Raw genomic sequence first — 72,089 nt, 5'->3', positions numbered from 1 at the left:
ACTAGTTATAGATCTCTTTAGGTTTTCTCTTTCTTTTTTATTTAGTCTTTGCAGGTTGTGTGTTTCTAGGAATTATCCATTTCTTCTAGGTTATCCCATTTCATGGCATACAATTAATTATAACAGTCCCTTATAATCCTTTTTATCTCTGTGGAATCCATTTTATGTTTCCTTTCATACGTGTTTGATTTTATTTGGATCTTCTCTCTCTCTTTGTTAGACTAGCTAAAGATTTGTCAATTTTTCTTTTTCTTTTTAAAAAACTCAGCTCTTTGTTTCATTAATCTTTTCTATTGTTTTTCTAGTCTCTATTTCATTTATTTCTGCTCTGCTCTTTATTTCCTTCCCTCTGCTAACTTTGGGCAACTTTGGTCTTCTTTCTCTAGATTCTTGAGGTATGATGTTAGGTTGTTTATTTGAGATTTTTCTTTTATCTTAATCTAGGGATTTATGACTATAAACTTCCCTTATAGAACTGCTTTTGATGTATCCCATATGTTTTGGTATGCTGTTTTCATTTTAATTTTTCTTAAGATATTTTCGAATTTCTCTTTTGTTTTCATTTTTGAAAACAAAATAATCTTTCTCAAGATTATATTATTTAATTTCCACAGATTTGTGAATTTTCCAGCTTTTCTTATATTGGTTTTTAGTTACATTCCATGGTGGATAGAAAAGATACTTAGTATACTTCAGTCTTGCTAATTTTATTAAGACTTGTTTTGTGACCTAATATGTGATCTAGGAGAAAGTTCCATGTATAGTTGAGAATAATGTGTAACTATTGGGTGGAATTTTCTATATATGTCTATTAGGTCCATTTGGTTTATAGTGCTATTGAAAGTTAGCTGCTTCTTTATTGATTTTATGTCTGTATGTACTATCCATTATTGAAAATGTTCTTGTGACACTTCACAAATTCATATCAGGGATTTCTCATTGACTCCATACTGGTGCACAGTGAAGCTATAAATAGTATTTCCTCCAGGCATACTTTTTCTTTAAGCTACAATGCAAAGAGACAGAATGACAGGTGTTTCCCTTCAATTACTTAGAATTTGACACTCCCACCCTTTTGTTTCTGTTCTGTTTTTTTTTTTTTAATGTTTATTTATTTGGCTGTGCCAGGTCTTAGTTGTGGCACGTGGGATCTTTGTTGTGGCATGTGTAATCTAGTTCCCTGATCAGGGATCGAACCCAGGCCCCCTGCATTGAGAATGCGGAGTGGTTTTTTTTTGGTTTTTTGGTTTTTTGGAGTATAGTTGCTTTACAATGTTGCGTTAGTTTCTGTTGTACAGCAAAGTGAATCAGCTATACATATACATATATCCCCTCTTTATTGGATTTCCTTCCCATTTAGGTCACCACAGAGCACTGAGTAGAGTTCCCTGTGCTATAAAGTAGGCTCTCATTAGTTATGTATTTTATACATAGTATCAATAGTGTATATATATCAATCCCAGTCTCCCAACTCATCCCACACCCCCTTTCTCCCTTGGTATCCTTACGTTTGTTCTCTATGTCTGTGGCTCTATTTCTGCTTTGTAAATAAGATCATCTATACCAATTTTTTTCAGATTCCACATATATGCATTAATATACAATACTCGTTTTTCTCTCTCTGACTTACTTCACTGTGTATGACAGACTCTAGGTCCATCCACATCTCTACAAATGACCCAATTTTGTTGCTTTTTATGGCTAATATTCCACTATATATATGTAGCACATCTTCTTTATCCATTCCTCTGCTGATGTATATTTAGGTTGTTTTTATGCCCTGGTTATTGTGAATAGGGCTGCAGTGAACATTGGGGTGCATGTGTCTCTTCTTTCTCTTTAAGCTACAATGCAAAGAGACAGAATAACAGGTGTTTCCCTTCAATTACTTAGAGTTTGACACCGATCCCCCCTTTGTTTCTGTTCTGAACACTGGCCACTAAATAGTTAGTTTGACACAATGCTTGCCAATGAAATACCACCTGAGAGTTTCTGAGAAAGTACTTGTTTTCCTGATCCAGCATGGCTACTTCCAACTTTTGTTGTCCTTTACAGGTCAGTCATGTACACTTGAAAGCAAAAGAACAGTTTCCAAAGATGATATGGCAGGGCGATAAAAGTTACTTGGGTCCTTCATCACATCATTGAGCTGTCTCTCCAACCCTGGATTTCTTATTAGGTGAGAAGAATAAAGTCCAATATATTTAAGCCACTGCCATATAATTTCCTCTATTCTTGGTGAAGAATGACCCACCTGGAAATGGCATTTCAAGGTGCAGACCCTAATATTTAAAATTGGCTGAATGGGGTAGAAAAGAATATTCAGTTATTCCAGGCAAGAAAATTGGAGATCTTTATTACAAGGTGATGAAAATGTGTGATCAAGCAGATACCTACGTATCCTGGGACACAAAATATAGGATAAGGAGAAAAAAAAAGTCTAGAATTTTAACTTGGGTTTGTTATATTTTGCTACTTTCTATGCAGTCCTCAAAGGCAGGGATGATTTCAGACTTCAGCCAATCAGTCTGTCTAAGACATGGAAGAATGAAGTATAGCTTTGCTAAGAGAACATTCTCTAACTGCAGGCTGTAATGTATATTGACTTAAAGAGTCATGATTTGGAGTTCTGTGAGTTGAAATAATAACAGCTAACATTTATATGATACTTTCTTCATGCTAAATACTATTCTAACCACTTTACATTTATTAACTTATTTAATCCACACAACAACCCTGTGAGATGGGTGCCGTTATCTGCAACATCCTTCCCCTATTTACAGATTTCTAAATGGAGGCCCAGAGAGGTTAACTACCTTGCCCCTAAGGTCACACATATAAACTAGGATTTGAACTCTGGTTATCAGGCTTGATCACCAAACCTGCCCTATAGCACTTCTCTTCCCCAAACTGAAAAGCTTAAAGTGTGGCTACAACCCGTATTTACAGGATATAAAATGAGGATGCCCACCCATCCTTAAGTGAACACCTGGGACTGTTCATAATTACCTCAAGGCAATTCAGTTAAGGGAATAGGGGATGAATCATAGAGGCCAGCTGATAAATGCAAAATCTTAACAGGCTTAAAAATGTTTAGAAAAAAACAGTTGATGACTGTTACATGTGGGATGCACCAGAAATACAAACTGGGATCTGGCACATGAGTTTAACTCAGGTCACATCTGGCTTGATGTGAGGATGCTGAGAGCCTTGTGAGGGAGAAAAGTTTACCCCATGCTCCTACAGAGACCACACACTCTGAATTCTCCTGTAAGGGAGATTGGGGTTCATCATCTCCTCTACAGCAGCAGTGGCAGTAAGCTACAGCTACCTAATGCCATAGCTCTTGGTTACTCTTTTTTCAGGACTTCTCCAATGCTAGAGGTTGCACTGCCCAGTGCCTCCACTTCCTCATCAGCAGTCACTGCTGAAGCATACCAGGGATTAGGAATACTCCATCTAACACTACACGTGGGGTCATCCTTGCCTCTAGCTAAAAGGTGATTCATCTCTAGAATCTCATCTGTTTCTTAGGACTACTGCCAATACCAACTGCATTAGGTCAGGCTCACCAGAAGCAAAAGTTAGATGGGGACACATGGGACAATGATTGAGAGAATGCTCTCATAAACAGGGGAGTGGGGAAGACAGGATAAGGCATGGGGAAAAAACAAAACAAAGATGTGATCTGGAAAGTAACATCAGCTTGGTCCCCAAGGGACCTCTGGAACATGAATGGCAAACAGAGTTGGTCCCCCTGGAGAGAAGAGGGCTGTATTTGACACCCCCACCACACCACCAGTCACTAGTTTCTGGCTGATACCACAGATGTGTGAGTTACTGAGTGAGGCAGTATGTGCCTACTGAGGGGCAATTCCCTGAGAAGGCAGCAACTGTGAACCATTAGTACCAACACTCACAGCCACCAGGGAAGAGGTGCCCCACCCCAGTGAAGGCACCTACGGGCCTCCAAGAGCCTCCACTACAGAGATTTAAAAGGAAGGACAAAAACCAGTGGAGCTCAAAGAACTTTAGGGGTAGGGCCAAGGGGCAAGCACTATCTCAAAGTTAGCCTAAGCTCCCCATTCTCAGTCCCCACTGTGGACCTGGGCCTCTCATGAACAGGAAAGGTCCAGGCCCTGCAGCCATTGGAGTAAGAGATTCATGGTCTAAAAGCATAAATGAGTATCCAGTTCTTTTCCCAAAGGCTCATATAACACCCTATGTGGGAAACCCTATATCCTGGAGCCACATGTCCCTTTGTGCCACCTCCTCTCCTCCTGGACCATTTCTTCTGAGAGGGCTTTGCACACTTCAGTCTGGTTCCTTCTGTGATGGAACAGGGGTGAAGGGCAGGGTGGGTGCTGATTCCAAACCGCCACCCTTCTGGGAGACCCAGGAAGGAACAAACAGTGGCTTGGTGAGGAAACCCAGAAGCTTCCTAAGTAAGCTGAAAAGACAGACCCTTTATCCTGTGCTTGGCTGGGCCCAACCATAGGCCAGGCCTTACAGTGCCTCTAAGAGATTGTGAGTACTTAATAGAAAACAATTTCTTCCTCTCTTTCTACCATTTGAAAAAAGAAGTTGACTGGATTTTAGTTCATTTGTTTCCATACAGAAGAGAATCAGCACCATAGTTACTTAGAATAAGGAGGTGCCATTTTCTCTGTTTTGACCCCAGAACACAGCACACCCCACACACACTAGTACACACGTGCATGTGTGCACATACACACACAACTTCCCTGTGGCTTAGCTCTGGCTCTGGGAGATGCAGCTAAAGCCAAGGGACTCTATTGTAAACATGGTGCTTTTAAGGCCCTGGTCCCCATCTCCAGGTGGTCCCAAGCTATCCCCACCAGAGCTGACCCAGGGTCCACTCAAGGTCTAGACACTGCCAGTTGAGCTGTTGGAGCCAGTGATCGTCTATTCTTCCATCTATCCATTCAAGATTTTCTAATTTCCTAAAACTGAGAACTCTTTCCTTTTTTCCATGGAAATCCCCCTGAGCCAGCAAAGCCTTTGGGCCTAGGGAGATTGACCCTGCATGATCACTCAGTGCCTGAGGCAAAGGGATATGGCCAGTCCTGGGCAGAGCCTTGTCAAGATTTGGGACATTGGGGCACTGGGGATTAGGGTGAGGGAGCAGGGCTAAAGAGACAGTGCCCTGGACTGGGTATAAAGCTGAGTGCTCCAGATCTTCAGTCCATGACTAGAGGACTAGGGAGGGTGTGGCTGAAGGTCCTGAATCCTGGGGCTGGATCACTGGCACATAAGCATAGCGAACAGGGTGGGGCCAAGGGTGGCAGGGCTTTGGGGTGTGGGTGGGTGCCCTTCACTGGCATTGTGGGAAGCTGAGTGTGTGGCTCGGGGCTCTCATTCAGCTGTTGGAGGACTTAGGAAGGCTTGAGATTGAAGGCCATTATAATAATGCTCTCCCTTCCCACAGAACCAGAGTCCAGAACAAACACACACTGACTCCTCCCACGTCTCCCAAGAGGCTGAATACCATGGGGTTCTCAACATTTGAGTGAATGAGGTATAGCTGTTGAAAGAAGTGGAGAGAGAACTATGTGGGAAATGAACTGGAAGGCGTTTCCCCCATCCTAGACAAGTATTTCCTAGAGGTTTATGTGTGGGTTCTCTATCACGATGTGTGCACTTGGCAGTAAAACACAAAGACATAGTCTAGGCCTGCAACCCCTTCAAGGATTTTGGTTCCTGGTGACCCCAAGCAATCCAAGACCTGCTTTTCACAGTGTTTTTTAACTGTTGTAAATGGAAACATTTCCACCTAAAATAGTTCTAACAGATGTCAAATTTGTATGCCTTCTTCCATTTCCTTGCTTCCTTCCAGCTGAAGCTGATGAAAAATACCATGAACCTTAAATAAACTCAGTATACCAGGCCTTTGCAGACCTACCTGATTCTTTCTTCATCAATCAAAAATGAGATGTATTTTATGAACCGTCTATAACACTGGGCAGCAAACTACAGCCAACCAGGTGTTTTGTAAATAAAGGTCTATTAGACCACAGCCACACTCTGTCTTCATGCTGTGTCTGTGGAAGCTTTCACATACAACAACAAAGGTGAGTAGTTGCAACACAGAACATAAAGGCTACAAAGACTAAAATATTGACTACCTAACCCTTTTACAGAAAACTACTCATTCCATCTGGTCTAAGAGGCTAGCTTTCAATACTAACAAGAAGAGCTACCATGAAACCCCTTCCTAACACTTAAAAACCCCTCAGCAAACTATTCAATAAATTTAGTTTGTTCTGTGTGTGCGTGTGTGTGTGTTGCTAGACCTAGAAGCTCCTGTGAAATGGCCTTGATAATCACTCACAAGTGCTGACCCTGCTGGACTTTCACTGTGAAAGTGAACATCCTTTCAGTCAGGGGTCCCACCATGGTTGGTCTCTAGTTCAACTCATTGAACTATCAGTCAGTTTATTTTGTTAAGCTAGGCTGTCCACGTTTTCAAAACTCGTGGCAGGTACGTACATTTCTGGCCTGCAGTTTCCAAGAAATATTTTGTTGTAATTCTAAAGTTCTGACAGCTGAGCCTTCAGTATTGCACTACTGTCTACTTGTCTGTGATTTGTCTGTGACGGGGAGAGAAAAGCAGCACCTGCCTTCTCCTTGGCCTGTTTATACTCCCGGCTAGGCATAAAGTCTAAGGCCAGTGGTAAACAACACATCATTACATGTGTGCCGTTCAGTATCTTCTGTATAAAATATGGTGAATGATTTAAATACAGTTAACGCTGCCCTTATGGGAGCCATAGCCTCTAATAAGACTATTCATTCATCATAATTTTTGTGCCTATCTAGTAATGTGGCAAATTTTAACTAAGCGTGGTTAAGGGGACTTACCTGGTGATGCACTGGTGAAGAATCCACCTGCCAGTGCAGGGGACACGGGGTTGATCCCTGGTCCAGGAAGATCCCACATGCTGTGGAGCAACTAAGCCCATGTGCCACAACTACTGAGCCTGCATGCTACAAGTGCTGAAGCCTGTGCACCTAGAGACCGTGCTCCTCAGCAAGACAAGCCACTGCAATGAGACGCCCGTGCACCGCAACGAAGGATAGCCCCCGCTTGCCACAACTAGAGAAAGGCCATGCACAGGAACAAACACCCAACACAGCCAAAAATAAATAAATAAATTTAAAAATAAAAAAAATAAAACCATGCTGTTGCTATAAAAAATAATTTAAAAATAAGTAAATAAATAAAAGTGATTAAGAATTACAAAGTCCACTTTGGGAAACCCTAAACCTTAGCATGGTTTTTAACACCCAGAATTCCTCAATAAAAGGAAAAATAAAAAATAAAATGTTACCATAGTAATGCTTTTCAGTTAATCATAAAAATTTTCAGGACATAGAGAATAATTAATCAGTTGGTAAATTCTTTTATAATCTACAGCTGCTCTTGTGCCAATTGATTTTTCAGACCAATAAGTACTTCAGTAATTGAACATGAACTCAAATGTTTCAAAGGAAAAAGGAAAAAATCCATGTCTAATGGCCCCTTAAAGAGATTTTTCCTTCTGCATCTGCAGTTCTGAGGAATAAAAGTATAGCAGTGAGTTAAATGAATGACCATAGACAGTGGATTACAACAGAAGAAAGAATGTTATGCATTCACTGCTTTAAAACAATTTAAAGAATTTTAAGACTTGGTCCATAAATGTAAAAGGGAAGATATTTTTCATATTAGAAAACTTTCATAATATATTGTCTCCATGTTTTTATCACAATATACAAGTAATGTTAGCATAATGTATTTTATATAAATATGGCATAGTTTCTCCCAAAAAGCCTAATTAATTGAACTATCTTCAATTTCCTATGTATGTTGTTCTGGTCAAATAAAACAAAAAAATAAGTTTAAGATAAAAATATAAACATGAATTCAAACTAGTCAGAAAACCAGTGGTTTAGTGATTTGTACACAGTGCAACATATCATCTGAACCTATAGAGCTACTTTACAGAAAGTCTATGTAAATTTAAAAAATGTGTTCCTTGAAGATTTTAACATCAAGATTGACACATTGGTCTTTAAAATTTTTTGAATTTAACATCCAAGATCTTTTACTGAAACCTTGAAAATCACTAATGAACATGTTTTGGCTAAAGTTTCCTATGGAAATCAGAATTTTAACATTGAGTAAACAAACATACTTATTTACCATGCAATAATTTTACTTCTATTCTTTCCTACAAATATCAGGGGTCAGCAAACTTGTTCTGTAGAAGACCACACAGTAAATATTTTAGCCTTTAAGGACTATACCGTTTCTGCTGCAAATAATCAACTCTGCTGTTGTAGGATGAAAGCAACCATAGACAACAAACAAACAAACAGGAGAGACCATGTAACAACAAAACTGTATTTACAAGGACAGGTAGTGGGCCAGACTGGACCCACAGGCAGGCACATGCCAACCCCTATATGCATAATCTTTGATCTTTAAAGGCTTAAATTCTGAAATTTACATTATCCATGTAGAATTTACATTATCTTAATATAAGTGTAATTTTATTCATGATTGAAAATTAAAGCTTTAACTATCTTACATTATGCATGATTATAGAATGTCTACATACATACATACACTGGAGTGATGATACTGAGAAGAAAAAAAGGTTAAATATGAAAAAGGGGAGGACATGAAAACTATGACTTTATGTACACTAGCTGTTCATCATATGAAGAATAAATAAATATTGTTGGCTTTTGTATACTCAGGAAAAAACAAGCTTAATTTTGTCTCACAAGAATACTTTCAATTTCCAAGAGTTCTTTTGTGCTTTGTTTCTTCCTATAACCATACTCCTCAGGCTTTTTTCTTTTTTTTTTTTAGGTTTTATTATATTCTACTTTGTAACGGCTGTGTTCCCGAACTATGAAGTACAATTTCAGTGATATACTACTATTAGCTTAGTTTTGCAGGATGAAGAACTGCAGACATGTCAAAATGATGGAAAACATCAAATTAACTGAAGTTTATTGGAGGGGCCTCTCATCATACCCATGTTCAAGAAAGGCAACTGATGTATGTTGTCGTGAAATGGTAAGCCCCCACCTGTTGGGGCAGGGGGCAATGGTCAGAACATTCTGGCACACAACTGTTTAGTTACAAAGGGTCTCCATGTGTCTTCAGAATCTCTCAGGGTGATGACCTCTCTCCTTCCTGCTAGCTGAATTGTATAGGCTCCTATCCTAGCTTCAAACACTCCTTAGATTTGCACAAGCATACCAGCTATAAGATTACAATCAGTAGCCCATAGATTGTGGAGACAGCTCATTTGTGGAGAGAGAATTTCATTTGCTATCATCTATCTACATCCTTGAAATTTCCCTTTAGGATAATTCATAAACCTAACAAAAATCTCACCACCACCACCCATTTCCTTTCCTGCTCTTTCCCACAAATAAAAGAACATGGGACTAAAGAAGGTAAGGGAGGAGAGGGAGAGAGAGAGAGAGAGAGAGAGAGAGAGAGAGAAGCAGCAAACTCATAAGGCCCTGGAATATTACCTTGAAGCCAAAGCCGGCCATAGTGCATCCATATGCAGAGGGAGATAAAGTAATGAGGGATTCCATAAGAGAAAGGAGGGGAAAAAGAGGGAAAGGATAGAAATATAAAGTGTATTAGTCAGTGTTCTCCAGAGAAATGCAACAACAGGATGTGTATATAGAGAAGAATTGATTCATTTAAGGAACTTCACTCGATTTTGGAGGCACGGTGAATCCAAAATCTGACGGGAGAGGCCAGCAAGCCTGGAAACTCAGGAAAGAGTTGTGGTTTGAGTCCAAAGGCAAAATTCCTTGTTGCTTGGGGAAGATCAGTCTTTGTTCTATTATGCCTTCAACTGATTTGATGAAGCCCACCCATATCCTAGAGGGTGAACTGCTTTACTCAAAGTCCAACAATTGAAATGTTAGTCTCCTACAAAACATACCTTCACAGAAACATCCAGAGTGTTTAATCACATATCTGGGCACTGTGCCCCAGCCTAAGTGATGTAAAATTAACCATTAGCAGTGAGGAGAAAGGCCTGTGCATTGGGAGACAGGAAGAATCTTTTGTTTCTGATTACTCTATTCCATTGTGCATTCCTACAGCATAGCAGGAATACGTGAATTCCAACTAACTCCAATACTGTAAAATTCATAAAAGAAAAAAGGCCTAAAATGTGTCCTAAAAATTCTTCTCTAACCCTAATGGGATGGAGTACATCCAGGATTAGAGCAGGAGTCTCTACAGAGTTTTGTGGCTTAAAATTTACCTTGGTTCTAGGGCTTCCCTGGTGGCGCAGTGGTTGAGAGTCTGCCTACCGATGCAGGGGACACGGGCTCGTGCCCTGGTCTGGGAAGATCCCACATGCTGCGGAGCGGCTGGGCCCGTGCGTGTCCAGAGCCTGTGCTCCGCAACGGGAGAGGCCACTACAGTGAGAGGCCCGTGTACCGCAAAAAAAAAAAAAAAAAAAAAAAAAAAAAAAATTACCGTGGTTCTCTTTTAAAGCTAAACTTTAGTTTTGAGATAACTGTACATTCACATACAATTGTAAGAAATAAAATAGAGATCCTGTGTACCCTTCATGATGTTCTCCAGTGGCAACATGTTGCAAAACTATAGTACAAGTATTTAACAAAAATATTCATATTTATACAATCCATCAATCATATTCAGGTTTCCAAGTTTCATATATAAGAATTTGTGTGTGTGCATGTGTATAGTTACCTCATGCAATTTTACCACATGCATATGTCCATATATTTACCACTAAATACACAACAGTTTCATTACCACAGAGATCCCTCATGTTGCCCTTTCAGTCACACCCACCTCTCTCCTGTCCCCCTAACCTCACCTTTAACCCATGTTAAGCATTACTATTTTCTTCATAATTTTGTCACTTTAAAAAATATTATAAAAGTGGAATCATATAGTATGTAACCTACTGGGATTGGCTTTTTTCACTCAACGTAATTTTCTGGAAATTCATCCATGTTGTTGCTTTTATCAATAGTTCACTCTTTTTCATTGCTGAGTTCCTAATATTGAACCAGCTTTGCATATGTGGAATTAATTCTACTCGGTCATAAGATATCATGCTATTTATACATGGTTTGATTTAATTTGCTAACTTGTTTGAGAATTCTTGCTTGTATCTTCATGAGATACTGGTATGTACTTTTACAGTTTTGTACTTTGTCTGCTTTTGGCATCAAGGTACAATGGCCTCATAAAATAAATTAGGAAATGTTCCCTCTTCTGTTTTCTGGAAGAGCCTGTATAAAATTAATCCTTCTTCAAATGTTTCATAGAATACTCCAGTGAAATCATCTGGGCCTGGATATTTCTCTTTCAGGAATTTTTAAATTATAAATTCAGTTTCCTTAGTGGTTATGTAACTATTCAGATAATCTATTTTATCTAGAATTTTGGAATGTGGTTTTTGAGGAATTGTTCCATTTTCTCTAGACACAGAATTCGTGAGTATAGTAAAACTGTTCATAGTAATTCCTTATTACCCTTTTAATAGCTACAGGGTCTATGGTGATATCCCATTTCATTCTTTTTTTTTAACATCTTTATTGGAGTATAATTGCTTTACAATGGTGTGTTAGTTTCTGCTTTATAAGAAAGTGAATGAGTTATACATATACATATGTTCCCATATCTCTTCCCTCTTGCGTCTCCCTCCATCCCGCCCTCCCTATCCCACCCCTCTAGGTGGTCACAAACCACCGAGCTGATCTCCCTGTGCTATGTGGCTTCTTCCCACTAGCTATCTGTTTTACGTTTGGTAGTGTATATATGCCCATGCCACTCTCACTTTCTCACAGCTTACCCTTCCCCCTCCCCATATCCTCAAGTCCATTCTCTACTAGGTCTGTGTCTTTATTCCTGTCTTACCCCTAGGTTCTTCATGACGGTTTCTTTTCTTACATTCCATATATATGTGTTAGCATACGGTATTTGTTTTACTCTTTCTGACTTACTTCACTCTGTATGATAGACTCTGGGTCCATCCACCTCACTACAAATAACTCAATTTCGTTTCTTTTTATGGCTGAGTAATATTCCATTGTATATATGTGCCACATCTTCTTTATCCATTCATCTGCTTATGGACACTTAGGTTGCTTCCATGTCCTGGCTATTGTAAATAGAGCTGCAATGAACATATTGGTACATGACTTTGAATTATGGTTTGCTCAGGGTATATGCCCAGTAGTGGCATTGCTGGGTCATATGGTAGTTGTATTTGTAGTTTTTTAAGGAACCTCCGTACTGTTCTCGATACTGGTGATTTATATCTTCTCTCTTATTTTTGTCATAATTATAAGAGATTCATCCATTTTATTTTCCTTTTTGAAGAACCAACTTTTTGTTTCCTTACCTCTTGTTTTTCTGTATGAATGATATTGATTTCTGTTTCTATCTCTATTATTTCCATCCATCTGCTTCCTTTAGATTTATTTTGCGCCATTTTTCCAAGTTTCTTCAGGTGTGAATTTAAACTACTGATTTGAAACATTTCTTAATGTATAATGTGAGCATTTAGTGCTATATATTTCCCCTCTCATCCTGGCTGTAGCAGCATTCTACAAGTTTGATATGTTGTATTTTCATTCAGTGCTATGTCTTTTTAAATGATTTCCTTTGAAATGACTTCCTGTTTGACCCATGGTTTATTACTGTGTTGTTAAATTTCAGAGCCTTTGGAGGTTATCCTTTAGTCTGTTATTTATATCTAGTTTGATTCCATTGTGGTTAAAGAATATACCCTTTCATTTAAATTTGTTGAAGTGTGTTTTATGTCCCAGGATATGGACTGTCTTGGTGAATGTTTCATGGGTGCTGGAAAAACAAACATGTATTCTGCTATTCTTGGGTGGAATGATATACGTATGTTTGTGTGTGTGTGTGTGTGTATAAATTAGATCCTGGTGTTTCATTATGGTGTTCATGTCTACATCCTTGTTGATTTATTTTTTTGGTGATACGCGGACCGCTCACTGTCGTGGCCTCTCCCGTTGCGGAGCACAGGCTCCGGACGGGCAAGCTCAGCAGCCATGGCTCACGGGCCCAGCCGCTCCACGGCCTGTGGGATCTTCCTGGACTGGGGCACGAACCCATGTCCCCAGCATCGGCAGGCGGACTCTCAACCACTGCGCCACCAGGGAAGCCCATCCTTTTTGATTTTTGTTCCAGTAGTTCTGTCAATTGATAGAATACCAACAATTGTCAATAGTAATGAATTTTCTCATTTTCTCTTTTTGCTCTATCAGTTTTTGCTTCATGCATTCTGTCACTAGGTTCATATACATATAGGAACGTTACATCTTCCTGGTGGATTGATTCATGATTATTAAGTAATGGCCGTCTTTGTCTCTAATAAATTTCTTTGCTCTGAAATCTACTTGAGTATACTACTCACTTTTAAAGTTGACTGTATGATATGTCTTTTTCCGCCCTTTTGCTTTCAATCTACCTATGTCATTGACTTTGATAAACAGCATATTATGATTTTTAATCCACCCTCACAATCTCTCTTTCGAATGGTGTAATGAGAACTGTTACTTGCTGATATGTTAGGGCTTATGTTAGCCATTTTATTATTTATTTTACATTTGTTTCCTCTGGTTCTCATTTTTCTGTTAACTTGTTTCTTGTTTTTCTGTGGGTTATTTGATTATTATTTAAGATTCCATTTGGATTCATTCTTAATGTTTTTTAGTGCATCTCTTTGTAGTTTTCTTAGTGGTTGCTCTGAGTATTAGACAGTATACATACATGCCTTTTCACGGTATATTACCACTTGTAGTTAAGTGTGAAAACATTACTTTCATTTAGGTCCCTTTATCTTTCCCATTTTAAAAATATCATTTTCTAGAGTACCAGTATTATAATTTTTGCTTCAGTCATCACATGTGATTTTAAAATCTTGTGGGTAGAAGGAAGATCTATTATATACACTCATATTTGTGTTCTTTTCATTCTTCTTCCTTCCTAATACTCCAGTATTTCTTATCATTTACTTCCATTTGAAGAACTTCCTTTAGACATTGTTTAAGGGTAGGTCTGCTAGCAACAAATTCTTTTATTCCTTCATCTAAAAACATGTTCATTGCACTTCATTACTAAAGAATAGTTTTGCCAGATGCGCATTCATCAGTTGACAGTCTTTTCTTTCAGCACTTGAAGAAAAAGATTGTGCCATCTCCTTGTGAGCTCCAATGTTTCATATGGTATCTGCTGTCGTCTGAATTGGTGTGTTCCCCTCTCCCTTATGGGTAATGAGTCATTTCTTTCTGGCTGCTTTCAATATTTTTTTTGTCTTTAGTTTTCATAATTTTAAATATGATGTCTTAGTGTGGGTATATTAGGATTCACTTAATAGTCACTTGGCTTCTTGAATCTGCACACTTAGGTCTTTTGCCAAATATGGGAAGTTTTAAGCCATTATTTATTTAAATAGTTCTTCAGTCCCATTCTCTCTTTCTGGGACTCTGATAACATAAATGTTAGCTTTTTTATTCTTGTCCCAGAGATTCTTTTTTTATCCCAGTCTGTTTACTCTCTCTTGTTCAGATTTGCTAAGTTCTATTGACCTGTCTTCAAATTCTCTGATTCCATTTTCTGTCATATCAACTCTACCATCGACCCACTCCAATGAGTTTTAAATTTTCTAATTTTTAGTTGTATCATTTCCACCTCACTTTTTGTATACCTTCTTTTTGTTGAAATTTTGTACTTTTTCCTTTGTTTCAAGAGAACTTACAATTGCTTGAAGCATTTTTATGATGGCTGCTTTGCTGTCCCATCTCAGTGTTGGTGTCAGGTGATTATCTTTTCTAATTTGTGACTCCTGCTTCTTGGTATGATGGGTAATTTTCTATTGTATCCTGAACATTTAGCTATGATGTTAAGGGACTCTGCATCTTATTTAAATGTTTCATTTTAGCAGAAGGTCACTGTGTCTTTAGGTTTGGCTCCCAGGTCCCAGCCTAGCGCTATGGGCTGTGTCTGTTCCAATGACAGTTTTCAAAACTCTTGTGATACTATGAATGTGTTTGGTTTATTTGGTAACAGTGTTGCTCCCACTTTTCCCTGCTGGTATTTTTGGAGAGTGTGGATGGAGCTTCCCAAAACAGGCTTCTTTGTGTCTCTGGGTAGGGGATGCTGTGGCCCAAAATAGGAAAAGTTTCACTGGCTGAGCCACTGATGTATCAGGGTCCCCCTTCCCAGTGTCTCCTGGCCACCTGGTATCTGTCAGTAGGGGAGGAGAATCTCTTCCTCTGCTGGGCAATTTAAGGTGGGGGAGAGGGGACATGTCCTTGCTGGTGCTGCCTAGCTGCCAGGTGTCTTGCATGTAGATGGGGAGCCTCAGGTATGTGGGGATAAAGAACACTTTGTGGGACAGGGGGACAGGTATTTCTTTGGCAGAATTGCCCTGGCTGCTACCAGCCAACTACCTAGTGTCTCTAGGGGAGGGGAGGGGAGTGTCAGTCCTGTGAGAAAAGAGAGCACCTCTCTTCACCATTTACTGTTATCAGGGGTCCTAAGTGATACCACATGCAGGTGCTGCTGGGCTCACCTGGTGTTGTCAGCAGGACTTCCGTTCCATCCAGGGAGAAATGAGCCTATTTGGGCTGTCTTTTGCTAGTTTTGGATCCAGGAAGTACTGGGCCACTTTCTTCTATAGGGTGGGGGAGTGTGAGAAGCACTGTCACTATGTTGTTATTCTAGTCACAAGGTCCATTCTCCAGGAAGTAGAGCTTAATTCCCCTCCCTAGGAGTATGAGCTGCACTTGCTAATTACTTTTAACAAAGAGGGTATGCAAAGAGAAAAATGGTTGATTTTGTAGTGGAGAAACCTGTCCAACACTACCTTTATCAAGTGATCAAGGTTAATATCACCAGGATTATTAAATCATGTTGGCATCATGTACCCCTTGATATGGTACACTTCACTTCTGTGGTATTCTTGCAAAAAGTCCATGATGCAAATCTAAAGAGAAAACTTCAGAAAATCCCAAATTGAGGGGCATTCAATAAAATAGCTGACTAGCTCTTTTCAAGTGTCAAGGTCATGAAAGACAGAAACAGTGAAACTGTCACAGATTTGAGGAGACTAAAGAGACATGATGACTAAACGTGGTGTCACATCCTAGACTGGATCCTAGATCATAAAAAGGACAATAGTGGAAAATCTCAATACAGTGTGCAGTTCCTAATAGTGATGTCCCAATGTTACTTTCTTAGCTTTAATAAATGTACTATGATTATATAAGCTGTTGATACCAAGAGGAAGAAGTGAAGTTACCAGTTGCCATTGGTATTCTACTATAAGCAATAGACTTCAGTGAGTTATATATTTATTGTTATAGACTTGTAAGTTTCTCGTTTTCTTCTCAGTGGTTTATAAGTGTACTCAAGTAGTTTGGTGCTCAAATCATCCCAGATTTGGCCAGTGGGTGGGAATCCCTTCAAACTGGCTCCCCAGTCCTAGTGTCATCCTCCAACATGTTTTTATCACTTTTTTACTTTCTGGATCCAGAATCATCTTGTACTTACCCTATCCTAACCCTGGAAGCAGCCAGTAAGCCAAGAAGCCAGGGTTTCCACTAATGGAAAATGGTGTTAGAGACTAAGATCTGGATGCTAGATGTGCTCACTGCTACTGGAGCATTCTTCTTGCACTTGTCAGTGGACATAGAAAATACATGGGTTTATACACACATATACAAATATATATGCATACTAATATGCATGGGCACATAAGCATGTACAGACACACGTATACAAATCTTAACAAATCTTAAGTTCACACCAGTACTTCCCAATTCCCGCTCATCCTCATGGGATTCTTCCCTGCTTTGTCCCATTCTATATTTGTATGACTTTTCTTCCACAGTGAAAACCCTGGCTCCCAACAACATAGACATATGTACTCATTTGCTGAATCCTATAATGCATCCAAAATAGTTTCAAAACTGCTTCACCATACTGCTATAAGAAACAAACCTACTAAAGAGTTTAAGATTTCTTTGTAATTCTAACAAACACACATATAAAAATAAACTGCCCAAGACTGAGGATATATAGTCAAATACTATGTTCATTATTTTTCCTTCTTTCTAACACAAGAGGTAACAAACTATATATGCTTTTTCCCCTTTGTTCTTTTCATCTTAATAACATTTCCTCCGTAATATTTCATTAATATCTTCTTTCTTAGACTTTTTCTCACATGTGTTTTACTCCATTGTGTATATGCTGCAGTTGATAGAGCCTCCTATGCTTAAACATTCAAGCCATTTTCAATATTTTGCAACTGTAAATAATGCTGTGAAAAAGAACCATGTACATGTGTATATTCATAAAATTGCAAGTGACTCTTTAGAATCTTAGAAGTGTGCTTGCTCTGTCAATAGGTATGTATGTATATACAGTTTAAATATTGGCCAGTTCCCCTCTAAAAGGCTTCTATCATTCTGCATTCCCACCAACAATGTAGTAAAATGTCTATTTCCTAACAGCCTCACATATAACAGAGTACTGTCAAGCTTTTGAATTTTTGTCAAGCTGATGAGTGAGAAATGGTATCTCAGTGTAGTTATAATCTGCATTTCTCTTATCATGAGTGAAGTTGTACATCTTTTCATTTCTTTATACCTCTTTTGGTAAACTGTCTGATCATGTCTTTTATCCATTTTTCTATAGGACATCTGGTATCTTCCTCTTGATTTTTAAAAGCTCTTATAAAGTGGGGATATTAACCCTTGAACTGTGAAGGATGTTGATTTATATGTTGATATACTTTTCTTCCAATCATTTGTCTTTTGATGATACTTACGGTATTTTTTTGCCATGTGAAAGGTTTTTGTTTTTTTTGTTTTTGTTGTTTTTTTGTATACTATACTTTATTAACCTTTTATTGCCTCTGGGCTTTAAGCCAGCAAAGCCATCTGGGCCTGGGAAAAATGACCCTGTAGTGACCATTCAGTGCCCAAGGCAAGGGCACACAGCCAGTCACAGACTGGGTATTTTTCAGACTCTGGATATTAGAGAAATTGAGAAACAATGGTCAATGCCTGGATATAAAGCTGGGTGCTCCCATTCCTTAGCCCCTGACTGGAGGACTAGGGAGGGTCGTGACTGAAGGCCATGAGTCCTTGGGCTAAATCAGTGGCATGTATGCACAGCCAATGGGCCTTGGACTGCAGGGATGGGTATTAATGGATGCCTTTCAATCAGCTGTTGGGGGTGGTGCTGAGTGTATGGCTTGGAGATCTCATATGGTTTTGGAGGACTTAAGAAGGGTAAAGATGAAGGCTATTATAATATTGCTCTCCCTCTACAGAACTAGAGTCCAGAACAAAATAGACAGTGACTTTCTCATGTCTCCCAAGAGGTTAAATACCTGGGGCTCTTGAGAGGTGAGTGAATAAGGTACGTAACCAGGTGTGCAACTTTGTAAAGAAGCAGTTTATTAAAACAAGAAGCCATAAAATATAGAGGACTGCTGCTTAGAAAGTAAGTGATAGACCAACTAATAAACACTGAAAGAAAGCAACATTTTCCCCCTCCATTCCATTTCAGGAAAGCAGAACATTTCTTAGTGATTTCTGCCACGTTCACACTCACGGGGAAAGAAAAGCAAAGGTCAGAACACACCTTTATGGCATAGTTGTTAGCCAGATATAAATTTGGGGTATCCAGAAGGCAGTGTTATGAACTGAATTCTTCCCCCCGGAAGTCATAGGTTGAAGCCCTAATCCCCCAGTGTTTGGATGTAGGGCTTATAAGGAGGTAATTAAGATTAAATGGTGTAATCAACAACAACAAAAAAGGATTAACTGGTAGCATAAAGCTGGGGCCCTAATCCAATAGAGCTGGAGCCCTAATCCAATAGGGCTGGTGTCCTTGTAAGAGTAAGAGCCACCAGAGCTCACTCTCTCTCTCCAGCACAGGTACAGAGGAAAGCCTATGTGAGGATGCAGCAAGAAGGCAGCCATCTGCAAGCCAAGAAGAGAGACTTCAATAGAAAATAACCCTGTTGACACCTTGATGTTGGACTTCCAGCTTCCAAAACTGAGAAAATAAATTTCTGTTGCTTAAGCCATCCAGCTTCTGGTTTTGTTATGGCAGCATTAGCAAAAGAATAGTTTTGGTACTGAGAGTTATATCTAAAAATATGGAATGGCTTTGGAAATGGGTGATAGATACAGGCTGGAAGATATCTGAGGCACTTGTTATAAAAAGCCTGGATTGCCTCGAACAGACTGTTGGTAGGAATACAGACATTACAAGTGATTATGGTGCAGTCTCAGATAGAAATGAGGAACATGATACTGGAAACTGGAGGAAAGACAGTCCTTGTTATAAAGTGGTAAAGAACCTGGCTTGTGTTCCAGTATTTTGTGGAAAGTAGAAATTGTGACATGAGTGACAAATATTTAGCTGAGGAGATTTCTGAGCAAGGTGTTGAATGTGCAACCTGGTTTCTCCTTCCTCCTTGTAGTAAAATGTGTGAGTACAGAAATAAATTGAAGGAAATGTTAAGCAAAATTTTGAGAACCAGAATTTAGAGATTTGGAAATTTCTCAGCCTATCCATGTTGTAAAAAATGAGAACACATGTTCTGGAAAGAATACTATGGTGTGGCTAGACAATGTTTAGGGGACTTCCTTGGTGGCACAGTGGTTAAGAATCTGCCTGCCAGGGGAGAGTGTAGGAAGACGGTGGAAGAGTAAGACGCGGAGATCACCTTCCTCCCCACAGATTCATCAGAAATACATCTACATGTGGAACAACTCCTACAGAACACCTACTGAACACTGGCAGAAGACCTCAGACCTCCCAAAAGGTAAGAAACAGCCCACGTACCTGGGTAGGGCAAAAGAAAAAAGAAAAAACAGAGACAAAAGAATATGGACGGGACCTGCACCAGTGGGAGGGAGCTGTGAAAGAGGAAAGGTTTCCACACACTAGGAAGCCCCTTTGCAGGCAGAGACTGCGGATGGCGGAGGGGGGAAGCTGCGGAGGAGAGCATAGGAACAGGGGTGTGGAGGGCAAAGTGGAAAGATTCCCGCACGGAGGATCGGTGCTGACTGGCACTCACCAGCCCGAGGGGCTTGTCTGCTCACCCGCCGGGGTGGGTGTGGGCTGGGAGCTGAGGCTCGGGCTTTGGTTGGATCACAGGGAGAGGACTGGTGGCGTGAACACAGCCTGAAGGGGTTAGTGCACCACGGCTGGCCAGGAGGGAGTCCGGGAAAAAGTCTGGACATGCCGAAGAGGCAAGAGACTTTTTCTGCCCTCTTTGTTTGCTGGTGCACGAGGAGAGGGGATTAAGAGTGCTGCTTCAAGGAGCTCCAGAGACGGGCGCGAGCTGCAGGATCAGCGCGGACACCAGAAACGGGCCTGAGAGGCTAAGTCTGCTGCTGCCGCCACCAAGAAGCCTGTGTGCAAGCACAGGTCACTATCCACACCTCCCCTCCCAGGAGCCTGTGCAGCCCGCCAGTGCCAGGGTCCCGTGATCCAGGGACAACTTCCCCGGAAGAACGCACGGCGTGCCTCAGGCTGATGAAATGACACGCCGGCCTCTGCCGCCGCAGGCTCGCCCTGCACTCCGTGCCCCTCCCTCCCCTAGCCTGAGTGAGCCAGAGCCCCCAAATCAGCTGCTCCTTTAACCCCGTCCTGTCTGAGCGAAGAACAGATGCCCTCCAGCGACCTACATGCAGAGGCGGGGCCAAATCCAAAGCTGAACCCCGGGAGTTGTGCTGACAAAGAACAGAAAGGGAAGTCTCCCAGCAGCCTCAGAAGCAGCAGATTAAATCTCCACAGTCAACTAGATGCACCCTGGATCTGCGGAATACCTGCACAGACAAAGAATCATCCCAAATTGAGGTGGACTTTGGCAACAACGATATATTATTTTTCCCCTTTTCCTCTTTTTGTGACTGTGTATGTGTATGTTTCTGTGTGAGATTTTGTCTGTAGAGTTTTGCTTTCACCATTTGCCCTAGGGTTCTGTCCGTCCATTTTCTTTTGGTCTTGTTTTGTTTTTTTCTTTAAAAAAAACTTTTTCTTACTAATTATTTTTTATTTTAATAACTTTATTTTATTTTATCTTTATTTTATTTTATCCTCTTCCTTTCTTTATTTCTTTCTCTCTCTCTCCCTCCCTCCCCCTCTCTCTCCCTTTCTTACTTTCTTCCTTCCGCCCTCCCTCCCTTCCTTGCTTCCTTCTTTCCTTCTTTCTTTCTTTCTCTCTCTCCTTCCTTCCTTCCTTTTCTCCCTTTTATTCTGAGCCCTGTGGATGAAAGGCTCTTGGTGCTGAAGCCAGGAGTCAGCGCTGTGCCTCTGAGGTGGGAGAGCCAACTTCAGGACACTGGTCCACAAGAGACCTCCCAGCACCGCGTAATATCAAATGGTGAAAATCTCCCAGAGATCTCCATCTCAACACCAACACCTAGCTTCCTGAAACGACAAGCAAGCTACAGTGCTGGACACCCTATGCCAAACAACTAGCAAGACAGGAACACAACCCCACCCATTAGCAGACAGGCTGCCTAAAATCATAATAAGGCCACAGACACCCCGAAACACACCACCAGACGTGGACCTGCCTAAAATCATAATAAGGCCACAGACAACCCAAAACACACCACCAGACGTGGACCTGCCCACCAGAAAGACAAGATCCAGCCGCATCCACCAGAACACAGGCACTACTCCCCTCCACCAGGAAGCCTACACAACCCACTGAACCAACTTTAGCCCCTGGGGATAGACACCAAAAACAACGGGAACTACAAACCTGAAGCCTGCGAAAAGGAAACCCCAAACACAGTAAGTTAAGCAAAATGAGAAGACAGAAAAACACAGAGCAGATGAAGGAGCAAGATAAAAACCCACCACACCTAACAAATGAAGAGGAAATAGGCAGTCTACCTGAAAAAGAATTCAGAATAATGATAGTAAAGATGATCCAAAATCTTGGAAATAGAATAGAGAAAATGCAAGAAACATTTAACAAGGACCTAGAAGAACTAAAGAGGAAACAAGCAAGGATGAACACAATAAACGAAATTAAAAATACTCTAGAAGGGATGAATAGCAGAATAACTGAGGCAGAAGAACAGATAAGTGATCTGGAAGATAAAATAGTGGAAATAGGGGGCTTCCCTGGTGGCGCAGTGGTTGGGAGTCTGCCTGCTGATGAGGGGGACGTGGGTTCGTGCCCTGGTCCGGGAAGATTCATGCCCCGGTCCAGGAGGACCCCACATGCCGCGGAGCGGCTGCGCCTGTGAGCCATGGCCGCTGGGCCTGCACGTCTGGAGCCTGTGCTCTGCAACAGGAGAGGCCGCAAGGGTGAGAGGCCCACATACCGCAAAAAAAAAAAAAAAAAAAAAAAAGTGGAAATAACTACTGCAGAGCAGAATAAAGAACAAAGAATGAAAAGAACTGAGGACAGTCTCAGAGACCTCTGGGACAACATTAAACCATCAACATTTGAATTATAGGGGTCCCAGAAGGAGAAGAGAAAAAGAAAGGGACTGAGAAAATATTTGAAGAGATTATAGTTGAAAACTTCCCTAATATGGGAAAACAAATAGTCAATCAAGTCCAGGAAGCGCAGAGTCCCATACATGATAAACACAAGGAGAAACACGCTAAGACACATATTAATCAAAGTGTCAAAAATTAAATACAAAGAAAACATATTAAAAGCAGCAAAGGAAAAACAACAAATAACACCCAAGGGACTCCCCATAAGGTTAACAGCTGACCTCTCAGCAGAAACTCTGCAAGCCAGAAGGGAGTAGCAGGACATATATAAAGTGATGGAGAAAAAGCTACAACCAAGATTACTCGACCCAGCAAGGATCTCATTCAGATTTCATGGAGAAATTAAAACCTTTACAGACAAGCAAAAGCTGAGAGAGTTCAGCACCACCAAACCAGCTTTACAACAAATGCTAAAGGAACTTTTCTAGGCAAGAAACACAAGAGAAGGAAAAGACCTAAAATAACAAACCCAAAACAATTAAGAAAATGGGAATAGGAACATACATATCGATAATTACCTTAAATGTAAATGGATTAAATGCTCGCACCAAAAGACACAGACTGGCTTAATGGATACAAAAACAAGACCCATATATATGCTGTCTACAAGAGACCCACTTCAGACCTAGGGACACATACAAACTGAAAGTGAGGGGATGAAAAACGATATTCCATGCAAATGAAAATCAAAACAAAGCTGGAGTAGCAATTCTCACATCAGACAAAAAAGACTTTAAAATAAAGACTATTACAAGAGACAAACAAGGACAATACATAAGGATCAAGGGATCAATCCAAGAAGAAGATATAACAACTGTAAATATTTATGCACCCAACATAGGAGCACCTCAATACATAAGGCAAATACTAACAGCCATGAAACGGGAAATTGACAGTAACACATTCATAGTAGGGGACTTTATCACCCCACTTTCACCAATGGACAATCATCCAAAATGAAAATAAATAAGGAAACGCAAGCTTTAAATGATACATTAAACAAGATGGGCTTAATTGATATTTATAGGACACTGCATCCAAAACAACAGAATACACATTTTTCTCATGTGCTCATGGAATATTCTCCAGGATAGATCATATCTTGAGTCACAAATCAAGCCTTGGTAAATTTAAGGAAATTGAAATTGTATCAAGTATCTTTTCTGACGACAACACTATGAGACTTGATATCAATTACAGGAAAAGATCTGTAAAAAATACAAACACATGGAGGCTAAACAATACACTACTTAATAACGAAGTGATCACTGAAGAAATCAAAGAGGAAATCAAAAAATACCTAGAAACAAATGACAATGGAGACACGACAACACAAAACCTATGCGATGCAGCGAAAGCAGTTCTAAGAGGGAAGTTTATAGCAATACAATCCTACCTTAAGAAACAGGAAACATCTCGAATAAACAACCTAAACTTGCACCTAAAGCAATTAGTGAAACAAGAACAAAAAACCCCCAAAGTTAGCAGAAGGAAAGAAATCATAAAGATCAGATCAGAAATAAATGAAAAAGAAATGAAGGAAACGATAGCAAAGATCAATAAAACTAAAAGCTGGTTCTTTGAGAAGATAAACAAAATTGATAAACCATTAGCCAGACTCATCAAGAAAAAAAGGAAGAAGACTCAAATCAATGAAATTAGAAATGAAAAAGGAGAAGTAACAACTGACACTGCAGAAATACAAAAGATCATGAGAGATTACTACAAGCAACTCTATGCCAGTAAAATGGACAACCTGGAAGAAATGGACAATTTCTTAGAAATGTGCAACCTGCCAAGCCTGAATCAGGAAGAAATAGAAAATATGAACAGACCGATCACAAGCACTGAAATTGAAACTATAATTAAAAATCTTCCAACAAACAAAGACCCAGGATCAGACGGCTTCACAGGTGAATTCTATCAAACATTTAGAGAAGAGTTAACACCTATCCTTCTCAAACTCTTCCAAAATATAGCAGAGGGAGGAACACTCCCAAACTCATACTACGAGGCTACCATCACCCTGATACCAAAACCAGAGAAGGATGTCACAAAGAAAGAAAACTACAGGCCAATATCACTGATGAACATAGATGCAAAAATCCTCAACAAAATACTAGCAAACAGAATCCAACAGCACATTAAAAGGATCATACACCATGATCAAGTGGGGTTTACTCCAGGAATGCAAGGATTCTTCAATATACGCAAATCAATCAACGTGATACACCATATAAACAAATTGAAGGATAAAAACCATAAAATCATCTCAATAGATGCAGAGAAAGCTTTTGACAAAATTCAACAGCGATTTATGATAAAAACCCTCCAGAAAGTAGGCATAGAGGGAACTTTCCTCAACATAATAAAGGCCATATATGACAAACCCACAGCCAACATCGTCCTCAATGGTGACAAACTGAAAGCATTTCCACTAAGATCAGGAAAAAGACAAGGTTGCCCACTCTCTCCACTCTTATTCAACCTAGTTTTGGAAGTTTTAGCCACAGCAATCAGAGAAGAAAAGGAAATAAAAAGAATCCAAATCGGAAAAGAAGTAAAGCTGTCACTGTTTGCAGATGACATGATACTATACATAGAGAATCCTCAAGATGCTACGAGAAAACTACTAGAGCTAATCAATGAATTTGGTAAAGTAGCAGGATACAAAATTAATGCACAGAAATCTCTGGCATTCCTACACACTAATGATGAAAAATCAGAAAGTGAAATTAAGAAAACACTCCCATTTACCACTGCAACAAAAAGAATAAAATATCTAGAAATAAACCTACCTAAGGAGACAGAAGACCTGTATTCAGAAAATTATAAGCCACTGATGAAAGAAATTAAAGATGATACAAATAGATGGAGAGATATACCATGTTCTTGGATTGGAAGAACCAATATTGTGAAAATGACTCTACTACCCAAAGCAATCTACAGATTCAGTGCAATCCTTATCAAGCTACCACTGGCATTCTTCACAGAACTAGCAGGAAAAAATTTTACAATTTGTATGGAAACACTAAAGACCCCAAAGAGCCAAAGCAATCTTGAGAATGAAAAACGGAGCTGGAGGAATCAGGCTCCCTGACTTCAGACTATACTACAAAGCTACAGTAATCAAGACAGTACGGTACTGGCACAAAAACAGAAAGATAGATCAATGGAACAGGATATAAAGCCCAGAGATAAACCCACGCACATATGGTCACCTTATCTTTGATAAAGGAGGCAGGAACGTACAGTGGAGAAAGGACAGCTTCTTCAATAAGTGGTGCTGGGAAAACTGGGCAGGTACGTGTAAAAGTATGAGATTAGAACACTCCCTAACACCATACACAAAAATAAGCTCAAAATGGATTAAAGACCTAAATGTAAGGCCAGAAACTATCAAACTCTTAGAGGAAAGCATAGGCAGAACACTCTATGACATAAATCACAGCAAGATCCTTTTTGACCCACCTCCTAGAGAAATGGAAATAAAGACAAAAATAAACAAATGGGACCTAATGAAACTTCAAAGCTTTTGCACAGCAAAGGAAACCATAAAGACGAAAAGACAACCCTCAGAATGGGAGAAAATATTTGCAAATGAAGCAGCTGACAAAGGATTAATCTCCAAAATTTACAAGCAGCTCATGCAGCTCAATAACAAAAAAACAAAGAACGCAATCCAAAAATGGGCAGAAGACCTAAATAGACATTTCTCCAACGAAGATATACAGATTACCAACATGAAAGAATGCTCAACATCATTAATCATTAGAGAAATGCAAATCAAAACTACAATGAGATATCATCTCACACCAGTCAGAATGGGCATCATCAAAAAATCTTGAAACAATAAATGCTGGAGAGGGTGTGGAGAAAAGGGAACACTCTTGCACTGCTGGTGGGAATGTGAATTGGTACAGCCACTATGGAGAACAGTATGGAGGTTCCTTAAAAAACTACAAATAGAACTACCATATGACCCAGGAATCCCACTACTGGGCATATACTGTGAGAAAACCATAACTCAAAAGGAGTCATGTACCAAAATGTTCATTGCAGCTCTATTTACAATAGCCAGGAGATGGCAGCAACTTAAGTGTCCATCATCGGATGAATGGATAAAGAAGATGTGGCACATATATACAATGGAATATTACTCAGCCATAAAAAGAAACGAAATTGAGTTATTTGTAGTGGATGGACCTAGAGTCTGTCATACAGAGTGAAGTAAGTCAGAAAGAGAAAGACAAATACCGTATGCTAACACATATATATGGAATCTAAGAAAAAAATGTCATGAAGAACCTAGGGGTAAGACGGGAATAAAGACACAGACCTACTAGAGCATGGACTTGAGGATATGGGGAAGGGGAAGGGGAAGCTGTGACAAAGTGAGAGAGCGGCATGGACATATATACACTACCAAACGTAAAATAGATAGTGGGAAGCAGCCGCATAGCACAGGGAGATCAGCTCGGTGCTTTGTGACCACCTAGAGGGGTGGGATAGGGAGGGTGGGAGGGATGGAGACGCAAGAGGGAGGAGATATGGGAACATATGTGTATGTATAACTCATTCACTTTGTTATAAAGCAGAAACTAACACACCATTGTAAAGCAATTATACTCCAATAAAGACGTTAAAAAAAAAATAAAAGAATCTGCCTGCCAATGCACGGGACACAGGTTCGAGCCCTGGTCCAGAAAGATCCCACATGCCGTGGAGCAATTAAGCCTGTGTGCCACAACTACTGAGCTTGCATTTTAGAGCCTGTGAGCCACAACTACTGAGCCCTCCTTCCACAACTCCTGAAGCCCACATGCAAGAACTACTGAAGCCCACATGCCTAAAGCCCATGCTCCACAACAAGAGAAGCCACCTCAATGAGAAGCACGCGCAACACAACGAAGAGTAGCCCCCACTTGCCGCAACTTGAGAAAGCGCGCACGCAGCAAGGAAGACCCAACAACAAAAAAAAAGACAGAGAGGTAAGTTTGGAACCAATCAACAATCTCAGTAGAACTAAAGGTGACCTAGATGGGACAAAATGAAGGCAGGCTCTCAGATTTCTGAGATTCTACAAGGAGGGAGAATAGAGCTATCTATCTGACTACAAAGACATTATCCATCAAGAAAAGGAAAGAATGACCCCAAAGGTGAAACAGCGACCAGCAGGTCTGCCATTTCCAAACAGGCCCAGAGAATAAAAGTCTGAGGAGCCGTATGGTTCTTCCATGGTTTCAGTGGGCCAGGTATCACTGCTGCCATCCCAGTGAGACTAGAAGGTGGGGCTGCCACCCCAGTGGGACCAGAGGGCAGAGGACAGAGCCAAAGATTATTCTCAAGCCTTAAAAACTAACATAATTTGCCTTGCAAGGTTTTAAACTTGCTTGGGACCCAGAAATCCTTCTTTCCACTTTTAGAATGGAAATGTGAATTCTCTGCCTATCCCATCATTGTATTTTGGAAGCGAATAACTTGTCTGGTTCACAGGTTCACAGCTGGAAAGGAATTGTGGCAAAGGATGAAACGTACCTCTAGTCTCATCCACACTCAATTTAGAAGAGATTTAGGTGAGATTTTGAATTTAGAGTTGATACTGGAATGGGTTAAGATGTTTGCAGCTGTTAAGGTGGGGTGAATGTATTTTGTATGTGAAGAATGTGAATCTGGGGGGGTCCAGAGGGCTGAGTTGTTAAGACTGAATTGTTCCCCCAAATTCGTACATTGAAGCCATAACCTACAATGGGACTTTTAACGGTAAATATTATGAAGTCATAGGGTGGAGCCCTAACCCAGTATGGCTGGTGTCCTCAGAAGAAGAGAGATACCAGGGAAGCACACACACAGAGAAAAAAGGCCATTCAGGACTCAGCAAGAATGCAATCATCTGCAAGCCAAGGGGCGAGACTTCAGTAAAAACCAAACTGCCTACACATTGATCTTAGACTTCCACTCTCAAGAACTTTGAAAAAACAAACTCCTGTTATTTAAGCCACCACGTCTGTGGTATTTTGTTATGGAAGCCCTAGCAAATTAAAACACATTACTAGTGCAAGAAGTAAACCATAAATCAACTATCTTAAGATCACTGAAAGAATGCAACATTTTTTTCCTCGACTAAATTTAAGGAAAGTGGAACATTTCCTAGTGATTTCTGCCATCTACACACTCATGGGGAAAAGAAAGAAAACGTCAAGAGAACAGCTCTTGTGGCAGGAGGTGATGGCCAGACTTGGTCCTCTTATGTCTGTGGAGGTGAGACTTCTGGCTAAAGCCACGACCACACTCCCTGCACACATACGGCTTCTCTCCTGAATGGGTCCGCTGGTGTCTGATGAGGGCTGACTTGAAGCCAAAGCCATGTCCACACTCATCACACACACACGGCTTTTCTCCTGAGTATGTCCTCCGGTCAGAGGTGAGGTGGGTCTTCTGACCAAGTTTTTGCTCACATACTCCGTACACATCAGCCTCCTCCCCTAAATGTGTCCTCTGGTGTCTGGTGAGGAGTGACTTGAAGCCAAAGGTACGTCCACACTCAGAGCACAGATAAGGCTTCTCCCCAGTATGCGTCCTCTGGTGTCTGATGAGGGTGACCTTCTGACCAAAACCACGCCCACACTCAGGGCACACATAAGGCTTCTCCCCTGTGTGTGTCCTCTGGTGGCCCATGAGGGAGACTTTCTGGCTAAAGGCACGCCCACAGTCAGAACACATGTAAGGCTTCTCCCCTGTGTGTGTCCTCTGGTGTCTGATGAGAGTGACCTTTTGGCGAAAGCTGTGCCCACACTCGGCACAAACATAAGGCTTCTCCCCTGAGTGTGTGATCTGATGACTGAGGAGCAGCGACTGCTGCCTGAAGCCACGCCCACACTCAAGGCACAAGAAGGGCCTCTCAGCCGAATGTGAGCTACGGTGTTGGAGGAGTGATGCCTTCTGGCAAAAGCCTCTTCCACACTCTGGACACACAAAAGGCTTCTCCTCCAAGTGTGTCCTCTGGTGCAGGATGAGGGCAATCTTCTGGCGAAAGCCTCGCCCACACTCCTGACATACAAAGGGTCTCTCCCCAGAGTGTATCCTCTTATGGTTAGTTAGGGAGGATGTATACCTGAAGTGTCGCCCACACTCGCTACACATGTAGGGCTTCTCCCCTGAGTGTTTCCTCTGGTGTATGGTGAGGGAGGACTTGCGGTCAAAGCCTCGCCCACACTCCCTACAACTATAGGGCTTCTCCCCTGTGTGTGTCCTCTGGTGCTTGACGAGGTCTGACCTCTGGTAGAAGCTTCTGCCACATTCAGGGCACACATGAAGCTTCTGGAGGCTAAAGAGGCTTGACTTTGTGCTAAGTCCTAGTCTGTATTTTTCACATATGACTGCTCCAGATTCTGAGATGTCTGCCCCTGTCAACGTTGAGTCTGTCTCCTCAGGGATCATCCCCTGATCTATTCCTCCACTACTGTTGCCTTCCTGGTCTACTGGCTGACCTTGAGATGAGCTGAAGAATGCCCTTGAAGTCCCGCTCAGCCGCAGCCTCCCAAACATAGTGCAAGAGCCTTCTCTCTCTCCATCTTCTGCTTTGTCACTCGAGCAGCTTGGAGCTTCTAGTAGGAAGTGGCTTCCTGCAGATGAACGTGGGAAGATCTGAGGGGAGTGACCGCAGAGCACATATTGATGGAGGAACTGTGGACTGGAAAAACTCACTGGGCAGGAGAGATGGGGCTGGAATTCTGTTCTTGGTTCTGCTGGAGAGAAAGTGTCGGTCAGAATCACTACAGGTACCTTGCGGATGGTAACACTTGTCCAGCAGTCATTCCTCAGATGTTCCCACAACAAAGATTTCCTTCACAGATCTACCTTTCATCCCAGGGTGACACATTAATGTATATCCTTTTACAACACATAAAACCCACAGAATGAGCCAGCTCTAAATATCAGCCCAGCTTAAATAGTTTTAAGAAAGCATCACAGGCAGCTCTAGCCCTATAAATTGATGCCATTAAAGTTATACATCTGCCCCCAATACAATGATATTACAAGCCACAGTCATTAATACTGATGTAAACAATATCTACAAATATATGCTTTTACTGAGAGTTAAATTACATAACTTATTACAAATTTCTTTAGGGACATTTCCTACAAGAAAGGATGGATTCAAAAAAGGGAGTCACTCCACCTAGAGGACCCATGGTGGAGGCAATAGAGAGGACAGGTCAGAGACCCATGTGGGAAATGAACTGGAAGGTGTTTCCCTCATCCTAAACAAGTATTTCCTAGAGCATTATGCAGTGGGTTCTCTATCTGGGAGTGTGAATTCAGCAGTAAAACACAAAAACATAGTCTAGGCCTGCAACCCATTAAAGGATTTTGACTCCTCCAAGACCTGCTTTTTGCAGTGTTTTTTTTTTTAACTGTTGTAAATAGAAACATTTCCACCTAAAATAGCTCTAACAGATATCAAATTTGTATGCCTTGCTCCATTATTCTGCTTCTATCTGCTAGAAGCTGATGAAAAATACCATGAACCTTAAATAAACACAGTATACCAGGCCTTTGCAGACCTACCTGATTCTTTCTTCATCAATCAAAAGTGAGATGAATTTTATGACCCGTCTATAACACTGGGCAGCAAACTACAGCCAACCAGGTGTTTTGTAAATAAAGATCTATTAGACCACAGCCACACTCTGTCTTCATGTTGTGTCTATGGAAGCTTTCACATACAACAACAAAGGTGAGTAGTTGCAACACAGAACATAAAGGCTAAAAAGATTAAATATTTACGACCTGACCATTTTACAGAAACTACTCATTCCATCTGGTCTAAGAGGCTAGCTTTCAATACTAACAAGAAGAGCTACCATGAAACCCCTTCCTAACACTTAAAAACCCCTCAGCAAACTATTCAATAAATTTAGTTTTTTCTGTGTGTGCGTGTGTGTGTGTTGCTAGACCTAGAAGCTCCTGTGAAATGGCCTTGATAATCACTCACAAGTGCTGACCCTGCTGGACTTTCACTGTGAAAGTGAACATCCTTTCAGTCAGGGGTCCCACCATGGTTGGTCTCTACTTCAGCTCATTGAACTATCAGTCAGTTTATTTTGCTAAGCTAGGCTGTCCACATTTTCACAACTCGTAGCGTGTACGTACATTTCTGGCCTGCAGTTTCCAAGAAATACTTTGTTGTAATTCTAAAGTTCTGACAGCTGAGCCTTCAGTATTGCACTACTGTCTACTTGTCTGTGATTTGTCTGTGACGGGGAGAGAAAAGCAGCACCTGCCTTCTCCTTGGCCTGTTTATACTCCCGGCTAGGCATAAAGTCTAAGTCCAGTGGTAAACGGCACATCATTACAGGTGTGCCGTTCAGTGTCTTCTGTATAAAATACGGTGACTGATTTAAATAGTTAACGCTGCCCTTATGGGAACCATAGCCTCTAATATGACTACTCATTCATCATTTTTCTGCCTACCTAGTAATGTGGCAAATTTTAGCTAAAAGTGATTAAGAATTACAAAGTCCACTTTGGTTTCAAACATCCAGAAGTTCCTCAATAGAAGGAGAAATAAAAAATAAAATGTTACCAAGGTAATGCTTTTCAGTTAATCACAAAAATTTCCACTATGTAGAAAAAAGTTAATCAGTTTATAAATTCTTTTATAATCTACAGCTGCTCTCATGCCAATTGATTCTTCAGACCAGTAAGTACTTCAATAATTGTACATGAACTTAAACGTTCCAAAGGAAAAAGAAATCCATGTCTAATGGCTCCTTAAAGAAATTTTGCCTTCTGCTGCTGCAGTTGTGAGGAAGGAAAGTATAGGAGTGAGTTAAACAAATGACCATAGACACTGGATTACAGCAGAAGAAAGAATGCTGTGCATTCACTGCTTTTAAACAATTTAAAGAATTTTAAGACTTGGTCCACAAATGTAGAAAGGGAACATTTTCAATATTAATCAGAATTAATCCCTGGAAATTGGACAACGTTCATAAAATGCTATCTCCATGATTTTAAGAAAACATAAAAGAAATATTAGCATATGTGATGGTCAATTTTATGTATTAACTTCGCTGGTCACAGGTTGCCATGACAGAGGAAAATTAGACTTCCTCAATATTAAATATCTGCTCATCAGAAGTTATTGTTGAGAAAATGAACAGAAAAGTTTCAGACTGAGAGGATGTTTGCAAAATGTACAAATGACAATGGACTGGTATCCAGGATTAATAAAGAACTCATAGAACTCAATAATAAAAACAATGCAGAAAAATTGGAAAAAGATTTGAATGTATACCTCACAAAGTAAGGTATATGATACATATTAATGATCAGAAAGCATACAGAAGGGTTCACTGTCATTAACTGTCAGCAAAATGGAAACCCCCATGAGATAACTCTACACATCCATCACCAGAGATAAAATGAAAACTGTTGGGGAAGATGTGAAGTGACAGGAACTCTCATGTGTTTGTTGTTCATGGAAGTGACAAATTGTACAACCACTCTGGAAAAGTTCTAGTTGTTTCTTATAAAACTACACATACAGTTACCCTATGACTCAGTATACTGAGTTGAATATTATCCCACCAAAATTAATATCAACCTGGAACATGTGAATGTAGCCTTATTTTGAAATAGAGTCTTTGCAGATGTAATCAAGTTAAGATGAGGTTATACTGGATTAGAATGAGCTTTAATTCAATGACTGGAATCCTTACAAGGAGAGGGTGATTTGGATACAGAGACATATAGAAGGAAGAAGCCTATGTAACCACAGAGGCAGAGATGAGAGCGATACAGCTACAAGCCAAGGAATACTAGGGATTGCCAACAACCACCAAAAGCTAAAAGAGACAAAGAACAGACTCCATTTCAAAACCTCCAGAAGGAACCAGCCCCTCCAGTATGTTGATGTTGAACTGTGAAATAATAAATTTCTTTGTTTTAAGCCTCTAAGTTTGTGGTAATTTATTACAGCAACCCTAGAAAACTAATATACCCAAGGTATTTATCCAAAGGAAATGAAAACAAAGGTTTACCAAAAACAAACAAAAAATTCTCAGCATAAGGATGTAGGAGCAACTTTTTTTTTTTTTTTTTTTTTGCGGTACACAGGCCTTTCCCTGTTGTGGCCTCTCCTATAGCAGAGCACATGCTCCGGATGCACAGGCTCAGCGGCCATGGCTCACGGACCCATCCACTCCATGGCATGTGGAATCTTCCCGGACCGGGACACGAACCCGTGTCCCCTGCATCGGCAGGCGGACTCTCAACCACTGCGCCACCAGGGATGCCTGAGTCAGTATAGTTTTTAAACTTCATCCATGTTGTTGCAACTAACCTTGCGCCTAAATCAATTAGAGAAAGAAGAACAAAAAACTCCCAAAGTTAGCAGAAGGAAAGAAATCATAAAGATCAGATCAGAAATAAAAGAAAAAGAAATGAAGGAAACGATAGCAAAGATCAATAAAACTAAAAGCTGGTTCTTTGAGAAGATAAACAAAATTGATAAACCATTAGCCAGACTCATCAAAAAAAAAAAGGGAGAACACTCAAATCAATAGAATTAGAAATGAAAAAGGAGAAGTAACAACTGACACTGCAGAAATACAAAAGATCATGAGAGATTACTACAAGCAACTCTATGCCAATAAAATGGACAACCTGGAAGAAATGGACAAATTCTTAGAAATGCACAACCTGCCAAGACTGAATCAGGAAGAAATAGAAAATATGAACAGACCGATCACAAGCACTGAAATTGAAACTGTGATTAAAAATCTTCCAACAAACAAAAGCCCAGGACCAGATGGCTTCACAGGTGAATTCTATCAAACATTTAGAGAAGAGCTAACACCTATCCTTCTCGAACTCTTCCAAAATACAGCAGAGGGAGAAACACTCCCAAACTCATTCTACGAGGCAACCATCAACCTGATACCAAAACCAGACAAAGATGTCACAAAGAAAGAAAACTACAGGCCAATATCACTAATTAACATAGATGCAAAAATGCTCAAAAAAATACTAGCAAACAGAATCTAACAGCACATTAAGAGGATCATACACCATGATCAATGGGGGTTTATTCCAGGAATGCAAGGATTCTTCAATATACGCAAATCAATGTGATATACCATGTTAACAAATTGAAGGAGAAAAACCATATGATCACCTCAATAGATGCAGAGAAAGCTTTTGACAAAATTCAACACCCATTTATGATAAAAACCCTCCAGAAAGTAGGCACAGAGGGAACTTGCCTCAACATAATAAAGGCCATATATGACAAACCCACAGCCAACATTGTCCTCAATGGTGAAAAACAAAGTATTTCCACTAAGATCAGGAACAAGACAAGGTTGCCCACTCTCACCACTCTTATTTAACATAGTTTTGGAAGTTTAAGCCACAGCAATCAGAGAAAAAAAGGAAATAAAAGGAATCCAAATTAGAAAAGAAGAAGTAAAGCTGTCACTGCTTGCAGATGACATGATACTATACATAGAGAATCCTCAAGATGCTACCAGAAAACTACTAGAGCTAATCAATGAATTTGGTAAAGTAGCAGGATACAAAATTAATGCACAGAAATCTCTGGCATTCCTATACACTAATGATGAAAAATCTGAAAGTGAAATTAAGAAAACACTCCCATTTACCACTGCAACAAAAAGAATAAAATAGCTAGAAATAAATCTACCTAAGGAGACAAAAGACCTGTATACAGAAAATTATAAGCCACTGATGAAAGAAATTAAAGATGATACAAATAGATGGAGAGATGTACCATGTTCTTGGATTGGAAGAATCAACATTGTGAAAATGACTCTACTACCCAAAGCAATCTACAGATTCAATGCAATCCCTATCAAACCACCACTGGCATTTTTCACAGAACTAGAACAAAAAATTTCACAATTTGTATGGAGACACAAAAGACCCTGAATAGCCAAAGCAAGCTTGAGAACAAAAAACGGAGCTGGAGGAATCAGGCTCCCTGACTTCAGACTATACTACAAAGCTACAGTAATCAAGACAGTACGGTACTGGCACAAAAACAGAAAGATAGATCAATGGAACAGGATAGAAAGTCCAGAGATAAACCCACACACATATGGTCACCTTATCTTTGATAAAGGAGGCAGGAATGTACAGTGGAGAAAGGACAGCGTCTTCAATAAGTGGTGCTGGGAAAACTGGACAGGGACATGTAAAAGTATGAGATTATATCACTCCCTAACACCATACACAAAAATAAGCTCAAAATGGATTAAAGACCTAAATGTAAGGCCAGAAACTATCAAACTCTTAGAGGAAAACATAGGCAGAACACTCTATGACATAAATCACAGCAAGATCCTTTTTGACCCACCTCCTAGAGAAATGGAAATAAAGACAAAAATAAACACATGGGACCTAATGAAACATCAAAGCTTTTGCACAGCAAAGGAAACCATAAAGAAGACGAAAAGACAACCCTCAGAATGGGAGAAAATATTTGCGAGTGAAGCAACTGACAAAGGATTAATTTCCAAAATTTACAAGTAGCTCATGCAGCTCAATAACAAAAAAAGAAACAACCCAATCCAAAAATGGGCAGACCTAAATAGACATTTCTCCAAAGAAGATATACAGACTGCCAACAAACACATGAACGAATGCTCAACATCATTAATCATTAGAGAAATGCAAATCAAAACTACAATGAGATATCATCTCACACCAGTCAGAATGGGCATCATCAAAAAATCTTGAAACAATAAATGCTGGAGAGGGTGTGGAGAAAAGGGAACACTCTTGCACTGCTGGTGGGAATGTGAATTGGTACAGCCACTATGGAGAACAGTATAGAGGTTCCTTAAAAAACTACAAATAGAACTACCATATGACCCATCAATCCCACTACTGGGCATATACCCTGAGAAAACCATAATTCAAAAGGAGTCATGTACCAAAATGTTCATTGCAGCTCTATTTACAATAGCCCGGAAATGGAAACAACCTAAGTGTCCATCATCGGATGAATGGATAAAGAAGATGTGGCACATATATACAATGGAATATTACTCAGCCATAAAAAGAAACGAAATTGAGCTATTTGTAATGAGGTGGATTGACCTTGAGTCTGTCATACAGAGTGAAGTAAGTCAGAAAGAGAAAGACAAATACTGTATGCTAACACATATATATGGAATTTAAGAAAAAAAAAAGTCATGAAGAACCTAGGGGTAAGACAGGAATAAAGACACAGACCTACTAGAGAATGGACTTGAGGATATGGGGAGGGGGAAGGGTAAGCTGTGACAAAGTGAGAGAGTGGCATGGGCATATATACTCTACCAAATGTAAAATATATAGCTAGTTGGAAGCAGCCGCATAGCACAGGGAGATCAGCCCTGTACTTTGTGACCACCTAGAGGGGTGGGATAGGGAGGGCGGGATGGAGGGAGACGCAAGAGGGAAGAGATATGGGAACATATGTATGTGTATAACTGATTCACTCTGTTATAAAGCAGAAACTAACACACCATTGTAAAGCAATTATACTCCAATAAAGATTAAAAAAAAAAAGATTTCCCATTTCCTTGTAAGTTAATTCCACCTTAAACAAATAAACAACTCTAGGTAATGATATGCATGCCACCCATTACTCCTGGGTCCAACCACCTTTCATGGGGCCCACTAAGCTGAGATGAGCTGCCAGAAGTTGGCCCTTTTAAAAATCCAGTGTCTGGAGAAGCTCAAGTGGACATCCTGGACCTGAGTCCATGGTCCCTTCCTGCCAACCACTCACATGAGCTAACCCAGGAGGAGACTCTGCCTTTCCTCTCAGCACTTGTTAGATCGTCTTTGCCAGGACCATTTGCTGGTCAGATCAGATCTTAAGACACACTCATATCTGCCAGCCACCTGGGGATAAAGATCGTCTGAGCAGAATGAGTAGGTGTAAGGACATGCCATGAAGACCTCACAAAATGACAGCAAAAGCCACCCATGAAGAGGGACTCATAAGCTTTTTACCTACCCATGGGAGAACACAAGTCTATTTCTAATAATAGTAAAGCCTTGATACAGTGCACTTAACTCAGATATGCTCAGCTACACAGCTCTCCCCAGAGAGGAACTGCTTGCACTAAACTACTTACTCTTACCAACTAAGGAGATACTGCTAGAAATCTATTAGAATTGCTAAAATAAAAAATAGTGCTGGGACTTCCCTGGCGGCACAGTGGTTAAGGCTCCGCACTCCGAATGCAAGGGGCCCGGGTTCGACCCCTGCTCAGGGAAACAGATCCCACATACATGCCACAATTAAGAGTTCGCATACTGCAACTAAGGAGCCCATGAGCCGCAACTAAGGAGCCCACCTGCTGCAACTAAGACCCGGTGCAACGAAATAAATAAATAAATGTTTGTTTGTTTTTTTAAATAGTGCTAACACCAAATCCTGGCAAGAATGCAGACAAACTGGATCACTCAAACACTGCTGGTGCATAGCACAGGGAGATCAGCTTTGTGACCACACGGAGGGGTGGGATAGGGAGGGTGGGAGGGAGGGAGACGCAAGAGGGAAGGGATATGGGAACAGATGTATATATATAACTGATTCACTTTGTTATAAAGCAGAAACTAATTAAAAAAATTTAAAAAAAAACACTGCTGGTGGGAATGTAAAATGGTTTAGCCATTGTGGAAATGAGTATGGCACTTTATTACAAAACTAAACATATTGATATATTTATATAAGCCAGAAACTTTCACTTTTGGGCATTTATGCCAGAAATGAGAACCTTACGTTCACACAAAAACCTATACACAAATGTCCATAGCAGCTTTATTCATAATAGCCAAAAACTATACAGAACCCAGATGTCCTTCAATGGATGAATGGTTTAACAAACTGTGGTACATTCATACATTGGACTACTACTCAGCAATAAAAGGAATGGAATACTGATACATGCAACAATTTGGATGGATCTCAAAAGAAAATTATGCTGAGTGAAAAAAAGCAATCCTCAAAGGTAACATATGATATGACTTCTTTCATATAACATTCTTGAAATGACAAAGTTATAGAGACAAAGAACAGATTAGTGGTTGCCAGAAGAAGAGAAGGGGAGGAGTGAGGGAGTTGGCTGTGACTATAAAAGGGTAGCAGAAGGGATCCTCGTGATGGAACTGTCCTGTATCTTTGAATATAGTGGTAGTTACATGAATGTACATGTATAAAATTTCATAGAACTAAATAAACATACACAAAAGTGAAGGTCAAACTGGTAAAATCTGAATAAGGTCAGTGCATTGCATTACAGAAATACAAGGTTGGTTTAACAAGAAAAAAAAAACAGTGTAATTTACCAAATTAAAAGACTAAAAAAGAAAAACACACATGATCATCTCTAAAGATGCAAAAAAAAAAAAAAAATTGGACAAAATCCAGCATCCATTCCCAATAAAAACTCATCAAACAAGGAATAGAAGGGAAGTTTGTCAAGCTGCTGAAAGGCAGCTATAAAACTTCCACTTGGGAGGAAAGTATTCCCCATAAGATCAGGAACAAGGAAAGGATGTCTACTCTCACCATTTAAATTCATCATTGCACTGATTTTCTTGCCTTGCATTGAGGCAAGAAAAAGAAATTAAAGACGTAAAGAATGGAAAGAAGTAAACTATACTTACTTACAAATAACTTAATCATCTATTTAGAAAATCCTATACAATCTACAAAACCTGCTAGGACTGAGAAGTAAGTTTTGCAAATTTACCAGATACAAGATCATTATACATAAATTAATTGTATTTCTATATACTATCAACGAACAACTGAAAACTGAAATTTTAAAGTACCTTAAATAGCATCAAAAATATGAAACACAGAGGGATAAATCTGACAAGATTCATAAGAGCTGTGTACGAAAAACTACAAAACAATGCTGACAAAAATTAAGAAGTCCCATAAAAATTGAGATCGACTGTGTTCATATACTGGATGACAGAGTATTGTTTACATGTAAGTTCTCCTCAAATTGATGTACATTCAACTCAATCCCAATCAAAATCCCAGCAGGCCTTTTTTTTGTGAAAATTGCCAAGCTGAGTCTAAAATTCATGTGGAAATGCAAAGAATCTAGCACAACTTGGAAAAAAAAATGTTAGAGGATTTATACTAAGTTCCAGACTTATTATAAAGCTTCAGTAATCAAGACTACATAGTATTGGGACTTCCCTGGTGGCACAGTGGTTAAGAATCTGCCTACCAATGCAGGGGAGATGGGTGTGAGCCCTGGTCCAGGAAGATCCCACATGCCACAGAGCAACTAATCCCGTGCACCACAACTACTGAGCCTGCTCTCTAGAGACCGCAAGCCACAACTACTGAACCCACATGCTGCAACTACTGAAGCCCACATTCCTAGAGCCTGTGCTCCGCAACAAGAGAAGCCACCGCAATGAGAAGCCCACACACTGCCCCTACTCGCCGCAACTAGAGAAAGCCCGCACGCAGCAACAGAGACCCAATGCAGCCAAAAAATAAATTAAATAAATAAATAGGGCTTCCCTGGTAGCACAGTGGTTAAGAATCCGCCTGCCAATGCAGGGTACATGGGTTCAAGCCCTGGTCTGGGAAGATCCCACATGCTGTGAAGCAACTAAGCCCAAGCACCACAACTACTGAGCCTGTGCTCTAGAGCCCGTGAGCCACAACTACTGAAGCCCGCATGCCCTAGAGCCCATGCTCTGCAACAAGAGAAGTCACCGTAATGAGAAGCCTGCACACCACAATGAAGAGTAGCCCCTGCTCGCTGCAACTAGAGAAAGCCCACACACTGCAACTAGAGAAAGCCTGCACACAGCAATGAAGACCCAATGTGGTCAAAAAATAAATAATAAAATAAAATTAATTCATTCATTAAAACAAATTAATTAATTAATTAATAAAAAAGACTATGTGGTATTGACATCAAGATAGATAAAGAAAGGAGTGAAAAAGAGTCTGGACATAGACCCATACACAACTGATTTACCACAAAGGTGCACAGGAAATTCAGTAAAGAAAGGGTTGTCATTTCAATAAATGGTGCTGAAAAATTGGATATTTGTATACAAAAAAAAAAGAAAGAAAGAAAAATTGTACTTAAATCCAGACCTGGTACCAAGTATAAAAACTTATTCAAGATACAGACCTAAATGTAAAGTAAAAATTATAAAACTTTTAGAAGAAAAAATATATGAAACTCTTTTTGGCCTTCATTTTGGGAAAGATTTCTTAAATATGTCACCAAAAGTGAAACTCGTGAAAGAAAAAAATTGAAACTTTGGACTTCACAAAAATTAAGAAATTCTCATTGAAAGACACTATTAAGAGAATAAAAAGCAAGCCACAGAGAAAAGATTTGTAAATCAAATATCTGATACTGGAGTTCTATACAGAATATATGAAGAACTTGCAAAATTCAATAATAAAAACATAAGAAACCAACTTTTCAAATGGGCCAAAGATTTGAGAAGACATTTCACCAAAGAAGATACACAGATAGCAAATAAGCACCTGAAAAGGTTCTCAGCATCACTAGTCATTAGAAAAATGTCAAGTAAAACCACACAAGATGCCACTACATAGCTATGAAAATGCTTAAAACTGAAATCATAATATCTAAGTGTTGACAAATATGTGGAGCATCCAGAATTCTCATATACTGCTGGTGGAAATGTGAAATAGTGCAGCCACTTTGTGAGTTTCATAAAAAGTTAAATATACCCTGTATCATCCAACCCAGCCACTCCAGTCCCAGGTATTTATCCAAAAGAAGTAAAAGCATATGTTCACACAAAGACTTTTCATGAATGTTCATACAGGCTTTATTTGTATTCATCAAAACTGGAGACTACTCAAATTTCTTTTAACAGGTGAGTGGCTAAATAATTGTGATATCTATATTACTACTCAGCAATAAAAAGAAATGAACTATTGATACATGCAACATTATGGATAAAATTCAAAATAATTATGTTAAGTGAAAGAATCCAGTATGTATTCTATATGATTCAATTTATATGAATTCTAAAAATGCAAACAAATCTATGATGGAAAGCAGATCAGTGGTTGCCTGGGTATGGGAGGAAGGGGAGGACTAGGAAAGGCAGGAGACAGAGATTACAGTGAGGCACAAGGAAACTTTGGGGTGAAAGGTATGCTCAGGATATGGATCATGGCAATGGTTTCATGGCTGTGTAGATGTCAAAACTTACCAAATTCTACACTTTAAATATATGTAGTTTATTATACTTTGATAATATACCTTATAATTATCCCTTAACTATTATACCATAATAACGTTTTTCTATTATACTATAATTATAGTTTATATAATAGTTCTTTTTTAAAAAAGAAAAAAGCACTGAGTTTGCTGTAAAGTACAAGTACAGATATATGGTTGTATTTAGAAGCAAATAAATAAATAAATAACAAAACAAAAATAAAATGCCAGGGATGTTGAAAATAAAAGAACGAAAAAAAAAAAAAGTCAGGCAGAAATTTATCCTTACCTCCCAATGTTCACATAAAATTAATTCCACTTGGATTAAAGACCTAAATGTTCCCAGAATGTGTATGGAATTTCTACAACTCAATGACAGAAATGGCCCAAATCAAAGTAGAGAAATACCCTGAAGAGTCAAATCACAGAAAAGGGAACACCAATGGCCAGTCAACACAGGGAGAGATGTTCATGCTCACTGGAAAGCAAAACCCATATGAGATTTCACCACAAACCTGGGTGAAAAATGTGAGGATGTGGAACAACAACTCATCACTGCTGCTGGGAGTATAAAGTGGTGTTGAACAGCTTCAGAACACAATGTGGCAATCTAATCAGGTTGAGGCTACCTATGCCCATGAACCAGCCACTGTGCTCCTAGGTATGCATCTTGAGAGAAACTCTCGCATGTGTTTCCAAGGAGGTAGCAAGAATATACAGCAACATTATTTCATAGCCAAAAACTGGAGGTAACTCAAATGTCCAAAAGAAGGGACAAAATAATTCATCTGCATTAAAATATTCATATAATAGAATCATATATATCCATTTTTTAAAGTATAAACTAAACCTACACATTTTAATATGAATCTCACATAAAACTGGTGAAAAGGCATGTTCCAGAAGGAGGTATACAATATGATACTATGTGCAGAGAAGTTTACAGACATGCAAAACAACTCTCTATATGGTTGAAAGACCTGCTGAATGGTTAAAAGGCTAGAGGCAATCATGGGCATGCTAATGCAGAAGTCGGATTCTCAGGGGCGGGAGGAATGGGACATAACCAGGGGGTTGTCACCTGGTCTTATAATGGTCTATTTCTTAGGCTGCAGGGAAGGCAGATTGGCACTCGTATAATTCTTCATACCCTGTTGTAATCTTAAATAACCCATCATTGAAGAAACAAAGTAATGGGAACTTACGGGGTAGAACCGATGCACAAAAATGTTACCAGGTTACTGGACAGAAATCTAGCAGGGTAGATGACTTAGTCTCAGAGGATAAGTGCTATGTTAAAGGTCAGGCCAACTAACAAAAGTTCAAGAATGGGGAGATCCTAGAAGTGCTGGACAAGGGACACCAAATGAGCAGAGTGTGGCTCTATGGGGGAGGAAAGAGGGGGTTGCCAGGGAAGCCCTCTCTGGGCTGAGTGGAATAGCATAGAAGGGAGGCCTGCAGAAGAGCTTTCGCCCCAGAAGCTCACAGATGCTCCTCTTTCCTCACCTGCTGAGCGCCTCACTGTCTTGTCTCCTTGTATGCCTGGTGTTTCCCACTTACCTGGACAAAGGTCCGGAAGACTTTCACTCTCCTTTCTGCAGGGCTCATCCCCTTGCTCCAGTTGTGTGATGAGTTTTGGTTTAGGAAAGGCAATTCCTACTCACAGGGGAAAAAAACCAAGGTGATCTTGGGATAGTGACTTAAGAGGCTATCACAGAACTCGGACTCAGCTGGGGAATGCAATGACTAAGAGAGTAGGGAAGCATGGCAGGGCGGGTGGAGGGGGACAAAGTTTCTCTGAATGCTGAGAAAAGATGACTAAGGGGAGGGAGGAATCCTGGATCTAAAGGCAGTATATGATTCTCCCCTGTGCTTGAGTAAATACAAATATTCACCCATTTGAAGCAAGATCACTTTGGAGGAGGGCCCAGCCTTGGAAGAGGCCTGGAAATGCAACATCATACCCCCCCAGCAACACACACACACATAACTTCACTATTTCCAACTCTATAGAATCCAGACATTCTCTGGGTGTAGGAAAAATATGTTTCTTTCTAAGCCCAAAGAATAGTGGCTGCTCCATAAAATCTTAAGATGCCCACAGGCAGTCTGAGACATGAGACAGGTCAGCCTTACCCAGTGACACCATATGGCTGTAGTTCTCCAGCATTACATCCCGATACAGGGTCCTCTGAGCAGGACTCAGTAGCTTCCACTCCTTCTGGGTGAAGGCCACAGCCACATCCTTGAAGGCCATTGATGCCTGTAACACAAACACATCCCTGCTCACGCAGAAGCCACCCATGCCCACTAGTCAACTTAACCTAAGCCACTAACCAGAGCCACGGCAGCAATAAGGCTAGCGTGGGGCATGCGGGTGAGACAGATAGATCGATCCTGCTTTCAACCTGAACCCTTTTGCCATGTGTTCAAGACTACTAATCCTGCTCCCACATTGCTTGTGGCTCTATTCAGGGGTTCTCTATTCTATTGATCTTTATGTCTACGATGCTGTGAAAATCACAGTTTTGATTACTGTAGATATCCTGTAGGTCTTGAAATCAGATAGAGTGATTTCTCCCCCTTTATTCTTCATTTTAAAGATATTTTACCTATTCTAGGGCATGTGCCTTTCCATAAAAATGTTAGAATAATCTCATCTATACCTACCAAAAAACCCTGCTGGAATTTTGACAAGATTTGCATTAAACCTGTATATCAATTTAGGAAGAAATGACATCTTTACCATGTTGACTCTTCAAATCTATGAACATGAGATGTCTCTCCATCTACTGAGATGTTCTTTGATGTCTTTCATCAGCATGTTGTGGTTTTCAGCATACAAATCCTAAGTAGGTTTTGTTTAAAAACTGATCCCTAAAAATTCCTTCATTTTTCTTTTTTTTTTAGTGATTTTAATGGTATTGTATTTTTAGTTCAGTTAAAAATGATATAGATTTTGTTCATTGCTATGATATAGAAATAAATTGTTTGTATGCTTATCTTGAATCCTGCAACATGGCTGAACTCATTTATTAGCTCTAGGAGTTTTTTTCTCCTAGATTCCTTAAGATTTCCTATATAGACAATCATGGTATTTGCATATAGGGACAGATTTATTTCTTTCCTTATAATCTATATGTATTTTATTTCCTGTCTTGCCTTACTATAGAACTTCTAGCACAAAAGTGAATAAGAGTGGTGGGGGCTTCCCTGGTGGCGCAGTGGTTGAGAGTCCGCCTGCCGATGCAGGGGACACAGGTTCGTGCCCCAGTCCGCGAAGATCCCACATGCCGCGGAGTGGCTGGGCCCGTGAGCCATGGCCACTGAGCCTGCGCATCCGGAGCCCGTGCTCTGCAATGGGAGAGGCCACAACAGTGAGAGGCCCGCGTACCACACACACACAAAAAAAGTGGTGGGAGCAGACCTCCTTTCCTTGTTCCTCATATTTCATATGAGGAGGAAAACATGTCTCTAAGCATTAAGAATACTGTTCCACAAAGATACCACATCACACCCATTAGGATAACTATTACCAAAGAAACAGAAAAAAACAGGTTTGGGGAGGGAGTGGAGAAACTGGAACCTTTGTGCGTTGTTGTGGAAAAAGTAAAATGGTATGGTTTCTGTGGAAAAAGTAAAATGGTATGGTTTCTGTGGAAAAGAGTTCAGCAGTTCCTCAAAAAGTTAAATATACAAAAAGAAAAAAGTTAAGCATACAATTTACCATATGATCCAGCAATTTTAATCCTCAGTATATATACCCCAAAGAATCAAAAGCAAGGGCTCAGATACTCATACACCAATGCTCATAACAGCATTATTCACAATAGCTCAAAGGTGGCAACAACCCAAATGTCCATCAACAGATAAACAGATAAGAAAATGTAGTACATATATACAAAAAAACTGTATATTATTCAGCCTTAAAAAGGAAGGAAATTCTGATACATGCTACATCAGAGATTAGCCTTGAAAACATTATGCTACGTGAAATAAGCCAGTCACAAAGGACAAATATTGTTTGATTCCACTTATAGCAGGTACCTGGAATAGGCAAATTCATAGAGACAGAGTAAAATAGAGGTTACCAGGAGCTGGGGGGAGTGGGGGATGGGGAGTTATTATATAATGGATAGAGTTTCAGTCTAGGAAGACGAAAAAGTTTTAGAAATGAAGAAAGGTGATGACTGCACAATGGTGTGAATGAACTTAATGCCAATGAACTGGACATTTTAAAACGGTGAAAATTTTGTTATGTATATTTTATATTAAAAAAAATAATGCTACTTATAGTTTTTTTTTTTTTTTTTTTTTTTGCGGTATGCAGGCCTCTCACTGTTGTGGCCTCTCCCGTTGTGGAGCACAGGCTCCAGACACGCAGGCTCAGCGGCCATGGCTCACAGGCCCAGCTGCTCCGCAGCATGTGGGATCCTCCCGGACCGGGGCACGAACCTGCGTCCCCTGCATCGGCAGGCAGACTCTCAACCACTGCGCCACCAGGGAAGCCCTTCATTCACTTTCATGCAGGTTTTTATTTCCCTTGAGATGTCATTTTTAATGCCCAGATTATTTAGCAGTGTGTTATTTTCTAAGTGCTTAGAGATTTTTCTGTTAACTTTCTCTTATTGATGTCAAGTTTGATTCCATTGTGGTCAGACAACATACTTTGCATGATTTACATTTTTTTTAATTCATTAAGGTAAACCAATTTTTTTGTTTCATGTGTTGTTCTGTGGCCCAGAATATATCTATCTTCATACAGTCATCCCTCAGTATCCACAGAGGATTGGTTCCAGAACCCCCCTTCAGATACCAAAATCCACAGATGCTCAAGTCCTGTATATTAAATGGCATGGTATTTGTATATAACCTCATACATTCTCCTGTATACTTTAAGTCATCTCTAGATTACTTATAATGCCTAATACAATGTAATGCCACATAAATAGTTGTAAATATAATGTAAATGCTATGTAAATAGTTGCTGGCACACAGCAAATTCAAATTTTGCTTTTTGGAACTTTTGGAAAAAAATTTTTTTTAAATTTTTGATCTGCAGTTGGTTGAATCTGCAGATGTGGAACCCATGGATATGGAGGGCTGACTGTAAGAATATGCATTTTGCTATCGTTAGGTGGAATGTTCTGTAAATGTTGATTAGATTCTGTTGGTTGATGGCATTGTTGAGCTCCTACTGATTTGGGGTCTAATTATTCTACAGAACATTGAGAGAAGGGTGTTGAAGTCTCAAATTGTTGATTTGTCTATTTCTCCTTTCAGTTTTCTCTTCTCATCTTTTGAAGCTCAATTATTTGATGCATACACATTAAGGATCCTGTCTTGCTGACGAATTGACCAATTTATCACCCTCTGTATCTGGTAATTTTCTTTGAAGTCTATCTTACCTGATATTAATATAGCCACTCTTGCTTTCCTTTGATTAATGTCTGCATGATGTATCTCTTTTTTATGATTCCTCTTCATTTGTGAAAAATATTTTCATTTCATACAGGATTTGGCGTTTACAATTCTTTTCCTTCAGTGCCTGAAAAAATCACACCACTTTACATCTAGCCTCTATTTCTGATGAGAAATTCACTACCATTCTAATAGTTTTCTTCCTCTGTAAGAAATATGTTATTTTTCTCTAGCTGATTTCAAGATGTTTTCTTCACTTTTAGTGTTCAGGAGTTTCATTATAATGTATCCTGGTGTGGATTTCAGTGGGCTTATCATGTTTGGGATACACTCAGCTTTTTGAATCTGTAGGTTTAAATCTCTTGCCAAATTTAGGAACTTTTCAGCCATTAATTATTCTAATACTTTTTCAACCCTGCCCTTCTTTGCTTCTTCTTCCAGAACTGCAGTAACACAAATATTAGGTATTTTGTTATACTCTCACAATTCTTGAGACTCTGTTCATCTTTTTCCCAGTATATTTTCTCCCTGTTGCACAGATTGGGTAATTTCTATTATTCCATCTTACAGTTCAATAATTTCTCTGTTACCTCCAATCTGCTCTTAAGCCCATCTTCTGAACTTTTTCTTTCAGGTACATATTCCTCAGTTCTGAAATTTCCATATGCTTATTCATTACATCTTCTATTTCTTTGCAGAGGCTTTCTAATTTTTCATTTTTCTCAAGTATGTTCTTTTAGTTCTGGATATCCAGTTGTCCAAGCACCACATGTATAGACTGTTCTTTTTCAATTGAATAGTCTTGGTATCCTTGTCAAAAATCAATTGATCATATGTAAGAGGGATATTTTTCTGGGCTCTCAGTTCTATTCCACTGATCTATATGTTTATACTTATGGCAGTATAACACTGTTTTGCTGCTGTTTGTAGCTTGGAGCTAAGTATTGAAATCAAGCAGAGTGAGTCCTCCAAATTTCTTTTCCTTTTTCAAGATTGTTTTGACTATTCAGGGTCCTATGAGATTCCAAATGAATTTAAGGATAGGTTTTTCTATTTATATAAAACATGAATGGTACTTTGACAGGGACTGTATTGAATCCATAGATCACTTTGGATATTACTGTCATCTTAGCAATATTGTCTTCCAATCCAGAAGCATGGGAAGTCTTTCCATTTATTTAGGTCTCCTTTAATTTCAGCAATGTTTTGCACTTTTCAGTGAACAAGGCTTTTGCCTGCTTGGCTTATTACTGAATATTTTATTATTTTTGATGCTACTGTAAGTGGGATTTTAAAAAATATTTCCTGTTTGAATAGTTCTTTGAAAACGTACATAAATACAACTGACTTTTGTGTGTTGATTTTGTGTCCTGAAACTTTGCTGAATTCATTTTTAGCTCTAATAATTTTTTTGTGGATTCTAGGGTTGTATAGATTTGAGATAATGTCTGGAGGAAAGAAATAATTTTATTTCTGTTTGAATGTGGATGTCGTTTCTTTTTCTGCCTAATTATTCTGGCTAGAACTGCCAGTACTATGTTGAACAGAAGTGGCAAAAGCTGACATCCTTATCTTGTACTGTTTTTCCGGGAAAAGCTTTCAGTCTTTCACCATAAAGAACAACATTAGTGTGGATTTTTCATATAAGGCCTTTATCATGTTCAAGAAGTTTTCATGTATTCCTGGTTTACTGAATGTTTTTACCATGAAAGAGTGCTGAATTTTGTCAAGTGCTTTTTCGTCATCAATTGAAATGCTCATGCAGGTTTTATCCTTCATTCTCTGAATGAAGTATATTACAGGATTTTAATATTTTGAAACATCATTGTAAATCTCACTTGGTCATGAGTTACAGCATTTTGGTGAGGATTTTTGCCCCTATATTCATAAGGGATATTAGCCTGTAGTTTTCTTTTCTTGTAGTGTCTTTGTCTGAGACCTCTGTAGTCAGAGCAATGTGTCACAGAATGAGACAGAAAGTGTCCTCTCCAGTATTTTGGAATAGTTTGAGAAAGATTTATGTTAACTCTTCTTTATATATTTAGTAGAATTAACAAGTAAAGCCATCTCATTGTGAGCTTTTCTCTGTTGGGAGGTTTTTTTAATGACTGCTCCAATATCCTCACTAGTTATAGATCTATCCATAATTTCTATTCTTTCCTGAGTCAGTTGAGATAAACTGTGCATGTCTCAAAATTTGTCCATTTCGCCTTGGGTAGCAAATTTGTTGGCAAACAGCTGTTAATAGTATTCCCTTATAATCCTCTATATTTTTGAAAAATTGATAATAAAGTTTCCAATTTCATTTCTGATTTTAGTAACTTGTCTTTTTGTTAGTCAATTTAGATAAAAGTTTGTCAATTTTGTTAATCTTTTTAAGGAACCAACTTTAGGTTTTGTTGATTTCTCTATCATTTTTCTATTCTCTGTTTTGTCTTTGCTCTTTTATTATTTCCTGCCTTCTGCTAGCTTGAGTTTAGTTGGTGCTTCTTTTCCTAGTTACATAGGTTATACAGTTAGGTTATTAATTTGAGTTCTCCCTTAATACATGCATTTACAGCTATAAATTTCCCTCTAAGTACTGTTTTTACTATATTCCATAAGTTCTGGTATGTCATGTTTTCATTTCCATTTGTCTCCCAAAGTATTTTCTACTTTGTGATTTTTCTTCTTGACACATTAGTTGTTTAAGAGTGTCCTACTTAGTTTCCACAAATTTGTGAATTTTCCGAAGTTCTGTTATTCATTTCTAGTTTCATTCCAGAAAGTGAACAGAAAAGTTACTTTGTAAGATTTCAATCATTTCAAACTTAAGACTTACCTGTGGCCTAACATATGGTCTATCCTGGAGAACATTCCATGTGCACTTGAGTGGAATATATATTTTGCTGTTGTTGGGTGGTGTGTTCTGTACATATGTTAGGTGAAACTGATTTACAGTGTAGTTCAAGTTCTATATTTCCTTGTTGATCTCCTGTCTGGCTGCCCTATGCAGTATAGAAAGCTGGGTACTGAAGTCACCAACCATTATTGTAGACCTATTTTTCTCTCAATTCTGTCCATTTTTATTCCATATATTTTGGGACTATATTGCTAGGTTATGTTCATATTTATAATTGCTATATATTATTTCTGTAATGAACCTTTTATCAATATATGTCTTTCTTCATTTTATTATCTTTTCCTAATTTAAAATCTGTTTTGTCTCATGATACAGCCATCCCAACTCTCTTTTGACTACTATTTGTATGAAATATCTTTTTCCATCCTTTTACGTTCAACCTCTTTATGTCCATGTTATCTAAAGTGAGTCTCTTGTAGGCAGTATATGTACAGATCTTGGGTTTTTTTTTTATCCGAACTAACCTAGGCCTTTTTTGATTGGGGAGTTTATTCCATTTATATTTAATGTGATTACTGAAAAGGAAGGAATTACTTTTGCCATTTAGCCTTTTGTTTTCTGTGTATATCTTTTGTTCCTCAGTTCCTCCATTACTGCCTTTTAAAATATTTATTGATTTTTTTCTTGTATTTTTTTCACTTTTATCATTTCTTTCATTTTCTGTATATTTTTAAGTATTTTCTTAGTGGTTACCATGTTAACATGTTAAGCTTGTAAAAATCTACTAACTTAGTCTCAATAGCATACAAACACTCTGCTCCTATACTTTTCCAACCCTCTCCCCTTATTTTGTAATTGTCCAAGATTACATCTTTATACAGTGTATGCCCATTAACATAGATGTATATTTTTTGTGTTTGCCTGAAATCATACAGAAAAAGCAGAAGTTATAAACCAAACAAAAAGCACAATAATACTGGCTTTTATACAAGCCTCTGTACTAGTGTTCACTTTTCTTTCTTACGGTTTAGAGTTACTATCTAGTGTCCTTTTCAAATCAGCTTGAATTTTTTGTTTTGTTTTGTTTCGGTTTTTGGGTTTTTGTAGAGCAGGTCTACTGTTAATGAGCTCTCTCAGATTTTATCTGGTAACATCTTAATTTCTCCCTCATTCTTCAAGAATAATTTGCCAGACATAGAATTCTTAGTTGACGGTTTTTCTTCCAAGACTTAAAATGTGTTATCTCTCTGACTGGTGGCCTCCATGGTTTCTGATGAGAAATTGGCTGTTAATCTATTTGAGGGTCACTTGTAGGTAACAAACAACTTCTCACTTGCTGCTTTCAAAATTCTGTCTTTGGATTTTGACAATTTGGCGTGGATCTTTTTGATTTTATCCTACTTGGAGTCTGTTGAGTGTCAGGGATGTATAGATTTATTCTTTTATCAAATTTGGGAAGTTTCTGGATATTATCTCTTGAAATTTTCTCTCCCCTTTCCTTCTGCAATTCCCATTATGTGTATGTAAGTAAACCTGATGGTGTCACACAGGTCTTTCAAGCTCTGTTCATCTTTCGTCAATCTTTTCTTCCTGTTCCTCACAATGGGTAACCTCAGTTGAAATATTTCCAAGTGCACAGACTTAATTTTACCTGTTTAAATATGCTGTTGAACTCCTATAATGAATTTTTCCCTTCAGTTATTGTACTTTGCAGCTCCAAGATTCCTATATGGTTCCCTTCTATAATTTCTCTTTATTGATAATCTCTATTTGTTCAAACATTGTTGACCTAGTTCCTTTTGTTCCATGTCCATGGTTTCTTTTAGCTCTTTATGCATATTTAAGATAGTTGATTTAAAATCTTTGTGCTGGGGCTTCCTCATGGATAGTTAGTAGGCAAGCAGTTTAAAATGCCACAGTACTCTCCTGCCACAAACAAAGGAGCTTCTTTCTTCACCAAATCTTCCAGTTTTGACTAGATTCCAAAGTTTTACAAAAGTTAATTCTGACAGTTTCTGGCAGCCCATTAGTTGCTTTTGAGCAGGTACGATCATGGATATCCCTTACTCTGTCATTTTTCATATCACAAAGTTTTTTTTTTAATTGTATGATTCCACTTATATGAAATATAAGTTTTAACAACAGTTAAAACCACAGAGACACAAGAGGGTTAGTGGTTGTCAGTATCTGGGAAGAGGAGCAAATAGGGAGTGACTGCTTAATGATAAAAATGCTGGAACTAGATAGAGGTGATAGTTGCACAACACTGTGAATGTACTAAATGCCACTGAATTGTACATATTAAAATGGCTAACTGGGCTTCCCTGGTGGTGCAGTGGTTGAGAGTCCGCCTGCCGATGCAGGGGACATGGGTTTGTGCCCCGGCCCGGGAAGATCCCACATGCCGTGGAGCAGCTGGGCCCGTGAGCCATGGCCGCTGAGCCTGCGCATCCAGAGCCTGTGCTCCACAACAGGAGAGGCCACAACAGTGAGAGGCCCGCGTACTGCAAAAAAAAAAAAAACGGCTAACTTTATGTTATGTGAATTTCACATCAACAAAAAATTTTAAAGTCACTTTTAAGGAGATGTGTTTCCAAGGGCACTTTACATATCCTAGTAGATGGCCCAGACTAATACTTTCAACAAATTGGAAAGAGATTATTCACAGGGCTCTCATGATCTTACATACACTGAGTATCATCAGAATCTTCCTCATGTTCCTTACACTTCCTGGTGTCAACACTCTGATGTGGGGTCAGGCTCCACCTGGGCTTAGCACATTGAAGCTTCCTACATGTCACTTGTATCTATGGCCTTTCTCCCTCTATCAGTCTTCTTGACACTGAACAAATCCAGAATTTCACATTCACTGTATTTAAGGGTTCTCTCCACCCCTGTGAATTTTTACTTGTGTACTCCCTGATGCTTGTTGTGAATTTTGACTAAAGGTTTTTCCACACTCATAACATTTGTGGGGTGCTATGGACTAAATTGTGTCCTCTCAAAATTCATGTTGACCCCTTATTCTCAATGTGTCTACATTTGGAGATATGGCATGCAAGGGATAAGGTTAAATGAGGTCAGAAAGGTAGGGCCCTGATAGGGTTTGTACTTTATAAGAAGAAGAGACCAGAGCTTACTCTCTTTCTGATGCTGCTGTGTGAGCACACAGCAAGAAGGCAGCAGTATGAAAGCCAGGAAGAGAGCCCTCACCAGGAACCAAATCAGCCAGTACCCTAATTTTAACTTCCCAGCTTTGAAAACTGTGAGAAATAAATTTCTGTTGTTTAAGTCACCAGTCGATGGTATTTTGTTATGGCAGCCCTAGCAGACTAATACAGATTTTGGTACTGACAGTGGGGTGCTGCTGTAACAAATTCCTAAAACTGTGGACATGGCTTTGAAACTGTATGATGGGTAGAGATTGGAAGAATTTTGTGGTGCATGCTAGAAAAATCTGAGATTGACATGAAGGGACTGTTGGTAGAAATACAAACATTAAAGGTGATTTTTATGAGGGCTCAGAAAGAGAAGAGCTGAAAAGAAAAGTTCCACCTTCTTAGAGAATACATGAATAATCATGGAAAAAATGACGGCAGACGAAGAGGCAAGAGACTTTTTCTTCCCTCTTGGTTTCCTGGTGCGCGAGGAGAGGGGATTAAGAGCGCTGCTTTAAAGGGCTCCACAGACGGGCGTGAGTCGCGACTGAAAACGCGGAGCCCAGAGATGGGTGTGGGGCGCTGGGGCTGCTGCTGCCGCCGCCAAGAAGCCTGTGTGCGAGCGCAGGTCACTGCCCACACCGCCCTTCCAGGAGCCTGTGCAGCCCGCCACTGCCGGGGTCCCGGGATCCAGGGGCGGCTTCCCTGGGAGAACGCACGGTGCGCCTCGGGCTGGTGCAACGTCACGCCGAACTTTGCCGCTGCAGGCTCGCCCCGCACTCCGTGCCACTCCCTCCCGCCCGGCCTGAGTGAGCCAGAGTCCCCGAAGAGGCTGCTCCTTTAACCCTGTCCTGCCTGAGCGAAGAACAGACGCCCTCCGGCGACCTACACGCAGAGGCGGGGCCAAATCCAAAGCTGAGACCCAGGAGCTGTGAGAACAAAGAAGAGAAAGGGAAACCTCTCCCAGCAGCCTCAGAAGCAGCGGATTAAAGCTCCACAATCAACTTGATGTACCCGGCATCTGTGGAATACATGAATAGACAACACATCATCCCAAATTGAGGAGCCCGGAGTCAGTGCTGTGCCTCTGAGGTGGGAGAGCCAACTTCAGGACACTGGTCCACAAGAGACCTCCCAGCTCCACATAATATCAAACGGCAAAAATCTTCCAGAGATCTCCATCTCAACACCAGCACCCAGCTTCACTCAACGACCAGCAAGCTACAGTGCTGGACACCCTAAGCCAAACAACTAGCAAGACAGGAACACAACGCCACCCATTAGCAGAGAGGTGGCCTAAACTCATAAAAAGTCTGCAGACACCCCAAAACACACCACCAGACGTGGACCTGCCCACCAGAAAGACAAGATCCAGCCTCATCCACCAGAACACAGGCACTAGTCCCCTCCACCAGGAAGCCTACACAACCCACTAAACCAACCTTAGCCACTGGGGACAGACACCAAAAACAACGGGAACTACGAACCTGCAGCCTGCAAAAAGGAGACCCCAAACACAGTAACATAAGCAAAATGAGAAGACAGAAAAACACACAGCAGGTGAAGGAGCAAGATAAAAACCTACCAGACCTAACAAATGAAGAGGTAATAGGCAGTCTACCTGAAAAAGAATTCAGAATAATGATGGTAAAGATGATCCAAGATTCTATTTCCAAGATCCAAAATCTTGGAAATAGAATAGACAAAATGCAAGAAACAGTTAACAAGGACCTAGAAGAACTAAAGATGAATCAAGCATCGATTAAAAACACAATACATGAAATAAAAAATACTCTAGACGGGATCAATAGCAGAATAACTGAGGCAGAAGAACGGATAAGTGAGGTGGAAGATAAAATAGTGGAAATAACTGCTGCAGAGCAAAATAAAGAAAAAAGAATGAAACGAACAGAGGACAGTCTCAGAGACCTCTGGGACAACATTAAACGCACCAACATTCGAATTATAGGGGTTCCAGAAGAAGAAGAGAAAAAGAAAGGGACTGAGAAAATATTTGAAGAGATTATAGTTGAAAACTTCCCTAATATGGGAAAGGAAATAGTTAATCAAGTCCAGGAGGCACAGAGAGTCCCATACAGAATAAATCCAAGGAGAAATACGCCAAGACACATATTAATCAAACTGTCAAAAATTAAACACAAAGAAATCATATTAAAAGCAGCAAGGGAAAAAAAACAAATAACACACAAGGGAATCCCCATCAGAATAACAGCTGATCTCTCAGCAGAAACTCGACAAGCCAGAAGGGAGTGGCAGGACATAATTAAAGTGATGAAGGAGAAAAACCCGCAACCAAGATTACTCTACCCAGCAAGGATCTCATTCAGATTTGATGGAGAAATTAAAACGTTTACAGACAAGCAAAAGCTGAGAGAGTTCAGCACCACCAAACCAGCTTTACAACAAATGCTAAAGGAACTTCTCTAGGCAAGAAACACAACAGAAGTAAAAGACCTACAATAATGAACCCAAAACAATTAAGAAAATGGGAACAGGAACATACATATCCATAATTACCTTAAATGTAAATGGACTAAATGCTCCCACCAAAAGGCACAGATTGGCTGAATGGATACAAAAACAAGACCCATATATATGCTGTCTACAAGAGACCCACTTCAGACCTAGAGACACATACAGACTGAAAGTAAGGGGATGGAAAAAGATATTCCATGCAAATGGAAACCAAAAGAAAGCTGGAGTAGCAACTCTCATATCAGACAAAATAGACTTTAAAATAAAGACTACTAGAAGAGACAAAGAAGGACACTACATAATGATCAAGGGATCGATCCAAGAAGAAGATATAACAATTGTAAATATTTATGCACCCAACATAGGAGCACCTCAATACATAAGGCAAATACTAACAGCCATAAAAGGAGAAATCAACAGTAACACAATCATAGTAGGGGACTTTAACACCCCACTTTCACCAATGGACAGATCATCCAAAATGAAAATAAATAAGGAAACACAAGCTTTAAATGATACATTAAACAAGATGGACTTAATTGATATTTATAGGACATTCCATCCAAAAACAACAGAATACACATTTTTCTCAAGTGCTCATGGAACGTTCTCCAGGATAGATCATATCTTGGGTCACAAATCAAGCCTTGGTAAATTTAAGAAAATTGAAATTGTATCAAGTATCTTTTCCGACCACAATGCTATGAGACTAGATATCAATTACAGGAAAAGAGCTGTAAAAAATACAAACACATGGAGGCTAAACAATACACTACTTAATAACGAAGTGATCACTGAAGAAATCAAAGAGGAAATTAAAAAATACCTAGAAACAAATGACAATGGAGACACGACGACCCAAAACCTATGGGATGCAGCAAAAGCAGTTCTAAGAGGGAAGTTTATAGCAATACAATCCCACCTTAAGAAACAGGAAACATCTCGAATAAACAACCTAACCTTGCACCTAAAGCAATTAGAGAAAGAAGAACAAAAACATCCCAAAGTTAGCAGAAGGAAAGAAATCATAAAAATCAGATCAGAAATAAATGAAAAAGAAATGAAGGAAACGATAGCAAAGATCAATAAAACTAAAAGCTGGTTCTTTGAGAAGATAAACAAAATTGATAAACCATTAGCCAGACTCATCAAGAAAAAAAGGGAGAAGACTCAAATCAATAGAATTAGAAATGAAAAAGGAGAAGTAACAACTGACACTGCAGAAATACAAAAGATCATGAGAGATTACTATAAGCAACTCTATGCCAATAAAATGGACAACCTGGAAGAAATGGACAAATTCTTAGAAATGCACAACCTGCCAAGACTGAATCAGGAAGAAATAGAAAATATGAACAGACCAATCACAAGCACTGAAATTGAAACTGTGATTAAAAATCTTCCAACAAACAAAAGCACAGGACCAGATGGCTTCACAGGCGAATTCTATCAAGCATTTAGAGAAGAGCTAACACCTATCCTTCTCAAATGCTTCCAAAATATAGCAGAGGGAGGAACACTCCCAAACTCATTCTACGAGGCCACCATCACCTTGATACCAAAACCAGACAAGGATGTCACAAATAAAGAAAACTACAGGCCAATATCACTGATGAACATAGATGCAAAAATCCTCAACAAAATACTAGCAAACAGAATCCAACAGCACATTAAAAGGATCATACACCATGATCAAGTGGGGTTTATTCCAGGAATGCAAGGATTCTTCAATATACGCAAATCAATCAACGTGATACACCATATTAACAAATTGAAGGAGAAAAACCATATGATCATCTCAATAGATGCAGAGAAAGCTTTTGACAAAATTCAACACCCATTTATGATAAAAACCCTGCAGAAAGTAGGCATAGAGGGAACTTTCCTCAACATAATAAAAGCCATATATGACAAACCCACAGCCAGCATCGTCCTCAATGGTGAAAAACTGAAACCATTTCCACTAGGATCAGGAACAAGACAAGGTTGCCCACTCTCACCACTCTTATTCAACCTAGTTTTGGAAGTTTTAGCCACAGCAATCAGAGAAGAAAAGGAAATAAAAGGAATCCAAATCGGAAAAGAAGAAGTAAAGCTGTCACTGTTTTGCAGATGACATGATACTATACATAGAGAATCCTAAAGATGCTACCAGAAAACTACTAGAGTTAATCAATGAATTTGGTCAAGTTGCAGGATACAAAATTAATGCACAGAAATCTCTGGCATTCCTATATACTAATGATGAAAAATCTGAAAGTGAAATCAAGGAAACACTCCCATTTACCATTGCAACAAAAAGAATAAAATATCTAGGAATAAACCTACCTAAGGAGACAAAAGACCTGTATGCAGAAAATTATAAGACACTGATGAAAGAAATTAAAGATGATACAAATAGATGGAGAGATGTACCATGTTCTTGGATTGGAAGAATCAACATTGTGAAAATGACTCTACTACCCAAAGCAATCTACAGATTCAATGCAATCCCTATCAAACTACCACTGGCATTTTTCACAGAACTAGAACAAAAAATTTCACAATTTGTATGGAAACACAAAAGACCCCGAATAGCCAAAGCAATCTTGAGAACGAAAAATGGAGCTGGAGGAATCAGGCTCCCTGACTTCAGACTATACTACAAAGCTACAGTCATCAAGACAGTATGGTACTGGCACAAAAACAGAAAGATAGATCAATGGAACAGGATAGAAAGCCCAGAGTTAAACCCACGGACATATGGTCACCTTATCTTTGATAAAGGAGGCAGGAATGTACAGTGGAGAAAGGACAGTCTCTTCAATAAGTGGTGCTGGGAAAACTGGATAGGAACATGTAAAAGTATGAGATTAGATCACTCCCTAACACCATACACAAAAATAAGCTCAAAATGGATTAAAGACCTAAATGTAAGGCCAGACACTATCAAACTCTTAGAGGAAAACATAGGCAGAGCACTCTATGACATAAATCACAGCAAGATCCTTTTTGACCCACCTCCTAGAGAAATGGAAATAAAGACAAAAATAAACACATGGGACCTAATGAAACTTCAAAGCTTTTGCACAGCAAAGGAAACCATAAACAAGACCAAAAGACAACCCTCAGAATGGGAGAAAATATTTGCAAATGAAGCAACTGACAAAGGATTAATCTCCAAAATTTATAAGCAGCTCATGCAGCTCAATAGCAAAAAAACAAACAACGCAATCCAAAAATGGGCAGAAGACCTAAACAGACATTTCTTCACAGAAGATATACAGACTGCCAACAAACACATGAAAGGATGCTCAACATCTTTACTCATTAGAGAAATGCAAATCAAAACTACAATGAGATATCATCTCACACCAGTCAGAATGGCCATCATCAAAAAATCTAGAAACAATAAATGCTGGAGAGGGTGTGGAAAAAAGGGAACACTCTTGCACTGCTGGTGGGAATGTGAATTGGTACAGCCGCTATGGAGAACGGTATGGAGGTTCCTTAAAAAACTACAAATAGAACTACCATATGACCCAGCAATCCCACTACTGGGCATATACCCTGAGAAAACCATAATTCAAAAAGAGACATGTACCAAAATGTTCATAGCAGCCCTATTTACAATAGCCTGGAGATGGAAACAACCTAAGTGTCCATCATCGGATGAATGGATAAAGAAGATGTGGCACATATATACAATGGAATATTACTCATCCATAAAAAGAAATGAAATTGAGCTATTTGTAATGAGGTGGATAGACCTAGAGTCTGTCATACAGAGTGAAGTAAGTCAGAAAGAGAAAGACAAATACTGTATGCTGACACATATATATGGAATTTAAGAAAAAAAAATGTCATGAAGAACATAGGGGTAAGACAGGAATAAAGACACAGACCTACTAGAGAATGGACTTGAGGATATGGGGAGGGGGAAGGGTAAGCTGTGACAAAGTGAAAGAGCGGCATGGACATATATACACTACCAAACGTAAGGTAGATAGCTAGTGGGAAGCAGCCGCATAGCACAGGGAGATCAGCTTGGTGCTTTGTGACTGCCTGGAGGGGTGGGATAGGGAGGGTGGGAGGGAGACGCAAAAGGGAGGGGATATGGAAACATATGTATATGTATAACTGATTAAATTTGTTATAAGGCAAAAAATTAAAAAAAAAAAAAAACACTATGCTGAGTGAAAGACACCAGTCATAAAATACCACATATTGTATGATTCCATTTATGTGAAATGCCCAGAATAATCAAATTCATAGAGACAGAAAGTAAATTAGTGGTTGCCAGGGGCAGTAGGGAGGCAGGAATGGAGAATGACTATTAATGGTTACAAATTTCTGGAACTTCCCTGATGGTCCAGCGGCTAAGACTTGCACTTGCACTGCAAGGGGCGTGGGTTCGATCCCTGGTTGGGAAACTAAGATCCTGCATGCCGTGTGATGCAGCCAAAAAATAAAAAAAAATTTTTTTTAATTTAAAAATTGTTACAAATTTATTTTTAGAGTGAAGAGAATGTTCTGTAACTAAATCATGGTGAAAGTTGCACAACTTTGTGGGTATACTTAAAACCACTGACCTGTATATTTTTAAAGGGTAAATTTTGCGATCTGTATTATATCTCAATAAAGCTGCTTTATTAAAAAAAAAATGACGGCAGAAATATAGATGTTAAAGGACATTCTGGTGATGTCTCAGATGGAAATGAGGAACAGGTTACTGGAAACTGGAGGAAAGGTGAACCTTGCTATAAAGTGGCAAAGAACTCGAGTGAACTGTGTTCTAGTGTTCTGTGGAAGGTTGAACTTGTGAGTGATGAGACTGGATATTTAACTGAGATTTCAAAGCAGTGTTAAGGAGTGGCTTGGTTCCTCCTGACTACTTATGATAAAACGTGAAAGAAGAGAGATGAATTGAAGAAGGAATTGTTAAGTAAAAATGAACCCATACTAAAGATTGGAAAATTCTTAACTTATCTACATTGTAAAAAAAGAGAGAGAAAACTTGTTCTGAGGAGAACACTGAGGGCATGTCTGAACAATTTGATAAGATAATTAGTATGGGTGTGAACCATGAATTTAATCAGCCATCTCAGCAGACGCCAGGAAGAGATGGAAGTATACCCACAAAAACACTGCAGCTGGGACTAAAGTAGGCACAGAAAATGGGATGAAACAGGAAGAGTGTGAATATGTATTATCCTTCAAGGAAAGAGAGGCTATTTGTAAGTTGTCAGGTCCTCTAATCCCACCACAGGCCCAGGGGGCAAGGCTGCCACTCCTTGCTCACAGCATGGCCCTCTCAGAAAGCCACAGAGGCAGGGTCACACCTCTGGGCCGAAGGGGTACTGCCAATCTAGTGGGCCTGGAGAGTAGAACGTCAATCCAGTGGGTTATTCTCCAGCCTTAGGATCTAATACAATTTACCTTGCTAGGTTTGGACTTATTTAGAATCCTTCACCCTATCTTCCTTCTGATTTCTCCCTTTTAGAATGGGAATGTGTATCCTACTCCTGTCCATTTTATTTTGCAAGTACATAACTTACCTGGTTTCACAGGTTCACAACTGGAGAGGAATTTTACCTTAGGGAAATGGTACCTTTACTCATGTCTCACCTGTATCTGATTTAGATATTTAGATGAGGCTTTGGGCTTTAAATTTGATGCTGGTATGAGTTAAGATCTGGGGGGCTGTTAAGACGAAATAATGTATGTTCATGTCAGAAGGACATGAATTTTGAAGGGCCGGGGGTGGAATGCCATGGAGTGAATTATGTCCCACAAAATTATGTTGAAGCCTTAAACCCCAATTTGGTTGTATTTAGAGATGGGGCCTCTAAGAAAGTATTGAGGCTAAGTGAGGTCATAAGGGTGGGGCCCTGATCCAATAGGAATGGTGCCTCATAAGAGGAAGAGATACCAGAACTCTGTCTCTGCCATACGAACACACAGCAAGAAGCCAGCCATCTACAAGCCAGGAAGAATCCTCACCAGGAACTGAATTGGCTACACCTGGATCTTAGATTTTCCAGCCCCCAGAACTGTGATAAAATAAAATTTCTGTTGTTTAGGTCAACTAGTGTGTGATACTCTTTTATGGCAGCCCTAGCAGTCTAATACAGAGGGTTTCTCTCCATTATAAACTTCCTGATGCTGAATAAGATTTGCAATTTGACAAAAGGCTTTCCCACACTTATCACATCCATAGAGTTTCTCACCAGTGGGGATTCTGTAGTGGTAATGATGGTAGAAGCTCTGGCGGAAGCACTCCCTATAGATACTACATTTGTATGGCTTCTTTCCCATGCTGTAACTTCTTTGGTGCTGGCCAAGTTGTGAGTTCAAACAGAAGCCCCTCCCACATTTATCACATCTGTAGGGCTTCTCTCTGAAGTAGATTCTTTGGTGTTGGGTTAGATATAAGCTACAGATAAAGGATTTCCCACACACCTTACACTCATAGGGCTTCTCCCTATGAGTTTGTAAGTTTGCCTATTGGAACAAGGTATGAGTTCTAACTAAAGGCTATCTATCTCACATTTACCAGATTTTTAAGTTTCTCTCCCAAATGAATGCTCTGGTGCTGAAAGAGATTTGAGATGGATTTAAATCCTTTCTTTTCCTATACTGTTACATCCATAGGGTTTCTCTCCAGTGTGAAATCTCTAATGCTGAAGATTAGAATTTTGACTGAAGCTTTTAAAATATTCAATACACTTGTAAAGTTTCTCTCCAGTATGAATCCTCTGATACTAAGTAAGTTTTGAGCTTTCAATGAAGCATTTACTTCCATTATCACACACATAGGGTTTCTCACCAAAATGAATTTTCTGATGTTGCCCGAGTTCATAATTGAATCTGAAGCCTCTGCCATAAATGACACAATTGTGGGTTCTTTTTCCTGAAGTATCACTCTCCTTGTAGGAAAGTCTGAGTTTAGACTGATGTTGCTCCTACACTCATCAAATCCCTTGGTTCTTGTTCCTGCAGAATTTGGGGAGGCATGGTAACTTGCCAGAAATACAAGAGAATTACTCAGGGAGGGTCTTGGAGGAATGTAACCTGAGCCAATGTTACAAGCTTTCCCCAAACCAGGCTCCCAAGGACCATGCCTCAAGACCATCCCCAGTACCAAGAAGGAACCATTATCTGAGATTTCTTTCACAAAATAAGATGGTTTGTCTCCATCTTTATTGCAGAATTACCTGTTTTGATTTAGGTTGTATACATGAATTTTCTCCTATTCAACATTAGTCCACTGAAGGCAGAGCCTATGATGTTTCTGTCCTGAAGTTCTTTCTCATTAGGCAAAGGAGATCTTGCTTTTGGGTGCAATGTGCCTGATACCAAAGTAATTCAGATAAAGTCCAGAGTGGCTCATCAGCCAATTGGCAAGCTAGCACTGTGGCCACATGTAGCTGCCTCTATCCCAGTCTAAGAAAGTAAGCAGGTGATGGCTCTGGGGTGTACATTCCAGTCACTTCCCAACTGCTAATCCTTGTAACCTCATCATCAAATCACAGACCATGAGCTTCCCCAACAAGGAACAGAAAGTCAAGTGAGAGAGAGAACATGGGGGCCCAATCAGCAATACTCTGTCTTCCTCTCAGTTCCTCTGGGGACACTGCATGGGTCTCCAAGTTGGATGCCAGGGGTGGGGCTAGCACAGAGACCCTAGCCCCAGAAGTGGTGGAGGGCACTGCTAGAGGGCTGGCAAGGGAGAACTACCCAGGTTAGCCTCCCACAAGCTTTGATATGTTGTATTTCCATCATCACTCTGTTCTAATTTCTCTTACAATTTCTTCTTTGATGTAAGGATTAGTAAAGAGTGTGTTGTTTAATTTCCAATATTTTAAATTTATATTATTGTTGACTTCTAATACAATTCTCTTAAGTCATAGAATATACTTTGTATTCTTTAACTCTTTTTAAATTTATTAAGACTTCCTTTATAGACCCCCCATGTAGTCTGTCTTGGTGAGCACACCAAATGTACTTGAAAAGAATGTGTATTCTACAGTTGTAGGCTGCAGTGTTCTACAATTATCAACCAGGATAACACAGTCGTTAGTTTTCTTCAGATCATCTATGTCTTTACTAATTTTTTACCAAGTTGTTCTATCAATTACTCAAAAGGGGGCCTTTTTCTCCCTTTAATTCTGACAATTATTTTGAAGCTTTGTTATTTTGAAGTTATATACACACATAACTCTTATGTCTTCCTGATGAAGTGACTCCTTTATCATTCCGAAATGGTCTTCTTTCCCTCTGTCTTGAAGTTGATTTTATCTGATAGCTGATAGTGAGTGCTATGTTTTCCTTTCCTCATTGGGCATAGTTAATGTAGAGACTTTAAAGTCCTTGTCTGATAATTTCATCCACAGGGTGAATTATGGTATGTAAACTATATATCAAAAAAATTAAAATTTATAAGATGAGTAAGATTCAGAATAGTTGAGGAAAAAGCAGAGGGTTAAGAATCAAGATGAGGCATGTAGGGAGGAAGGGAACACAGATGCCATGAGCAGAAGAGGGAGAAAGCCTATGATATGGGTAGGGTAAAACATCTGGCAGGAGGGAAAGGTAAGCTAGTGGTAGAATAGAGAGCAGAGGTGTTAGAACATCTTGTGGATGGTTTTGAAAGCAGACAAAAGAACATAGATACTCTACTATAGAGTTGTAGCTCATATGATTTAAAACACTCATGTCTCTTCACTTGGCCATATTTTGTGGTAAGTCCAAAATTCATTTCATGAACAAAACTTCCTAAAGAAATAGGTTCTCAAACATTGAGAACAGGTTAAATTTCCAATGACTGAGAAACAGTGGGATGGAATAGTGAAAACCTGTGAATACTTTTTTTTTATTAGTTTCTGCTTTATAACAAAGTGAATCAGTCATACATACACATCTGTTCCCATATCCCTTCCTGTGAATACTTTTAACCTGTAGAGTCATTGATTTCAATATGAATGTTTGTGGTTTCTTCACTTTAAATGTATGACAGTAGGGTAGTCACTAGTTTTAATACACTACAATTTTATCATTAAAATCAGTCAGATGCACACAGACCAAAAATATTAATTAAATTCAAGTGATAGGAATAATTGAAATGTCTATCAATAGATAAATGAATAAACAAAATGTCCCATAGCCATACAATGGAATACTATTCAACCTTAAAGCAGAATGAATTACTGATTTGGGCTACAATGCAGATGAATCCTGAAAATATTATGCTAAGTGAAAGAAAACAGACACAAAAGACCACATATTATATGAGTCCATTTATATGAAATATCCAGAACAACCAAATCTATAAAAATAGTTTAGTGGTTGTCAAGAGCTGGGGGAGGGGAGAATGGAGAGTGACTCCTAATGCGTGCAGGGTTTCTTTGGGGTGGGGGTGGGTCTGAAAACATTATGGAATTAGATAGTGGTGAATGTTGCACAACTTTGTGAATATATTAAAATCTACTGAATTGTACCCTTTAAAAGGGCAAATTTTATTGGAAATGAATTATATGTCAATGAAAACTTTTCAAAATATTTAATTCCAGTGATAGGTAAACCCCTAAAAAAGTTGGAAGTCTTATAAGAATGGAGGCTGTGCTATAGGTAACACTGTCTGTAAACCATCAAAGGCTCCTGCACACAGCAGACATTCAAAAAATTTTGAGATTAAATTAAAAAGTGCTAATTTCCTACTAGTTAATAGCCTCTAGGTACAACCTCCTTCTATGTCACAACTCTAATGCATATTCCAATTTCTCCTCTCAGGTAAAAGCCCTTAGGAAAAAATGCCTAAATGTCATGATGTATATATAGGTCAGAATATTCTATATAATTCAGAACTGACATATAACAAAGTACCTGAAAATGCAATTTAAAGAACCCTAAAATATATAATTTCTATGCCTCAAATAACAAACATAAAAACAAGCAAACCCCTTTGTTCTGTTGTACTTTCAAAGTAAGTTAAGATTGGGTCCATTTATGAAACAGCTATGTTATAAGTGTCTTACATTTGCAGGTATGGAAACCTCATCTTAAAAAACAAACCTACTCAGATGCTCATGCCCTGGAATCAATTTTTCATGAATGAATAAAAGAAAAAAGTGTATACTGAGAAATGTTGGTCATAGATAGGATAAGGTTCAGGGTGTGCTAAGGATCCCACAGGAAGTGGCAGAATAGGGACAGGAAAAGTAATGCTCCATTTTGGCCAAGAATGCTTCTATATTAACATCAGAAATGGTAAAGTGAAACATACAAAAGAAAAGCCACCCCCCCCCACCCTGGGAACATTCTGAATTGCATACACTACATAAACATTTTCTCTCAAAGGTATAAAAGATTTGACAACTGAGGGACATACAGCCCTCAACGATATCTGATAACATCAAAAACAATCATTTTTAACTGATACAGTAACAGACAAATATCCACTATATGAGCTCAGTATTAAGATCAAGTTCAGATCTTACAAAAAAATTCTACACTTGTCATATTTTTAGGACAGGCAAAGCAAAACTTAATTAGTCCAACTGACACTATTTTTGGTAATTGATATAATCAGCATAAGCATCCCACCTGGCATCTGTTTAGGTGGTCAGTAAATGTTAACTCCATTTGATTACATCAAGTTCACAATATGCCTAGTCTCAGGGATTAGAAAATCTTCCCTTCGGGACATACATTCATTCGATTACTATTTATGGCAAATTCCTTCTCAGAATCCTTCAAAACCGAACTTGTTCCAGGTTCAAGTCCACACTCCTCAGCCTGGCTTTCAGGATTCTGGCTGAACTACTTCCATCCAGGCTCAGAGGGGGTGAAAGCAAAGCCTTCAAGGGCAAGGCAAGTAATGAACGAATCAGGCACCTCAGCCATGGGGTTAAGGGGCACAAGGGGGTGTGACAACACCACGGAGAAGCCGTTTGGCTCCAGCTACTTGTCATACACACCAAGAGTGTGGACTCAGGACTTAGGTGTAATCTTCCAATTTTTAAGTGTGGAAAACCCAAATATAATGCATGGGGTCAGCCAAACTAAGTCTACCCATGAATCACCAGCAGACAGCAGATCAGCATCCTCACCTCTAAACAGAGAAAAATGATGTGACGAAAGGCCACTGACTGCTCCAAGCTTCCCATATGATGAGGGACAGCCTGCAGGTCACCTGCTCTCTGAGACATGCTAGGATTCCAGCCACATTCCCACAGGAATGCATTCCCTCAGCTCTTTAACTTGTCAAATCTGTCAGGGGCAGCTCAGGCGGCTCCTTCCTTGAAAGCCTTCCTTCCCTTTTTTAGGCCTTGGGAATCACTGGGCACATAAGCATGATTGTGTTTTAACTGTGTTGATTAACACTTTACTACTTGATGAATGCATAGGTCATGAATGGAGCAGGAGTCTGAGAAAAGGCTCCAGTTAAGATGAACCCCACCTCCAAGATCAGGGCTAGGTACCAACAAGGCAGCTCCAAGACAAGAAAAGGCAATGGGTCCATCCTGCAAGAGCTAGGAAGAAATTTCAGGACTCACCTCATCCCTGGTTGTCAGGAGCCCTGGGGCCATAGTCTTGGTCTGCTGAGTGCTCTTCCTAGAGAAGAGTCAAGTTGCAGAGGCAGAGCTGGGGAAAGAGAAGAGAAGTGAGGGGGTGCTTGGGAGAAGTACCCTTCTATCCAGCCTCCCAGTTCAGCAGAGGCAAGAAGGAGATAGGAAGGCAGGTTGCAGAGGGCATCAGAGCCATCCATTCTTAACCAGTGTGTCCTGTAAATAAGGCTCCCAGAGCTGGGCCAGCAGCAGGTTTAGTCCCAATCTCCAGTTGGGAAATGAAGTCCACAGCCCCAGCAGTTGGATGAGACTCCATTAAGTCACTGTGTGGACTCTTATTAAGAGGAAAGGGCCTCACAGTGCCCACAGATGAGCATTCACGTTGAGAAATAAAGTGACCTATCATAGTGAAAATAGAAGCTCCCCATCCACATCAGCCCTGAGGCCAAAGGACAAGGCCTAGGAAATTCAAAACAGAAAGACCACTACAGCTCAGGACAGAATGTAGGTTTGGGGGACGGGGGAACTTGAAGCACGGTAGAAGCCATAACCTGGCTGCACCTTCCCCTTCACTTATATACCCAAGATTTGAAATGTGACTTGAAATTTAAGAATGGGCAGTCATAAAATACCCTAGGTCTTCAACAAGTCAATTTCATGACAAAATTTTTAAGAGGAGAGATTGTCCTTAATGCAAATCCACTTAAGAGATAAACCATTCTTCAGATGTCATCTATTAGTCTTGACTGACTAGTCTGCACAAATGAACTGAAAAACATTTTGGGGACTATGAAGGCCAATTCAAATGAACTGGGTATTAGATGATGTTAGATAATTATTGTGAATATTGTTAGGTAGGATCATGAGATTCTGGATATAGAGAAAAACAAGTCACAATTAAGAAATGATGCTGAAGTACTGAGGGCGAACTGACATAATTTGCAATTTTTAAAAAACATGAAGATTTCAACAAGTTAATAGCATAAAAAGAGGGAGGTCTTATGGAATAAAAGGAAGACTTAAGTGACACAGCAATCAAATACAATGTGTGGACCTTGTTTAGACATTTTGGAGGCAATCAAGGAAATAAGAACACTGATAAGATATTAGATGACATTAAAGAATCAATATTAATTTTGTTAGGATTAGGCTAAAAATGGGCTGTGCTGATACTCTCTGCAAATAATTGTGGCTATGCTTAAATAAAAAGTGCAAAATCTACAACTAACATCATATTTAATGCTGAGAAACTAGATGCTATCCACTAAGATCAAAAACAAGGCAAGAATGTCACCTTTCACCACTCCTATTCAACACCATGCTGGAATTCCAAGCTAATGTAAGAAGATAAGAAAGGGAAATAAAAGGTATACTGTTTGGGAAGGAAGAAATAAAACTGTCTTTGTCTGCAGATGACCTGATTGTCTATGCAGAAAATCCCAAAGAATCAACAAGAAATTTCTAGAACAAGTGATATATCAAAGCTGCAGGATAGGGCCTCCCTGGTGGCGCAGTGGTTGGGAGTCCGCCTGCCGATGCAGGGGATACGGGTTCGTGCCCCGGTCTGGGAGGATCCCATATGCCGCAGAGCGGCTGGGCCCGTGAGCCATGGCCGCTGGGCCTGCGCGTCCGGAGCCTGTGCTCCGCAACGGGAGAGGCCGCAACAGTGAGAGGCCCGCATACCGCAAAAAAAAAAAAAAAAAAAAAAAAAAGCTGCAGGATACAAGGTTAATATACAAAAATCAACTGCTTTCCTATACCAGCCATGAACAGATGGATTTTAAAATCAACATTAGCACCCAGAAAAATGAAATACTTAGGTAGAAATCTTTTTAAATTTTTCATATAAGATCTATATGAGGAAAACTACAAAACTCTGCTGAAAAAAAATCAAAGATCTAATAAAATGGATAGTCCATATTATGGATAGGGAGACCTGATATTGTTAAGATGTCAGTTCTTCCCAACTTGATCTATACATTCAATCCATTAAAATCCCAGCAAGTTACTTTGAAGATATCAACAAACTGGTTCTAAAGTTTATACAGAAAGGCAAGGGCCAACACAATACTGAAGAACAACAAAGTCAGAAGACTGACGTGACCAGATTTTGCAACTTACTATAAAGCTACAGGAATTAAGAAAGTGTGGTATTGGCAAAAAATAAATTTAAAAAATAGACAAACGGATCAATGGAACAGAATAGAGAGCATAGAAATAGACACATAAATAAAGTCAACTGAGCAAGGAAAAATTAATGGAGAAAGGACTATCTTTTCAATAAATGGCAGTACTGGAACAACTGAACATCCACATACACAGACCTTGTACCTGCCATAAAAATTAACTCAAAATGGATAGCAGGGACTTCCCTGGTGGCACAGTGGTTAAGAATCCTCCTGCCAATGCAGGAGACACGGGTTCGAGCCCTGGTCTAGGAAGATCCCACATGCTGTGGAGCAACAAAGCCCGTGCGCCACAACTACCGAGCCTGTGCTCTAGAGCCCGCGAGCCACAACTACTGAGCCTGCGTGCCACAACTACTGAAGCCTGTGTGCCTAGAGCCTGTGCTCTAGAACAAGAGAAGCCACCACCATAAGAAGCCTGCGCACTGCAACAAAAACCCAACACAGCCATTAATTAATTAATTAATTGATTGATTTTTTAAAAATTCATAGCAGAGCTAAAGGTAAAATATGAAACTATAAAACTCCTAGAAAATAACATGGGAGAAAATTTAGGTGACCAGGGACTTGGCAGTGTCTCTTTAGATATAACACCAGAGACACAACCAATGAAAGAAAAATATTGATACGGTGGATTCTGTTAGGATTAAAAGACTTCTGTTCCGCAAAAGATACTGGCAAGAAAATAAAAAGTCAAGTCATAGACTGGAAAAAATACAGGAAGGAAAAAAATGAGAGTGGAAAAGAGAAACAATCATAATCACAGTTAAAAAAACTTGATACACCTCTCAGTAAATGAAAAAGCAAACTAACAGTAAAGAAGAAAAACAGAAGGTTTAAAAAATACTATCAGGCAGTATTGATCAAATTGACATTTATAGAATGCTAAGCCCTCCAAGGGCACAAAGAATATTAACCAAGGAAAATGACATTCCAAGGCATATAAAACAAGTCACCAATTTCAAAGGCCTGAAACTTAAAAAGAGTATGTTCTTTGCCCAAGATGGAATTAAAGTAGGAATCAGTAAAGCAATACTGGTCTAAAGGAGATATGGATGAAAGAAAAAATTCCATGGGACATTTAGAAATACTTTTAACTGAATGATTTAATAAACACAACATATCAAAACATATGACAACTAACCAAATTTGTGATATAGATCTATTACAGGTGTATTGTGTCTCCTATGAAATTCATATGTGAATTCATAGCCTCCAGTGCCTTAGAATGTGATTGTATTTTTAGAAAGGTCTTCAACGAGGTAATTAGGTTAAAATGGCATTATTAGGGTGGGCCCTAATCCAATATAACTGGTGTCCTTATAAGAGGAAATTTGAACACAGACAGGTCCAGAGGGAAGCCCATGTAAACAGGGAGAAGACAGCCAGCTATAAGCCAAAGAAGGGCCTCAGAAAAAACCAACACTGCCAACACCTTGATCTTTAACTTCTAGCCTCAGAATTGAGAGAACATCAGTCTCTGTCGCTTAAGCTACCCAGTCTGTGGTGATTATGGCAATTCTCGCAGCAAACACAGCAGCTAAGGCAGTTCTTAAAGGGAAACTTATAGCTTTCAATGAATACACCAGACAAGTTTTAATTTAAGAAAACAACTCCAGCTCCCACCTTAAGACGCTAGGAAATTAAAAGGAAAAAAAAGAAGAAACTAATGAAGAGGAAAAAATAACAATGAAACTCCAAAGAAAATTAAAAAGCCAAAGGTTGATTATTTGCAAATATTAAAATTGCTAAACCCCAGGCCTGAAACCGTATAACGCCTAGAAGGAAACATAGGGGAGAAGCTTCATGACATTGGAATAGGCAATAATTTCTTGGATATAACATGAAAAGCACAAGCAACAAAAGCAAAAATAGACAAATGAGACTACGTTAAACTTAAAAACTTCTGTGCAGCAAGGGAACAAACAACAAAGTGAAAAGGCAATTTATGGAATGAAAGAAAATAGATGCAAACCATGTATCAGATAAAGGGTTAATATCCCGAATATATAAAGAACTCCAGCTCACTAACAAAAAACATATATATATCCAGACTAAAAAATGGACTAAGGACTTAAATAAACAGCATATAGCCAACAGCATATGAAAAGATGCTAAGCATTACAAATTATCAGGGAAATACAAATCAATACCACAATGAGATAGCACCTGTACCCATTAAAATGGCCATAATTTAAAAAACTAAAAACAACACACACACACAGACAAAATAACAAGTTTTGGCGAGGATGTGGAGAAACTGAAACTCTAGTGCACTGTATAGACACTGTGGAAAACACTATGAAGGTTCTCTGACTTGAGTGGAATTGAATAAGAAATCAGTAACAATAAATTATCTAAAAACATCCCAAATAGCTGGAAATTAATTAGAGATTGGGCAGAAAAAAACTGGATTATCAAACATAGAAAACTCTCTTGATGATTTCCATTATAAAGGAGAACACAGAGATGAGGTAATAACTGAAGGAGAAAATGATGAGCCTTCTCTGCTCAAAACCCTGCAGTGGGTCCCAATGACCACAAAAATAGG

General features: G+C 39.4%; 1 protein-coding gene across 1 annotated transcript; it reads right to left on the bottom strand.

Annotated features, from left to right (window-relative positions):
* Window positions 1-18,508: 18,508 nt before the first annotated feature.
* Window positions 18,509-44,191, bottom strand: LOC309807244 (zinc finger protein 169-like; the record flags this gene model as incomplete). The annotated part of the gene is made up of 4 exons (XM_082626590.1): window positions 18,509-20,916; window positions 30,103-30,360; window positions 43,447-43,542; window positions 44,023-44,191. 4 exons carry the CDS (start codon window positions 44,189-44,191, stop codon window positions 20,885-20,887), a joined length of 555 nt encoding a protein of 184 aa, XP_082482716.1. The 3' UTR covers window positions 18,509-20,884.
* Between the last annotated feature and the right edge of the window lie 27,898 nt (window positions 44,192-72,089).

Source organism: Mesoplodon mirus (genome assembly GCF_964341445.2).
Source record: "Mesoplodon mirus genome assembly, chromosome: 1".
Classification (NCBI taxonomy): domain Eukaryota; kingdom Metazoa; phylum Chordata; class Mammalia; order Artiodactyla; family Ziphiidae; genus Mesoplodon; species Mesoplodon mirus.
The sequence above is the reverse complement of the archived record's forward strand: the minus strand, read 5'-3'. Positions and strand labels throughout refer to the sequence as shown.